Here is a 72089-nt window from a genome sequence, read left to right on the forward strand (position 1 = left end):
GACGGGGTATTTATAAAAGAATGATACCTTAGGGTAATTCAGTCTTATTCCCGAGCATTGGGGGTTATTTCGTATTTTGATTCGGGACACCTTTTATCTGATATTGTAGCGAAAATTGTTCTTTCTATTGAAAGCAAACGAGGACAATCATGTATATCTATTTAAAAAAGAATGCGTGGAGTGGTCCCAAAATTCTGCTATAGAATATTTATAAAATATTTCAGATGAATTATGTAGTACTAAGCAGGGGCGGAGCCAGACTTTGGAATTAGGGGGGGTCAAATTTTCTTTAATAAAATTAATAATTAAATAAATAATAATCATCAATATAATTATAATGTCATTTAAATTACATAACAAGTAAAAAAACAATTTATTTCTCAACTAACAACATTTCTCTCATATTTTTTATTGTCTGAAACCTTTGCATAATAGCTTCATTAGTAACATCTACAAACTTATCCTTTTCAATATACGGTACTCCCTCTGTCCCGGTCCAATAGTCTCATTTTATTTGGGCACGGAGATTAAGAAACTTATTTTTTTAGTGTAAAAGTGAGTAAAGGTGTGTGAGATCACATTGTTTGTAGTGTAAAATCATTACCAAAAATAGAAATGAGACTATTGGAGTGGGACGTCCTGAAAAGAAAAATGGGACTATTGGAGTGGGACGGAGGGAGTACTAAGCAATCGTTCAAAAGATTGTCTCTCATACGATTGCGAAGAACACTATTGATCATCTTCATTACTGAAAAGGCTCTTTCCACAGACGCAGTGGCAACTGGTAAAGTCAATGATAACTTAACTAACAAATACACCAATGAAAAAATATCATGATTCCTTGTAGAAACCATCTTCTCAGCTAGCTCTCCAATCCCTGATAATCCTAAGAACTTTTCATCCATGCGCACATCAACAATAAAGTTCTCAAGCTGACTTTCAAGTTCATACAAAGCAACTTCAAAAAATTTCGATGGATAAAACTTTGCAAGACGAAGTAGCTTTTCAATATCAAATCCAGAAAATGATTCTCTAGGATCCAAGCATGACATGCATAAAATCAATTTTGTGTTGACTTCATCAAAACCTTGATTAAACTCTAAAGCTTGCATACCAATCACAGTGTAAAATAGCTCAACTCGATAATGGTGGAGATTTGTCATTTCCTCAACTCTACGCCTTCTTCTTCCTCGAGGTGCATATTCATCTTCCATATCTAGCATTTCTATCTCATTTTTACTACAAAACTTAGAAATGTCAGTTAACATCATCTCCCATTCTTTATCTCTCATTGCTTGCAAGCGAGTTTTTGCAACATTAACAAGTTTCATTGCATTCACAACATCTTGTTCTTTCTTTTGTAGCACTTGAGAGAGATCATGTGTAATTCCCAAAATTTTCTTCATCAGATATAACACAAAGACAAACTCAAATCGACTAATAACATCTAACAAATCCATAGCTTCAGATTTTTGTGAATCATCGCTACCATTTGCCCCAACATACTCAAGAACATCAACGACAAAAGTAAATAAGTGAATCAAGTTGATGAGAGTACCGTAATGAGAACTCCAACGAGTATCCCCAGGTCGTTTCATCCCCATTTCTTGATTCAACCCCCTTCCTGTCTTAATTTTATCACTTGTAATGCCTTCACTAATCTTCTCTATTTGGCTTTCTCTAAGCATATCACTGCGCTTACATGAACCTCCAACCACATTGCATAAACGCGAGATAGTATTAAACAAAGACCCAACAATGATATGATTTTTTGCAACAGCAACAATTGTTAGTTGAAGCTGATGAACAAAACAATGAACATAATAAGCATTAGGATTCCTCTTAAGTATCAAAGTTTTCAATCCACTGAATTCACCTCTCATGTTGCTTGCACCATCATATCATTGACCTCTCAAACTAGAAATGCTTAACACATAATTAGAAAACAATGAATCAATTCCCTTCTCAAGTGAAGTAGCGAATAGCAATTATGTCACTAACTCAATCAATATCCAATTTAATTTATTTAAATGCAAACTTTACTTTACCTTGCAGTGCTGTAGACAGTTGCGGCTTGCAGGAGACCAACCAGTGGCGCACTGGAGGCAGATAGTCGGCGACGGCGTCGACAAAGATAGTTGGTAGAGAAGTTGGAAAGCGGCGCGACACAACTTGAGATTTGAGAATGGCGATTCAGAGAGGAAAGAGCAGCGACGCAATTGGAATGGAGAAAATTTATAGGATTAGGTTGAGAGAGATGAAACTGAGCACTAAAATAATTTTTTATTTTTTATTAATATATATGAAATTACTAAAATACCCCTGCAAAAATTACCAAATTCCAGGGAAGTCCAGTGACCCCACTGCCCCCCCTTGGCTCCGCCCCTGGTACTAAGCCAGATCCTTTATTCATGCTTGGGAAAATGTCTCTTTATTTCCAAACAAACTCCTGAGCACAACTTCTAGCTCATGGGAGGATGTGAGGGTATCATATTTCCTTTATGCATGTCTTTCGGGAGGTCCCTGAGGGAATTCAGAAGAGGTCGCTTCTAATATTTTTCCATATCTTTTCTGGGATTGTCTCTACTTAGTCAATTTTATACTCCCTTCGTCCACGATATCGTTTTCACTTTTGTCATTTTGGTCTGTTTACGGTATCGTTTTCACTTTCATTTATAGCAGTAGGGTCCACAAACTCTACTCACAATTATAGTGAGATCCAAACTCCACTCACAACAATACCCACTATTATCCACCACTTTCTTAAAACTCGTGTCGTCCACAAAGTGAAAACGATATCGTGGATGGATGGAGTACTAATTTTGCTTGTATTGGAATAGTGGATCTGGTCCATAGTTTGGGAGTTGATATTATTATGCATCAACTATTGTTGGGAAAATTTTAACATTTTGATGTTATACCAAAACCCTTTGTGCTGATGATGTTTCTGCTGATGTAAACCTTTAGATTGAAACTCACTTGTTAGGGAGTGTGCATCTTTTCTTTACAGGATATCAGCATAAAGAACTATCAAGAAAGAAGCGATAGTAGTGCATAAGACTGAATCCAAATTGCTGAAGATATGCCTTGTTAATATGATTTGTTGAGCTGAAAGATTGAACGTGTTGAAGCTGATTCAAGTTTACCATGTTGATGTTGAGAAAGAGACTCAATCAGAAGTAAAGCCATGTCAGCCCTAGTCAACATCAACTAAAGGCGAAGTCAACCTGCAGAGACTACACTTACCCTGCTGCATTCATTGTGGATCCTATAGTATCTAGAATTCACGTCAGAGCAAGTACGAGAAAAATCAGAATATCAGTATCTACCTTGTCCTATAAACTGACAACTGAAATCAACATCCCATGGAGCATAACAAGAAGAATTTCAAAGTCAACAACTACCATAGATTCAAGATGTTCTCTCAAATGAGATTATTTTATCCAAGGAGTATACATATCCTGCAACCTCTACTAAAGGACTTACCAGAAATGCTGCACAATCAAACTCATAAACATTTAAGCTCTCAATCTCTCTATGCTAAAGAGCTCAACATATTTATGAATCAGGGAATTCAAACTTATTTATAAGTTATCTTCCATAATTTCTATGCAAGATCTTCCAAAGTTAGCATACAAATATTCCCTTATTTAATAGGTGTTTCTCATTGTAATCCTAAGTCTAGAAATCAAACGCATTAATATTTATTAATTGTTCTTCATTGTAACAGTATGTTCATTAGTTGGAAGTCAAATCCTTCGAACACCCACCCGTAGACGAGCCTATTTTTCGTGATCTTTTTGTACATCGTTTAAATTAAGATCGAGTCTTTTTTTGTGTCTTTTATTTCTGGGAGGACACATTTTGGGCAATAGGAGAGGTGGACAGGATCTTGGACAAAACATCTTGCATTCCGCAAAAGAGGCAAGGACTTGAAGTCATTCATGGGCACAATACTCGTACACATTTTGCCCAGTCCAAGTACTATGGAGAATCCAGTTTTGTTCAATGAAAAAATGGCAAGCCAAACTTTGAGCGAAATCTGAGCATAAATATCAGGAAAACTTTGAGCAAAAAACTAGTGTCCAAGGGCAAAACGGCGAGACAGAAACAAAAACTGACGTTCAAGGACAAAAAGGCGCACCCATCAACATAAGGAAAGAAGAAAGCGGATATCCACCTACCTTTTATAGGGAGATCCGACGTTATTTACTTGCCAAAGTATGAGATGCATATCTAATTGGGCTAAGCATATAAGGAAACAAATTTCAAGAATTTTGGCTACGCCCTAGCCCTCGTGCCCAGAAACCCTAGCTGTTGCGCCCAGACTGTATGGATGTGGCCCAAGGCCCATTGTGATCTCTATATAAGGATGCATAGATGCTGTGGATAGAGGCCAAGATTTTCAGCATTCCACAGCCATTCCTCACACTTTTACCATTTAGCTTTATATTTATATTTTTAATGAGAACATAGTGAAGGAGGAAACAAGCCCTTTGGGCACCCTTTTACTTTTCTGTTATGTTTTTATTTGCTCTGCCCAAAGTTGGTCTTAGGAGAGGTTGCTTTACGTTTAGACCTTGAACGTTTAATTCAAGTATGTTAATTTTTTGTCTTTCTTTTTACTTTTGTTTATTTATTTATGTTTAGCTAAGTTTTTGTTCCTAGTTTGGGCTATATTGAGTTAAGTATGAGCATGTAAAATCGTGAGGTCTAATATGGGAAAAGTAGTTGTGTGCGTGTGTTCCCGAAACACTAGGTCTAAATCCAATATAACTTGATCGAACTTAGAACATTAATCGGTTGGTAATGTTCTGGGCAAGGTCCAGTTACAAATAATAGGCAAGCAAAAGTTTGGAGAAATTCTACTCCGTAAAGTGTGACTAGTGTGGGCAGTTATAGTATGCCTCTAACATGCTTATGACCATTTGGGTCTGTTAATCGGCAATGCGTTATGGGCAATACCCGCACAACTCAAGTTTTGCTACGGGAAATCACCAGGGCAGAGGGATAAAAGTAGACCACTTCGACCCAATACGAAGAGCGAGGATGAGGGTAGGGTGAACTTGTGTTCGTGACACCATGACATATAGGGGCACATCTCACTGATTAAATGGCCTACAACCAATGACACAAAAGGCACAACGAATATTTTTGAACGATGACTTTGCCCATACTTAATGAGGTTATGCCAAAACCAGGTTGCTTTTGTTTTTGATTTTTTCTTTTGTTTGTTTCAGTTCTTTGTTCCCAGTGCTCTGACCAACGCGTGCTCATCGCTATAACCAAACCGCAACTAAAGTGTTTGATAGTGTCATCGCGACTGATCACTATTTTTATAGCAACAATAACTGCAACTAAACAGTGTAATTGTAGTACGAAAACAGCAAGCAGAGTATCGTATCCACAGAGACTGTAAAACGAAATTACTCTATCTACTTCCTAAACAGACTCTCACAGTATGCAGGTAAAACGAATTTGAAGGTGAATTACGAACTAAGATTAACTAAATAAAAACTAAAGAGCATGAAGTCAACTCACCGAAATCTTTCCCACCGAAAGCTCGTTACTTTCGGTCTGCTTTCCAACCTTCTCCGACGAAGGTCGGCGTGCCGTTTCCGTTCACATCTGCTCTAGATCGGCAACAAGCACGACTCGGCCGCTGAATGATCTGCCAGCTCTGGTCTCGCACCAGCTCCTGCAAATTCCCGTCGATCACTCCCTCTCTCGTAACCGTCTTCTCCGGCTAGCTCAGCTCCAGTCCGGACGGCAGACTGTCTTCATCAGCCGGTGCCCCCCGGTGTGCATGATCGTCTCCTTCCAGGTGTCTATCCGGCGGCGTTGCAAAAGAGCGCATCTCCATCGCCGCCGCTCTCCGCCTCCTCCGGAAGCACGCTGCTAGCCTTCATCAGTTCGGCTATCCGGCATTTAAGGTCCGCCCAGCCCGCAACAGCAGGCAGCAGGTTTGAAGACAGATCTGTGAAAATTGGAAACACTGTAGATGGTTGACTTGTATCGGCCATTGTCCAGAATCCGTTCCGGTCTTCCAGCCGGCGCCGCATCTCTACGATCCGTCAACCGCCTGTAGCCAGCGCCTCTCTCATTCCGATCATGTCCTCCGGTGATTTTTCCTCGATCGACAGGGGTGGTCTTAATCTGCCCCAAGTGTCGAACAACTTCACCAAAGCCTCTACTGACGTTGCTGGCCCAGCTTTACTAACCTCCAAGGATAACACTTGTTTGCCGAGTGTTTCAGCGCAGAAGAATCAGCAGCCGCTGCTTGGTTCTTCCTCTTCTACCGCGAAAGCTGTTGGAATGGTGTCCTCTTATGCTCATGTCACGGCCCCCCAAAGGGTCAGGAAGCCGGACTTACCGGCACATAAATTCCACGCGCTTCAACCCTTTGCTCAAGGAGGACATGGCGTGCTCAAAGTTCCTCGAGAAATCCAGAATTTTCAAGCGTCAAAATTCCAACACGCGCTTATTGGTCGTTTCATGATGAATAAGGGTGAAAAACCTAAGACCACTAGAGAACTCAAGGCGGAATTACAATCGTTGTGGGCGATTAAATCTCCTTGGTTTCTCATGCCGATGGGAAGAGGATTCTATACTTTAAAGTTCCTAGACAAGGAAGATAAGGCTACCGCTAAACGACATGTGATCTGGGATCTTCATGCAGGTTCGATACGTCTTCGTGATTGGGCTCGCTGTTTTAACCCCTATAAAGAATCGTCCTCCTTGGCTCAAGTTTGGGTGAGAGTCTATTACCTGCCGGTGGAGTTCTGGCATCCGGAGGTTCTTTCGGGCATTGGTCGATGGTTGGGACAACCGTTGAAGATTGATGGTACGTCTATTGATGATGAAGTAGCTCACTTTGCTCGTATTTTAGTGGAAATTGATCTCTCTCAACCTCTCCCGGAATTCATGACTATCGATGGAGGCGAGTATTTTTTTAACATTGAATTCAGTTATGAATATATTCCTTTATATTGCACTAAATGTAAGATAACTGGACACTCGCCGGACAAGTGTCGGCGAGGAAAAGCAGGGAAAAATGTTGAACCTGAGGCGAAGATCATTAGAGGCCCGGAATGGCAGGCTGTTGTGAAGGCCAAGAGTAAGCAGCCTCTCGATGGAGAGGTAGCATCTGACTCGGAGTCGGAAGATGGAGCTAAGGAAGCGAGTGTTACTTCGCCCAAGGAGTTTACAGGGCCGGATATTTTGGAAAATTTGTGTAACAGGAGTTCGGAGTCTAAGCACAATCAACTGGGGTCCCAGGATGGTAACAGATTCGTAATCCTCGAAAATTCCTCGATTCAAGAGGATTTGGTGACTAACAAGCAGGATACCATTCTTAAGAACACAGAGGAGGACATCGACTTGAACACTGCTTCGGATGAAAATAATTTTAATCAAGGAATGGGATCTCAACAACAAGAGAAGGGTTGGGAATTTGCTGCCACTAAACATATTTCTCTGGAGCATAGCATAGAACAGATGGGACATGCTACTGATAAGAGGGAATCTCAGCAGCCTCTTTCGGTGGAACTTTTCACCAAACAGCTAGGGGGCGTCAATTTAATGACGGCAGAAGGATCTATTTTGCAGGTTGATGGGGAACAACGGATAGAACAGTTGGGGGATGTCTCGAAAAAGGTGTCAGTAGTCTCGCACCAAGCTTCTCTTCAGGTGGAGCAAATGAACGAACCATGGGGGGACGTTACGGAGAATGTGGCAGCAGGCTTGATTCAGGTTTCTCTTCAAGAGGAGAGACATGGGAGGGATCGCGAAACCATTACTCAGCAGACTGCGCAGAGCACTCTTGCTCATTTTTCGGCTGACCAAACAAGCAAGGAAAAGAAAATTCTTGCTATAGAAAATGATATTAAAGTGGAGAGGTTAAAGAATGAGGTCTCAGGATCAAGCTTATCTAAACGTGGCAGAGGGCGTCCTCCCAAGATTGATCAGAATGCGCGCAATCATAATAAGGTTCTTCTTCTTCAGCAAGAAAGTATCAAAAATCGTCTCCGGAAGGCAGCTGATGCTGGGCATCAACCACTTGATTATATTGTTGATTATCAAGAGTCGGAGAGTTTGCAGGCTATGGACAACGTAGCAAACAAACGGTGGGATAAGGAAGCGGAGCTGGGGTCTTCTCAGCCCAGAATCAATCAATAATTCTTATGAATTTTTTGGTTTGGAATGTCCGAGGCTTTTCGGACGATTCTAAATCTCTTCTTAAGGAGCATTGTCGTTCCTTTTTGCCTTTACTTGTAGGCATTATTGAGCCTAAGAAAAGTCTTCAGAAAGTTCGCCAGAGCTATTGGAGATCGATTAATTTGGTCCCTCGACATCAAAATTTTCGACAGCCTCGGAGACCGAACATCTGGTTGCTCACTAGTCCGGATGTCCAGACCACGATTCTGCTCTCCTCGGATCAAGTCATTATTGTTGATTGTGTTTGGCAAACATACTCTTTTAGAGTTGCTGTTGTGCATGGTGCGAATTACCACGTTACTAGACGTGCATTGTGGACTGACCTTCTTTCTTTTGTTGATGGGAACACGGTGTTTATTGGGGACTTCAACGCCGTTAAGGGAGCGCATGAGCGACGTAGTTTGGCGGCGCCTTTGAGAAGTTCTTGCAGCGAGTTTTGCGACTTCATCGAGGCTTCAGATATGATTGAATCTCCTTCTTCTGGCATTCGCTTTACATGGTCTGGTCGGATTTTACTTCCTCGGCATGTGGAATCTAGATTGGACAGGGCGTTTTTCTCTCCTGGTTTTGCGAATTTGTGGGCTTCGATTAACACCCATGCGCTCCCAAGACTTACCTCTGATCACTCTCCCTTGATTTTCCAATGCAGCGATGAGATGGGTAAGGGGAGACGATTCAAATTCTTGAATATGTGGACTTCACACCCTAACTTTCTTGAGCGAGTAGCGTCTTCTTGGGATGCTGCGACTGACATTCGCTGTCCTATTTTTAAAATCATGTTCAAGCTCCGTCGTCTCAGAAATGACCTCAGGGCGTGGAATAAAGATGTGTTTGGGCAGGTCGATATGCAGATTAATTCTGAGCAAGTCTCGTTGCTCGACGTGCAGAACACGATTTCTGACCATGGTTACACAGACATTCTTTTTGAGGAGGAGGTCAGTCATCAAGCTCGGTTGTATTCTTTCCTGGCCAGGAAGAACAGTCTTTTACAACAAAAAAATCGCGCGCACTGGCTTTCTGACGGAGACCGTAATACTTCTTTTTTCCATCGTGCTATTCGCTTTCGAAAGCAAAGTCACAGGATTGAGCACTTGAAGATTGCCGATGTTGTCTCGTATGATAGGGGGAATATTCAACAGCATATTATTGATTTCTTTTCCTCTCTTTTTAAAGATGAAAGCCCCAGTAATGTGAACTGGGATATGCTGGAAGGTATTATTGATCAATTTGTGTCTGAGGATCAGAATGGGAAGCTCACGCATATACCTGATGATGAGGAGATTATGGCTGCGGTTTTTAGCTTGGATGCGAATAGCTCGCCGGGTCCGGATGGGTATTCTGGGAAGTTTTTTCAGAGCTGTTGGAGCATTATACGACTGGATATTCTTTCTGCGGTGCGTGCTTTCTTCCTTAATTCTTATCTGCCTGCAGGCTGTAATGCTAGCATCTTAATTTTGATCCCAAAAAAGGATGTGGTGGAGACGGTGGCTGATTTGAGACCTATCATTCTGTCAAATTTCTTCTTTAAAATTATTTCCAAAATCCTCGCTTCCAGATTGGGGGAAGTGGCGGCTGTTGGGGTGTCGCCAAACCAATTTGGGTTTATTGGAGGTCGTTCGATTCATGACTGTATCATGCTTGGCTCTGAAGGTTTTAGCTGCATGAATCGCACAGGCAAACGATCGAATATGGCGTGCAAAGTGGATATTCGCAAAGCCTTTGATACTATGCGCTGGGACTTTATTCTGAACGTGCTCAGGGTTAACGGTTTCCATGGAAAGTTCATTGAATGGATTTCCATTATTTTCAGCTCCGCCCAGATTTCCATTCTTTACAACGGGCAGCTGAGTGGCTACTTCGCTTGTTCTAGGGGAGTTAGGCAGGGTGATCCACTCTCTCCTATTCTTTTTGGAATTGCTGAGGATGTTTTGAGTCACTTATTTCTCAGTTGTGTGACTTCTCGTCACATTACTTCCATGGATTTCAGCAGAAAGGCCTCTTTTCCAACTCATTTGTTTTATGCTGATGACATCTTGATTTTCTGTAAGGCGTCGATGAAAAACGCTCGCAAAATCAAAAAAATCTTGGATTTCTATGGTGATATTTCGGGACAAATTTGTAACCCTACTAAGTCTCACGTTTTCTTCGGGAGGGGCGTTTCTTCCATTATGAAGAATCGTGTGATTAGTGAGCTTGGCTTTGCAATGGGATCTTTGCCGGTTACTTACTTGGGAGTCCCGATTTTCGCTGGGCGCATGCGTGCTTCTTACTTGATTGGTATTTATGATAAGATTGTCAATAAGTTTTCAAGTTGGAAGGGGCTACACTTATCTATGGCTGGCAGAATTTGCTTGGTTCGTTCTGTGATACAAAGTTCGGTTACGCACTCTATGATGATATATAGATGGCCTAAATCCCTCATCTATAAACTGGATAGAAAGTGCCGCAACTTTATTTGGTCGGGACATGTAAACAAAAAGCCTTCGTGCCCGGTGAGCTGGTCTAGGGTGTGCGCTTCTCGCTCGGAGGGTGGCCTCGGGGTTAGGTCTTTCTCGGCCATGAATAGAAGTTTCTTGATGAAGATGGCCTGGAAGCTTGTGCAAGGCCGAGAATTCGCCCCTGCGATCATGGCGACTCGCTACTTGTCGAATTTTGGGTATGCTAAGATGTTCTTGGCTTCTTCGCCATTCTGGACTGGCGTGAGGGAGCATGTGAACTCCTTGGTGATGGATTCTTATTCCTATATTGGCACTGGAGAACACATTTATTTCTGGCATGACGATTGGCTGGGTTACAAGTTGGCGGACAAGCTTCATATTCCGCCTTTTATGAGAGACTTCCTGCAGCAAGCTGTGAGTGATTACTTCTATGATGGTGTTTGGCATTTCACTCCGGATTTTATTATTCAGTTTCCTGATCTTGTGGTGGATATTTTGTTGCTTCCAATTGGGGAGGAGAGTGACACTCGCTTCTGGAAACCTTCTGTTAGTGGGGAGGTTTCGGCCTCTCTTGCCTATGTTTCGCAGTCTCCGCATTTTCCCAAAGTTCTTTGGGGCACTTGGATTTGGGAGCGTTTTATTCCTGATAGAAGATCTCTTATCACATGGCGGATTCTGCATTTGAAGATGCCGACTCTGGATGGTCTAATCAAAAGGGGCATGCACGGCCCCAACAGATGTGTGATGTGTGGGTTGGCTGAGGAGTCTATTGACCACTTGTTCTGGAATTGCAGTGTTATTCGGCAGACTTGGGTGGTTTTCTTTGATTGGTTTGCCAAGTCGCAAATGCTGGACTGCTTGGATATTCATACCATGTTGGCTGCTGCATGGAACACGGATTTCAGTCCGTTGGTTCGGTCCTACTGGAAAGCTGGAGTGATTAATTTTATTTGGAAAATTTGGGACTGCCGCAATCAAGTGACTTTTAATGAGGCCAGTTTCCATCCAAAATTGATTCTTGGGTTCCTGAAAGTTGTGTTTAAGGAGATGGATTCCAATTTCCCTAAGCTTGGGCGTTCTCATAACTCTTGGCAGGATTATTTGGTGCTTAGGCGAATTGGGGTTGCTATGCGCGCTTTTGCGCCCCCTTTGATGATTGAGGTTCACTGGTGGCCACCGGCGGGGCAGTGGATTAAAGTCAATACTGACGGTTCGGCGCTTGGGAAACCTGGAAGCATTGCCGCGGGCGGTGTATTCCGCGATAACTGGGGTGCGGTTCGCGGTTGTTATCACTATAAAGGGGGTTCGGGGTTCGCTTTTGAAGCGGAGCTTTTCGCGATCATGCATGCCGTTCGAATTGCGAATTTTCGTGGTTGGCACTGGCTTTGGATTGAAGCAGACTCGTCTTATGTTGTCCAGCTTCTGCATTCTCGCTCTTTGAATGTTCCTTGGCGATTTCTCCCGCTATGGAAACAGACTTTAAATTGGCTTTCAAATTTTCGACTTCAGATCTCGCATATTTTTAGAGAAGGAAATAGTGTGGCGGATATTATGGCTAATCATGCCCGGATCGAAGGGTGGTGGCCCTTTGCTATTGAGGATATAAAGATTGCGGTGTCTTTAGATATGGCGACTCATAGTCGCGTTCGTTTGAAGAATTGATTACATGGGGCTGTTTTGGATTGGTCTATTGGAGTGGTTGATGATCGGTTGGTTTACTACAGCGTCTTACCGACTGAGGTTCAACTATTTTTTCTTTTTCTTGGATGAAGGCGACGGGCTCTCACCGGCCATCATCTTTGTTGCTTTGCGTGTTCTTATTTCGGTTGTGACTTTTTGAGCCGGGATTGTTTTGGGACGATGGTTAGGCCGGAGTTTCAGAAACTTTCCTTTCCGCTCTTCTGGTCGTGGTCTTTGTCTTTTGACGAGAACTCTTTTTCCTTTTCTGGTTTTTCCCACGGGGTTTTCCATGAAAAGGTTTTAATGAGGCTCGGCCCTTAGTCTGCTTTTTTGTGATTTCAAGGGTTTCTTTGTTCTTTTTCCCCTTTTCCCATTTATAATAAAATCGCATTTTAATAATAAAAACTAAAGAGCATGTAAACTATGATAATTAACTCAAATATAAGGAAAGCTCTGACCCTAGGGATGTACTTTCACTAATCAACTACATGCATTTAACCTATTGATTCAATTACCAATTTTAATCCAACCCTGATGGAAGATCACTATATTATTCACAAGTGTCTCTAACGACCACCTATGAACGTAGATTAATTAATCCCTTTTCGCATTCAAGACTCCAAGGAATAAATTAACTCCAAATAGCACATAAAGAATAGCTTCCTATAGCTTCACCTATCGCATTCAAGACTCAAGGCTAACACTATATCATGCATTCCTGAATCGGCTGAACAATTATCGCATTCAAGACTCAAACTGAACAGCTAAACATGTAAATCATTGATCAGATAATTCACAAGAAATTAAGCACCAGAAATCATGAATCACAAGTTGGAAGGCAAATTGATATCAATAAATCATACACACATAATTAATCAGCTATGTACAAACCCTAGGTTCAGATTAAAGAACTAGCCAGACATACTAAAATAAAACAAAAGCATAATAAAGAAGAAAACAATAATAAAAACTGAATTAAATAAAACCCGGAATGAATGTTGAATGACAGCTGAAATCTTGCAGGAAAAATAAAGCTAATGTATGGAAGCAATAAAATTCTAAAACTAGAAAACTGAAATATAAAAAAGTTGGGAACTGAAAGAGAGCCCAAAATAGGTCAAAAGAAGACCTATTTATAGTGTCAGGGTAAAATACAGTGTTTGAAACCCAGAAGAACTCTAAAAATCGGAAAATCTCGCAAAACCGCCCATATCGGCGACCAAACTCGGCGATCGCCGAATTGGTCGCCGTTTTTGGTCTGAAAATCGGCCAAATTCGGCGCCCGCCGAATTTAACGCTTGTAGTGCAAATTTGAAACAGGAATTTCGGCGACCAACTCGGCGGTCGCCGTTTAGGTCGCCGAATTTTGACTGCTGCGTGCGACGTTTTTGTTTCGGCCATAACTTTCTCGTCCGAACTCCGATTTATGATCCGTTTGCGCTCACGAACTCGTATCGAGACGATCTACAACTTCTATTTCAGAACATTGTTCCAAATTCGAACTCAATAAATCTGCAAATTCCTTCAAAGTTCGAGTAAGAATCATGTTTCACAAGATAAAGCAAATTAAGCACAAAACAATCATCCAACACTCAATTTCCTATAAAATTAACATCATATGAACATTAAAAACCATGGAAATATGAGTGTTATCAGCGACAAGAGAAGATAATATACCAACTCCTTGTGGGATCGACATTGTATTTATCCTTAGTGAAACCTAGCTGTGGGCATAGGAAACAATACATTTATTTGCGCAAAATCTACAACGACGGGCTTCTGCCACCTATGGATCAATATTATGACTTTGACTGGTCAACTGACTTGCAACTTTAAAATAAGGAATTCTAAGTTAGTGGATTCTACTGTAAACATGGACCTTGGACATATGAGGGTTTCTCCGAACCAAGTAAAACTTGCTGAGTATTTTTTACTTTCTTCATTTGATTTATAGCATTGAAATGCATATTAATCATTGGCGCGGTACACTCAACATCACCTCAAGATACATTTTCTAGCATACATACTTACTCAGTAGACTCAAGCTACTGACTCTACTGAAAATAGACTAAGCAGTAAGTTAAACAAGCCTATTTTGGATTGCTTATCAGCTTAATAAAATGATAACACATATATTCTGCCGTAATATTCATAACTAAAATTCGCATGGTGGCATACCAAGGGCTTTAATGTTCTGAACCCATTAAACGGGCCCCTGATAAATGTGGTTGCAACATTTACTCTAACATGTAAACGCATTGTGGCATACCAAGAACTATGGCGTCTTGGACCCATTGAGTGGACCCCTAACGATATAATTCATAACGCATATGGTACATATATAAAATTAAAATGGACAACAATTAACCACATGATGTATTTAAATGAATCCCACATTTGAAACTTGAACTTGAAAATTAACTTTATAATTTCAAGTGCATGTCATAGTAGCGTCGTACCTAGCCAGATAAATTCAAATGATAATATATAAGGACCTAAGCAAACTTAAAATAGTTTATTTAAACGGACGTATTTCTCATAAAAATTTAAAATCATAGATTTATTTCAATAAATAAACAATTTAAAAATATTATCATATAGGAATTCAGCTCAACATTAGAGCCCAATATCTATTTATTAGCTAATTATATAAACCTAAGTGGATGAATTTAAAACTTGAGCCCATAACTAAATAAATTAAGCCCATAATTTACTTATTTAAAGTCCAATTTAATAAGCCCAAGACTTTGAGCCCACTCTGCTGCGCCTCCTTGTTCCTCTTTCCCAATCTCTCCTCTCGCCCCTCACTCTGCCACCTCTCTCCGACGACCTCACCACCGTGTCTACGCCTCCCGACCCCGTTTCGACAGCAGCGCCGCACAGCCACCACCTCTCTCAATCCCCATCGACAGTGCACAGTAGCGGCACCGCCACCCCTGCTAACGTCATTCTGGGTTGCTAATTTCCTTTTATTGGTTTCAGTTTAGGTAAATTATTCAGGAATGGATTTGATTTTTTGGTCAAAGTGTTTTAACATAAATTGATGGGTATTTGGATTTTTCTTTTGGTGGGGTAATCTTTTTAAGAGTCTTGTTGGTTGTGTTTCTGTTGTCTTAAAAGGAAAATGCATAGATTTAGGATATATTTGCTTTAACGTATAAGAGCATCCGCAGTGGGGACCTGATAGGGGGGACTCGAGTCACCCCCGAGATCAGGTCGCCCACTGCAGGCGACGATGGCTCGAGGCTGCCCCGTTCCATCGGGTGTGCCACAATCGTGAAAAAGGCGGGCGCGTGCTGTGCACGCGCCGAATTTAAAAAAAGAAAAAAAAATCAAATTTTGTAGAATTTAGCCGTTAATCTCTCTCACTCTCTTCCCAACGGCTCTTTTAGCTGTTTTTGATTTTTTTTTCTCTTCTATAAATACTCATCTTCATTTCACCTTCATTCACACACTAAAAATTCTCTCTTCCACTCTTCATCTATTTATTCTTCATTCCCACACTAAAAAATGGAGCAATTCGATAATACTTCGTCATCTTCGTCCGACGGGATCATGGAAAAGATCATCGATGAGCTCCAGGAGCAGCAAGAGTTGCTTGCTACGATGTACTCCCAACCGGTGTCGGAACGTGTTATTTAACACTATCAATACGTCCACCGTGATCGTGATGGTGCATATTTACGTCATATGCAAGACTACTTCAACGACAATCCGACGTACGGGCCTACATTTTTTTGACGTCATTTTTGAATGCAGAAGGAGCTGTTCTTGCACATCGTCGAGGCTGTTCAAGGTGAAGATACTTACTTCCAGATGAGTCATGATGCACGAGGTCGGGACTCTCTCAAACCTTTGCAGAAATGCACGGCGGCTATCAGCCAATTAACCACTAGCATCAGTGCGGATACTTTCGACGAGTATCTCAAGGTCGACGAGACGACGGGGTGTCTATGCCTGAAGAGGTTCTGCAAGGCTGTCATCCGGGCATTCGGAGCCCATTATCTTCGCCGTTCAACGTCGGCGGACATCCAACGTCTTAGTTAGATGCACGAGGCGCAACACGGATTTCCCGGGATGCTCGGGAGTCTTGATTGTATGCATTGGGCGTGGAAGAATTGCCCAAAGGCGTGGCACGGCGCATATACACGCGGTGATCAAGGGGAGCCCACTTTGATTTTGGAGGCCATTGCATCCCACGATCTGTGGATTTGGCATGCCTTCTTTGGCGTCGCTGGTTCGAACAACGACATCAACGTTCTGAACCAGTCGACTCTCTTTTCCCGACGTGTTGGATGGAACGGTGCTGCCGGTGATCTTTCAGGTCAACCAGCGCTACTACCAGATGGGCTACTACTTGTGCGACGGCATATATCCGAAGTGGCGTTGTTTCGTCAAGAGTCCACCGATGGCGACTGATTTATGCCTAATTGTTCTAATTTTAGGGGCTTTCATGAGCTTTATTTTAAGATAATCTTCTGGAAATTGGTGCGTTTTATGGTGTATTTTATGCTTTGCAGGAAATTTAGGATTTCGAGATAAAGAGTGCAAATGTTGGAGAAGTTTGGGCTAAGAATTACGTTTTTGTGCATACTCTGGCGCGTTAGAGAAGCGAAGCCCCGCGCTGCAGAGAAATCCAATCGCCAGAGAAATGCAATAGTCAGAGAAATCACTCGCCAGAGGAATCACTTCGCTGCTGAAATCACCAGAGAAATCTAATCGCCAGAGAAATGCAATAGCTAGAGAAATCACTCGCCAGAGGAATCACTTCGCTGCTGAAATCACTCGCCAGAGGAATCGAAAACGCCAGAGGAATCGAAAGTGCCAGAGGAATCATAAGCGCCAGCGGAATAACCAGTCAGAGAAACCGAAAGCCAGAGCGGAAGCCGTTCCGCTGGCGAAGAGCCGTGATTTCCGCCAGGGTGGAGATTATTTCCAGAGCGCGTGTCACAGCTGGAGAGTTGTCTTATCTTGCACGATTCTATTGCCTTTAGAATTCAACTTTGCATGGCAACTTCCATGGTGATCTAGAGGGATTTGAAGTCTATAAATAGGGCAATACTTTTCATTGTAAATCATCACACTTTGCCCTAATTTTTGGACGCCTTTGAGATCTTCCCTTGGCAGCCGAAAACTTAGGATTTTACTTGCTTTCTTAGTGCTTTCATAGTTTCGAATTTTATTGTTTTTTTTAGTTAGTTTCAATTTAGTTTTGTTTAGCTTTTATTCTTGGATTGTGATTGAGTGACACAATTACACGTTCAAGGATTTTACGGTATTTCATATTTCAATTCAATTTATTTTGTTTAATCATGTTTATGTTTTTCGTTCATGTTTATGCTTTCTTTTTAATTCTGCAATTTAAATTATGCACTTTAGTTTCACGCCTAGATTAGTTGGTTTTTAATTTACAAGTATTTAATTTCTTAAGACAGGTTTAATTTGAGTTGTTTAAATTCTTGCCTAGGTTAAGTTTAAATTCAGTTCAAGTTTAAATTCAGTTCAAGTTTACTTTGCACGTTTAAGTTTAAGTTACGTTTTTAATAATCCAACTCTTTACTGCTTTCTTTTATTATTTTTTCCTACGATACTACTAAAAGCCCTTAAAGACTTTCCTTGAGAGATGACACTGGGTCAACTTACCATCACTAGGATGTCCTTGTTCTATTGCAAGTCAACTTAGAGGTGTTTCTAGTTGAGTCAGCGATCAATCCGAAGGAGGCGAGGTTTAAGAAGATGCAAGAATCGGCACGGAAGGATGTCGAACGTGCCTTTGGAGTGCTTCAAGCTTGATGGGGAATCATTCGAAGTCCGGCGCGAGGTTGGTACGTCAAAAATATCAAGGACATAATGATGTGTTGCATCATTCTCCACAACATGATTGTGGAGAACGAAGGTGATAGAGCTTCCCATTGGAGAAATGACGACGCAGGACACAGGGCGTCTAGTAGTGACTCGACGGAGAGTGCTCGAGCAACCCCGATTTGCTTCGAAGAATATGTGCACAGAGATGCAATTCTCCAAGATAGGCCTGCTGTGCTCAAACATGATTTGATGAAGCACGTTTGGGCACGTTTCGGACCTATAGAGCCGAAATAGTTATTTTAGGATATGTCTTAAAATTTTTTAAGATTTATGTAATTTTTAGGATTCTAAAATTAATGCAATTTAAATTTGAAGTAAATTGTTTTATTTAAATTTGTGCAATTAAAATTAAATGAAAAAAAAATACAAAAATCAAAACTAAAAAGATCAAGTCAGCTATCATGTCATCCCACTGCAGCCTCCTTGACCCAATGTGGTCCCCCCTCTATCAGGTCACCTATCAGGTCATCCTCACTGCTGATGCTCTAAGGGGGGATAAGTTACATTTACCACCTTATAATTCGTTTGCTTTAATGTATAAACAAATTCGGGCAGATTGAATAATTTTTGGGACAGCCTCTTATCCTTTGGAAAATGGATAATTTTATAGTTAAAAAAGGGTGTTATATACCACCTTACAAAGAGTGGATAAATATATTATCCTTTAAATTAAATAAAATATAACAAATATAATCCACACTTTAAGGGCACGTTTGATGGCATGTATTATGGGATATAAATTATATTTCTCGCCCAAAATGCATGTTTGATGGGCTTCATGAATAATAGTCAAGGCCAGCCTCAAATGAGTAAGCCCGCTTCAATTTCACTGTTCCTCAAGCATAATTCATCAGCCGCATACCCCAAAATTAGTTATACCTTGTGGAACAGTGATTTAGACTAATTCTTTTGTTCACGAATTTACCCCTAGATCCACTTCAAAAAATTGATAATTTCGTGAATTGCCGCCTTAACTACGCCATTTCTTCAACTCAGCGGGCCTCAGTTCTTGAAGGGCTCGAAAGTAGAGCAGGTGTCGAGTTCTTGAAGGGCTCGTCGGAAAACAAGTGTGGAGTTCGTCGCAGGTGATATTTTTGAATTTGATTCTAATCTGTAATTTCTGGCCGGTATAATAAATTTGGGTGTGTATGCAAATTTTGATATATTTTGTTTCATGAGTATCGGAATCAGATTTGATATGGGCTACAAATTGAACTGCTCTGACTATTTCTAATTCATGGTTTTTTGACACCTTCAAAATTTGTTGTGTCGGGCAGATCTGGAGTCAAGGTGCCCCTTGTGCATTTTGTTTTCGTTGAGCTAGGGTTTCAGTTCTCCCAAAACAGCATCAAGGTATTTCCACTTGTCTCATACCCAGCCTTATGGATTGGATGCTTGTGTATTGTTTGGCTGCGAGATGTTTGTTTATGAATGTGGTATTCAATTGTGATTTGGAGGATATTGATAATAATGAATTGTTGTTATTTCTATTCGTGTTTTGTCTATTAACAAAGACAGTTTCAGTTTTTTGTGATTGATAAACTATGCATGATTTGGATATGATTTGTAAGCTCTTTCGGTTGGCCATTTCGAAAAGTGCCCAATTATGAGTAATTTGATGGTTGTTTGCTGACTTTTGGTACTAGAGACATGATGAAAATATGAAATTTGCTAATTATGAGTAATTTCATGGTTGTTTGCTGAAAATGTCAAATTTCTCCTTCGTTTTCTAATACACGTTATTCGTCAGCTATTCATATTGCTTTGGGGTAATATTCTTTATTTATTTGCAGACTCTTGTTTTATGTTTGTTTCTTGTGAATCATAATGCCGACAGACGACGTTAATGCATTGTGTATATACTTGTTATTGGAAGAACAACTTTTCCATCAACAGTTGGTTTTGTTATTGGAAATTCGACTAACACACTCGCTGTCTGTGATCGCAATGGGAAATTCGTCTATGTGTTGCCTGGCTGGGAGGGTTCGGCCGCGGATTCAAGAATATTGCGTGATTCCCTCGTACGGGTTAACGGGCTGAGAGTGCCTAAAGGTATATCTCCTTGTTAGTAAACGAAGTCTTTGTACTTATAAAATTAATTTCATTTGCTGACAGACTGAAGTTTTCAATGAAACAGGCAAGTACTATCTATGTGATAACAGGTATGCCAACAGCGAGGGGTTTCTTACTCCGTACAAGGGCATACGATACCATTTGAAGGAATGGGGGCCAAACACAGCCCGCCCGCAAAACGCAATGGAGTTGTTCAACCTACGCCATTCCAAGGCACGAAACATTATTGAACGTGCTTTTGGAATAATGAAAATGCGTTGGGGGATATTGAGAAGCACAACATTTTATCCCCCCAAGACCCAGACCCGGCTTATCATGGCGTGTTTCATTCTAAAAAAAAGTGAAACCTGAATTTTACAAAAGCTAATACAAAAGCATATATTAACCATTTACTTCACCTTACTATCTACATGTCCCATCATCATCATCTTATAATGTAGATAGAGCAATTACCATACTTCAAAAGATCACACCAAAATAGCATTAATATTCACCCTAACCTAGAGCTTTTTGTTCATGAGTATACGTACTACATACTGCAGCTTTGCGTCAGGAAGAAGTGCCATAAACAATTCAAGGGCTTGCTTGTCACCTGTCAAGATTTCGTATGCATCAAATTTGTCATCCATGGTCAAAGTAGGCATGTTGCTCAATTGATTGAAGACTTCTTTCCTAGCCTGCCCCAAGTCCTGCTTATACCCAATGCGCGATGATATCATGTCCATTCTCTCATTGGCACCCTTGCTGAGGTCGCTTATCACTTGGCAGAGACAATCGAACGCTTGTTCAGAGCTACGTTTCTTACTCGAGGCTCTTGCAGCACCTCCCATCTTGGCAGGCTGACTCACACTAGCATCAGCTGCTTCGCTATGGACATCTGTATCAAAATGGGGATAGTAATCGCCTTTTGTTCCATCATTATCATCTTCATCTTCATCCCCGTTTTGCATTTTATTAACTGCGTCCACGGCATCTTCCGCCCCCAATCCAGTAGCCCGGTCCTTTCCGAATATCTCCTTCCATGCCTCTAAATAGGGCCAACTCTTAGTACGCATCGAGCGTGCGTTGGGGTCACTCTACACACATGGAGACAGTAAGTGAATCAACATAATCAACAATACAAAGTACAATGTGAAACGAATTCCCCAAAAATCTGCTCAAATTTCAACTACCTTCATAATCTCATCCCATTCCTCAATATCAATGTCGATCATGTGCTTACCATCGACGTTAAAACCAGCCCCAGTCTTCCCTAAAATAAGCTGCAGAGAATTGTAGTTCCTTTTCCACGTTGAAATTCTCGAATGGATATGTGGTATACCTTTCAGATCCGTCCCTGGAAACACTTTCTTTATCGACTCTTCTAGCTTTCCGAGATACCCAGCCCTGAATCCGTTATCCGACTTCCAACCTTGCACCACAAGTTCTTTCATTGCTGCAAGTAGCACCTCCTCTTCTCTCGTTGACCAACTACGTCGTGTTTTATCGAATTTGTTGGACTTGCCATGCGCCATTTCATTGCTAGCAGAGTCTGGTTGTATATACATAAACCACAGATTAATCAGCTAACTATGGATTTGAAATCAATCATAAAACAAATAAAAGACCAACATAGCTATAAAATAAACAGAGTTCATGACTTCACATCAAACACCTGCTACCTTTATATAAATTTCATAGCTCGATAGACAGAATGAGATTTTAATTCAATAGCCCACACTTGTTATGAACATTTGATTCATAATATCCACAGCATATTACGGCCACAAATGATTCTTGAATAAAAAAATATTAAAATAAAAGAAACATAAAAACAAAGGGCATGAAATTGGAGTCAATACGCTTAAATTGCAGTAATAAGTTCGTTAAATTCCGAATCAATGTACGCACAAAGAAAACATACATGGCAAATGAAAATCAATTAAAAAAAAGAAGAAGATATTCACCTTGGTGGTTGTTGCTCATGATGTTTCAAGTTCTGCTGAGACGAAGGGTTCGATATCGCAAGTTCGTCGCCTCCTCTCAATTTCAGAGAGTTGATGAACGAAAATAAACCGAGGTAGAAGAAACACCAGCATTAATAATTTTGGAGGGCTAATTCCTTTGATAGTTTGGCGCCCTAATTTCTAAAAAAAAAATGGCGCCATTTTGGGGCTTCATTTTCCCCCAATTATGTAAGGGACTGCTCGGTCAATATTGTAAATAGTGAAGGGTAATATGGTAATTTCATGGGATAAGCCTTACATTTGTACAGATTATAAGAATTATAGCTGAATGCATCAAACACGGAAAACAAGTTATACATGTATTAATTACTTTCTATCAAATAAAAGACTAAAATAATTAATCACACCAATGATGGATTAATTGTCCCTATATAATTAATATAAAGATAATGTGACATACTATCAAACGTGCCCTAAATGATAAATTTATACATCATTATATTATCCCTTCATTTAAAAGGATAAAAAAGCAACGCACCTTGGAGAGACAATCAAAGTTAGCGGTTTGAAATTCCGTAGAATGAGTTATGTGTTGAAAGGAACAGAGCGAAAGCTGGATTCACTGAGTAAATATGGGTGTTCACAAATTCTCAAAAACTCACTGAAGAAAAATGAAATAAACATATAAACATATTAGAATGAATTACAAGGAGAATTTGAAATAGCAGGCCAGAAATGTGGCTGAGAAACATATAAAGCTCACACCCATATTTATCTAAATTGGAACGTCAGTTAATAATTATTTGTACTATATCATATATTATATGAGCTTCTATAGTAATGCAAAATTTCAGCCCATTAACAGAAATAAGGCCCAACACAAAAAAGATTATAGAACACAAAACAGCTTATGGAAATATTGTTTTTAAGGCTCAAACTTGTATTAAAAATTTTAAAAATGAAATAGTATTATATTTCTAAAGGCATAATTTCTTATTCAAATGCATACACCTACTAACTAGGGCCGCGATTAGAAAATTCGTAATTTTGACATAGAATAATTTCATAATAATTAAAAATTTAACTAATTTTAAATAAATAATTTGATTTTGGCTATCACGTGAAATCCTTGGTGTGTTTCAGTAGTTACAACTTTCTCTTCGATTTTAAAAAAGAATAACGAAATCAACACAAATATTTTCCTTTGAAAATAGGTGCAGTATTAATTTAATAAGTTGTACATGATTTTGGCCCATTAGCCATTTTTGTGGGTGAAATAGCCTTCCATTTATGTGTCATATTTGGATAAAAAAAGATTTTATAGGCTGTTCCCAAAACATGGCAGTAGTAACTGAAAGCTATGGGTTGTGCAATTAATTATCACATATGGGGCCCTGATGATCTTTGCTTCTGCTTCTGCTTCTGCTTCTGCACCATGAAATCATTAATCTAATCAACTGCTCTGGAAGCTGTTTCTCTGCAACAATCACATGCTTGCTTCATCTACGTCCATTTCTAATCAAAACTATTTTTTAGATTTTTATCCATCAAATATGGATTGATTAATACTTGTAAAATAAAATGAGTTGAAAATGAAAAATATAGAATATGGAGAAGGAAACGAAATAATCAAGGCCAGAGCTATCTTCGCAGGATAATACTGTTAGATTATATTGTGCACATGTATTTTTGTAAATTGTCATTAAGATACAACGACTAAGGAGTAAACTCGAGGAGCTGCTCGTGCGAATTACTAGATAATCGAGACTGAGTACTCCCTCCTATTCATTATTTATGTCGTTTTACACAATTCATTTCTTTGTAAATTATATGACGTTTTAGATTTCTATTCCAAAGATAACCTTATTAAATTAAGGGGTTAATAGCCGGAAAATACACCAACTATTTTCAAATTTGCACATTGCACATTACCTTCAAAAATAGCTCCATAATACATGACCTTTTGATTTAGTTGCAATTTGCACCCAGGCGAAAGTTCCGACCACTCTCATGTTTGACCGGCGATGACGTGGACATTATTTTAAACTACATGGCATTACTCGTGGCATTTATTACACAGTGGCAAGCCACGCGTTCAAAACGACATCGTTTTGATAGGGAGAAAAAATAAAAAAATAAAGAAAAATGTCTTCTTCTTCAATCTCCTGCCCGAAGCAGCCCCGCCGCTGTGACTTCCTCTCCCGACCACCAAGCATCCGAGGCCATCAAAGCAGCCCCGCCGCTGCGACTTCCTCTCCCGACCACCGAGCATCTGAGGCCACCGAAGCAGCCCCGCTCTGACGCCCCGCCACCGCGACTTCCTCTTCCCCCACGATCTGTCGCCCTCCACCAAATTTGGGGATCGGATCTAGAGTTTTGGGGAAAAAAGGGAACTAACCACCTCAGGCCACCGCCTCCGTCTCAGATCTGGATATCGACGCTGCGCCTCCTCCTTTTTTCCGGTGATAGCGTCTGGATTGGGGATCTAGGGGCAGAGACATGGCCGGTGGCAAAGGGAAGAGGGAGGTAGGAGCTAGGGCACGATAGTGGTGGCGTGAATCTACAGATCGCGATCGCCGGAATCGAAGGGGTGGCGTCTGGATTGGGGATCTAGGGGCGAAGACATGGCCGGTGGCTGTGTCGTCGCCGGATTTCAGAGGGAGGCGGTGGCCTGAGGTGGTGCATTGTGTGTGTGAGAGACGAGAGAGAGGGAAGTCGGGGGAGGTGAGGCCGGCTGGCTGCTCGCCGGAGCAGAGGAGGGAGAGGGCGCGGCGGGAGCCTTCGGCGAGTCTGGTCGAGAAAGAGAAAGAGGAGTCAGGGGGAGAAGGATGGGCCAGAGAGAGAAAGAGAAGTCAACGACGTCGTTTGCAGATTTCATGTTTTTTTTGTTTTTTTTTTTATTTTTTTATTTAAAAAAGCTTGATAAAAACGACGTCGTTTTACTTGATCGTCGGTGCGTCTACGTCTGCAAATTCCGGGAGACACGTCATCTAGAATTTAAGGGATGGTCAACGTATGTGCAAATTGCAACTAAATTAAAAGGTGATGTATTCTGTGGCTATTTTTGAAGGTCATGTGCAATATGCAAATCTGAAAATAGTTGGTGTATTTTCCGGCTATTAACCCTAAATTAAGTATATTTATTAACTTTGACAAATTTTTAGGATCCCATTTATCATTTGTGGTCATTTACTTTACAGCTTAGTTCATGACCCTTTCTTCTCGTCTGCGATCCCATTCGGATATTGAAGACGACATTCAACAATCTCCGACACTTTCTATTCATCGCGGTTGATCACTATTTTATTAGCGACAAAAACTGCAACTAAACAGTATAATTGTAGCACGAAAACAGTAAGCAGAGTATTGTATCCACAGGGACTGAAATAACGAATTACTCTAAATAATCCTAAAGAAAACTCTACCAATATTCAGGGAAAGCATATAAATGACAAGTTTAATAAACAACTAATCTTAAAACAAAGCGAATAAAATTCAAGTAAAAAATCAAATGATAAAACGACTAATCCTAGGGAAGTAAATTCATTAACTAAATTCACACAATCAATCTATTAATCCTATTTACCAGTTTAATCCAGTTATGATGAAAGATCACACATTTAATCAATTACTCTCGTCATAGCAGCAATGATAGTAGATTAGTAAATTATCTGTCTCCGTCAGGTCTCAAAACAATCTACTAACTCTCAATAGCTCCTAAGAATAGCTCCCTATGATCCACCTATCTCCGTCATGTCTCAAGGTTAAAATCATATCCTATATTCCTGAATCCGCTAAACACTTATCTCCGTCAGGTCTCAAACTGAATAGCTACACATGCAAACTATTGACCAGATAATCCACAAGAAATCAAGCACCAGGAATTATGAATCATAAACTGGAAGGCAAAAAATGTATTAACAAATTAATCACATGAATTCAATTAACTATTTACCAACCCTATAATCAGATAAAGAACTAGCTAAACATCATAAAATAAAGTAAATACATAATAAAGAAGAAATCAATAAAAACAATTAAAATTGATAAAACCTAGAAAAAAAAAATCTGAATAACAGCTTGAATGTTGAAGTCTTCAATCTTGCAGGAAAAGAAAATTAATCTATGAAAGCATTAAAATCCTAAGTCTAAAACTGAAAAATATGAAAGAGATGAAAAAGAGGTGAAAAGAGGTTAAGAGAGGTAAATAGATATATCTAATAGGTCAGAAAATGACTTATATATAGACACATGGGATAAATACAGTACAGAACTAAAAAATACTGAAAAAATTCGAAAATTCCGAAAATTCCCGAAAATTCAGAAATTTTCGTCGGATACTATTCACTGTTGCATGCGACTTCATTATTTCGGTCATATCTTTCTCGTCCGAACTCCGATTTGTGATCCGTTTGCGCCTACGAACTCGTATCGCGATAATCTACAACTTTCATTAAAACCATTCATCCAAATTCAGACTCAATATTTCTGTAAAAATCACCAAAGTACGAGCAAGTATCATATTTTACAAGATAAAACAATTTAAGCACAAAACAACTATCCAATACTCAATTTCCTAAAAAAATGACATCATATAAATATTAAAAATCATGGGAACATAAGTGTTATCAGCGGTGCAATTAACATTAAAAAGAAGCCCGTGGTGAAGAAACAAGATGATGCAACTAACATTAAAGAGAAGTTCGTGGAAGATGATGCAACTAACATTAAAGAAAAGTCCGTGGAGAAGGAACAAGATGTGCGTGGAGCAAGCATGTTTAAGATTTTGCTATCAAAATATTTTGAGATCAAGTAAATGATGAAGTTAATTAATGTTTTCTTATTTTACTTCGACATGAGCGGTCAGGATCCCCTTCATTATCGAGCAAGTAATAAGTTTGATCTTTTTTCATCAAATAAAACCATTTATCATCACTATGCACATAGTTATACATCCCCTTGAACTTAGGATCATTAAATATTGTGCTTTCGTCAAGCATCGACAAGCAAAACTCCAATCGGATTGTTTTATTTTCCTCTTTCAAATATGGTTTAATGGCACTTGAGTGACGACGCAGAACACCTTGCTTAAAAAGACGATATAACTTCAAGTAGCTAACTCTTAAAGCTTCTGATAGAGACGTTAGCGTTGTTCGTTGATGTAAATCTATTTGTTGAACCGGACTTAAATCAACCTCAATTCGTTTACGACCACAATTCCGTGCCTTCCTTGATAAAACATCCACATCTATGCCAGGTGGAGTTTTCTTATGAATCTTCCATATTCTTTGCATTGTCCGCGGATTGATATTGAACATATCTTGAACCTCTTTTGTTGTGTTCTTTTTCAATTTACCATTAACACTCTTTTCCAATAAAGCACAGTAAACTGCTCTTCGTTCATTGTTGGTTAGGACCCTTCTTTTCCTTACTTGAACGTTGGCTATTAACAACAATCACATTATAAAATAACCCATCAAATTATAATATTCACGAATTAAAACCAATCAACAATTTGCATATTACTTGTATAAAAGAAGATTTGTTAAACAAATTTACCAACAAAAATATTATTCCAATCTCATTTAATCGTCCACTCCATGTGACATTAAGTAAAAATTCACCTAATGAACACTCTATATCCTTGCACCCATATTCTAAGTAATAAAATTGAGATTACGAGATCCATATATATACGTCCCAATTTGTCTAGACCTTAGGAATTATGAAATGAGAAACATTCACCAATTTAAAAGTAAAAGAAGACTTTCACCTACTAATATTTCTAGCTAATCAAGACTATATATGCAGAAATCTTAAACACTAGCTCTATTATAAAACATCATGTTGATGAATACATTGCTATGATTTTCTGACTACAACAATCATGCTCCATCCTTCTTCAATAGTGGAAACACATTCCATAATGAATGATGCTAAGAAGTGAGTAAAGCTTAATGTGTTGAAATTCATACCTTGTAAATTTGGTTCATCTAAAGATATCCTTGTTTGTTCATTCACGATCCTCGTCGCATCGTTATCTTCGGTTTGTCGGACAGCTATCTCCTCCTCTGATGAATCTGAAGACCCTGCCCCCATCATTGTCTTCACCAAATTCTTGTAAGTCGAGTTCTAAACTGAAAGGGTACCCAATCTGATGGCTTTCTTCGTTTAGTTCGATTATGAAATTTTTAGATGAAGAATACGTCGTATAAATTGGGATTTCAGGATTTTCCCTATGTAATTCATGGTCGGCGACAGTAGGAGGTTGGTTTAAATTAATTGTGAAATTTGAATCCATGGAGATCTCAAATTTTTCCACACACAAAAAATTCAAATTTCTTTAAAATTGTCTGTCAAAATCTTGTAAAATTCCCCCCTTAATCAAATTTGCAGATGATCGATTGAGTACTCCTACAGAGAAGACGTAGAGAAGATGAAGACATTTTCCTATGGTTGAGAATAAAAAGAGGTATAGTGGACTCCTAAAAAAGAAAAAACAAAAAAGACGTATGCTGGCAGAATTGTAAATGAGATTGTGATTCCTCTTATTAATGATTTGTAATTAGCATTAATTAAGGTTAATTTTGGTAAAAAAATTATATTATTAATTTATGTGCAAAAGGTGAGGACGACATATATAATGAATAGGAGGGAGTATATATCATAGGACTCAAACTCTGTATGTATTAGATTATATGACTTGACTTCGACCGAACCAAGTGTTGAACGAATTATTTTCGTCCAAATTAAGGGGGTCATTTATAGTCCGTAGGTGGTTGCTTGTGACTGGGTGTGAATCTTATCCACCATCTCAACAAGTGGGTTTATCCGACCCAAATCGGTGTAATGCTTAGCGTCCTGATCCTCGACTCGGACCGTTGCATCGGTTTGGTGCGAAACGGATCCAACACATGCCAACTGCCACCAATGCGTTGACGTGTGAACCATGTTGAGTCACAAACCTCGCAATCCATGCTTAAGCCATCCGAACCACCGAGCCGCCTCTACAAGTCACATTGCCAAAACTAAAGGGCTCTTCAAAGCGCTTTTTACGACGTGCACGTGCTCAAAGCACCATCCGAATTATAAAAATAACTAACTAAAAAGGTCCATTAGGATGGACCATAGTTGTGCGCACTTGATTCTTCCCTTTTAATGGGAATCCCTTTATAAATAGCTTGGAACTTAATTGAATATCTAATGTGGAATAACAACACTTTTCATATTTCAAATAGCAATATTTGCTCATTAATAACTCATTCATCGAAACTTAAAAACGAACTAATTAATGCAATAAATTAATGTATTCGCGAAACACATAGATTCCATATCTACAATTTAATTTCAATAGGATTACAATATGTAATTATTGTTTTAGTGCTACTAATAACAAAACTTCCAACAATATTATATGTTTGTTCTCGCACATAGATTTTATTAGTAATGTATACCTCGGAGTTAAAGGGTTTTTTAGGACAGTAACTTAGCTTGATTTGGAAATTAGGATAATAATTTTCGGACATGTAAAAATAGAACATTAATTAATAAGCGTTGTACCCGCAGAACATTTCTTGGCCAATTATCGAATTTTTAGACTTTCCGGAGGGGTTGATTATGTGGCAAGCATGTCATTTTTATGGCTCCAGATAGGATGTCATGCGCTTAGTCCGGCAGGAAAGTCCGAAAATTTGATAATTGGCCGAGAAATGTCCTACGGGTATAAAGCTTATTAATTAGTGTCTTATTTTACAAGTCCGAAAGTTATTATTCTAATCTCCAAATCAACCTAAGTTATTGTCTTAAAAAACCCTCTAACTCGTATACCTCGTAATGTTGCCCACGAGTCGTGGTTCGCTAGTCCGGGCCTGAACCGTTGGTTCACGATTAACCTTGGAGGTGAGCATGAACCAACCCTTCAATAAGGATAAAAGATCTTGGGTTGGGCCCGAAATTGGCAATTTATGTTTAGGTTCGAACCATGGGTTTCAAGATCGAACCGACAAATTATTTGAAAAAAAACTAATATTTTTTTAAATAAAAATTGTATGTGGTTTGCAACACTTTCCATTACATTTAATTTAAGTGTCAAATATTATAGTATAAATACTATAAAATCAGTCAACCATTTAAGTGTAAACAAAATTTCTTATTTATATTAAATTATAAATAAATATTTATAAATTAAAATTTAATAAGTAAACAAAAAGTACAATGTTTCTCTACATTGATTCTACAAGTTTACTACTACTTACAAATTAGAGTTGAAATTCTAAAGAATAAAAGTTACATAGTTTTTTATAAAATAAACTAATTAAGCGAAAATGATGGAGTATTTATAGATAAAATGGAAGAAAATCTGAAATTAAAATTTGGATTTGAATTTAAGAAAAATAAAAAAAATTGTTGAAACCGCCGATTTTGAGTAGAAATCGATAATTTTCTGCATGACTGACAATTATGTAAACTTGAATCTGCCCACCGATTCCAATTCTAGTTTGGCTCGAAACCGTGATCAACAATTTCTAAATCGTGACCGTAGCCCGGCCGGGCCAGTTCAACATGGACAACACTAATAGCTAGGAATTGTAAGTTTTGATTTTTTGGTGTTAAAAGTAAATTGGGACTCAAGTTAAGTCGCGGCGCTATTGTACATTTGGTACCCTGTGTTTGACGTGTTTAAGTGTATCACCAATTTTAACTATTAGGAGCGGATCCAAATTCAATGATACTCCTAGCTGTAGAATAGGAAAAAGGAATTACTACTTTTTTTTTTTTTTTTCATAAAAAGGAATTACTACTACTCCATTTTGTATATTACTAGTACACCCATCTATACTATGCATGACAAATATCAAAATTTAATAACATATTTAAATAAATAAATACTCCCTTCGTCCCATTATTGAAGGCACACTTTCCTTATTGGGTTGTCCCAATAATATAGACACATTTCTACTTTTAGTTAAAATTAGGATATCATTAAATTTAATTAATTCTAGCCTAATTACACTATGAAAGGCGAAACCCTAAACTATTCTAACCTACCTAAACCCGCCACCCATCTCGATACCATTTCGGGAACACTCCCAAACCCGCCGCCCATCTCCTCTCTTTTCTCGGCAAAGACATCGTCGGCGAGCCATGGCCACTGCCAAACACCCCTCACCCCTCCGTCCACTCCCTCACAACAAGAACACTCCCCCACCCACTGACGAGGGTAGAGGGCTTAGCCTTAGCCCCTACCTCTTTCTCTCCGATTCTCCGGCGATTGCAGCGAGGAAGTTGCCGTCATCGCCTCTCCCTCAAACCTCTTCTCTCATTTCCTTCACAGAACTCCGGCGAACATCAACCGGACCTCCGCCACCACTCAGACCCCAATCATTTTTCCTTCTCCTGAAAACCTAGATCCTCAAGTTTCCCTTCAAGATTCTTCCATTTTCAATTTGGGTATTTTTTTCATAATCCGCTCACCAAAATTACGTGTCTTCCGCTGTCAGTTTTACCTTCCTCCTCCGCAACTGGCGTCGCCGCTGTTACAACCACCACCACCTCACTTACTTCCTCGGTCCTCATCGGCCGTCTATGGCAGAAAATCGAGAAGGGAGAGAGAAAGAGACGAAGACGCTGAGGGACAGTCCTCATGAGAGGGATAGAAGGACGTTGGAGGTGGTGGCTGACTCAACTTAGAACACCTCTAGTTTGACTTGCAATAGAACAAGGACATCCTAGTGATTGTAAGTTGACCCAGTGTCATCTCTCAAGGAAGATCTTACAGGGCTTCTAATTGTATCGCGAAAAAGCAGCAAAGGTTTTGATTTAAAAACTTAAACTTTGTAAATTAAAATCAATGTGGAAAATAAACTAAAACTTGTAAATTTATATAGGCAAGATTTAAACAACTTAAAATAAATCTAACTTAAGAATTAAAGACTTGTAATTTAAAAATCTTCTAATCTAGGTGTGAAACTAAAGTGCATAATTTAAATAGCATAATTGAAAAGAAAAGCATAAACATGATTAAACAAAATAAATTGAATTAAAATACGAAATACCGTAAATGTTTTGAAGGTGCAATCGCTGTCACTCGATTACAAAATCGAAGGAAACAAAGCTAAAGTAAAACTTGAAATCGAAATAAAACAAAGAACTTGAAAACTCTAAAAACAATGAAAGCAATAAAAGCCTAGTCTTGGTTGCAGCGCTGGAACAATGACTCTCCAAGGTAGAACGAAGATTAGGGCAAATGATGCCTTAACAGTGAATAACTAAGCCTTATTTATAGACTACAAATCACTCTTGATCACCACCAAAGTTGTCATGTAAAGTTGAACTCTAAAGGCAATAGAATCGTGTAGGCAAAGGTAACTCTAGCTGGCATCGCACTCAGCAAAACACCTCAACTCTGGCGAAAATCGCAGCTCTGGCAGCATACGCGAACTCTGAAAACTCGGCTCTGGAGAGGGAAGTGCAGAGCTGAAAGTCAGCTCTGTATTAGCGAGGTCTGAAAAAGTGCAGAGGTGAAAAGTCACCTCTGCATAAGTTGACTTTGTCGATCCTTAGCTCTGCTCTGTCAAATTTACTTTGGCGATCATGGCAGAGCTGGAAGTCAGCTCTGGCGGTCATGGCAGAGCTGGAAGTCAGCTATGGAGAATTCAGCTCTGCTCTGAAGATTTTAGCTATGCATAGGGAAGTTCAACTCTGGAAATTTCGGCTCTGACTCTGCAAGTCAGCTCAGCTCTGGCGACAGAGCTATCCTCGCAGCTCTGTTTCCTCGCAGCTCAGCTCTGGCGACAGAGCTATTCTAAAAACGCCATTCTTAACCCAAAATCTCCAAAATTGCACTCTTCCATCTATAAAACCTAAATCTCCTGCAAAGCATAAAATAAACTATAAAACGCACAAATTTCCTGAAGATTTAACTTAAAATATGCATATGCAAACCCCAAAAATTAGAACAATTAAGCATAAATCAGTGGCCGGCGGCGATTCCGCCGAGGAAGGGAGGTGACGGCGAATTAGAGGGAAGAAAATGAGAGGAAGGCATTGAGAGAGAAGCCGAGAGAGAGAAGTTGCGTAATACCCTAGTCAACAGTAGGACTTAAACATATTTAAAATCTACATTAAACTCTCTAATCTATCTCTCCTTGATTCTCGTGCCCAAAAACATTGTGTCTTTATTACTAGGACGGATGGAGTATAAATATTAAATAAAATTAAAATACAAGTAATATAAAATATGTTTTAAAAAAATAAAATAATCTTTTATTTAATAAAATTTTGAATTTAAAAACGTAAATTTTCAACACCATATAAAATGTAATGATAAGGGAGATTGTCTATTCTCGTATTCCTGTTTTGGCGTTTCATTCAACTTGTAATAGACGAGTACTTTTTTTCCTCTATCGGAGTTATTTCCATTGGATTTTCCCTGTAGAAATTTTGATGAGACTCAGCGCTTTGCTTGCGTTTCTGTGCTACCAAGAGTATTAGATGTTTTCCTCTTTTTTTTTCAATAGTAAAATTCTAATTTAATAATTTTAGCTATTAAACATTTTTAAATTATTTGATAATTAAAATTAACCTTACACATAATTAATATTATAGAGTATTACACGTCATAATAAATAAATAAATATTTTCAGACACAAACATAAATAAAAAGTTGTAAAACTTTAACGAAGAGGGAGAAAAAAAAATATTTTAAATTTTTCTTAACTTATTCTTTTTAAATTTATTTTTGATTATTTTTATACCATATTAAAGATCTTATCACGAATTTAAGATGCATATTAAAAAAAATCATAAATCAAATTTGACGATATTCAAAAAAGAATTAAATATATAAAGAATAGTGTCAATTATACACAGTGTCATTTATAATGTTATAGTGTCATTACGCAGTGTCATGTGTATAACAGAATAATGTCAATTACAGGCAGTGTCATTTGTATAATTGAAAAGTGTCATTTATACGATTTGAGTCAGAATGCGGGTTTGGATCAGGATGCAGGTTAGGATTTGGGTACGGATCAACCCGGGTGTACCCAAGACCACCTGTTAGAGCATCTGCAACGCTTACACGATAGCAGTTTACTCGTGTAAGCTTGCTATCGTGTAAGCGATGCAACAAACATTTACACGAGGGCTACACGTTCTATCGTGTAGCCCTCACAACGGTTGAATTGATGAGGCGCGTCTATAAAAAAAAATCGAATTTTGTGTAATTTTTAGGATTTGTTTTTATTTTATTAAATTTTATGTAATTTTTATGATTTCAAAATTAATGCAATTTAAATTTGAAGTAAATTGTGTAATTTAAATTTATGAAATTAAACTTAAATGAAAAATGGAAAAATCAAAACTAATGCTATCATGTAACCTCAATGCAGCATCTTTACACCATGTGGTCCCCCCTCATAAAGTAGGCTATCATGTAAGCTATCATGTAACCTCAATGCGGATGCTCTTAAGTTCATTATTTCTTTTAACTTTATTCCATTAAGTATTATTACATATTATTTTTAGAAAGTATAATTATAAATGAGACAAATAAAAAAAGATAAGTGTGCTATTATAAATCAGACGGTGAGAGTACTATATAGATGTATTTTTGCCAATTCTTTAAACTCTAATTAATCCAACCCTAATTCTGACTACATATTTGCCAAAATGGTAATTCCGGTGTATAGTCTTCTGCCAATTCACAAATTTCAATATCTTTTAAAAGATATCGTATAACACATACTACTAGTATATTATATACTCTTCTGTCAATTCACAAATTTCAATACTCCCTCCGTCCCCAAAATAAGTTCCTCTTTGGGGACGGCACGAGTTTTAAGGAAAAGTGGTAAAGTGTATTGAAAGTGGATAAAAATATGTTACTAGTATTGAGAGTGGTGAAAAGATGAAAAAGTATTATAATTAGTATTGGGAGTAGTTAAAAAGTGAAAAGTAAGAATAAATAAAGTATTATTAGTGGTGGGGTAGTTGTCCAAAAATGGAAAGAAAGAAAGAGGAACTTATTTGGGACGTCCGAAAAAGGAAAAGGAGAAACTTATTTCAGGGACGGAGGGAGTATTTTTTAAAAGATATCGTATAACACGTACCAGTATGTTATATAGCATGCCCTCACACGTTAAATGAGTAGAACCAGCGTCAGTAAGACAAAAGCTACCCAAATTTAATCTTAATTCACATCAATTAAACTGTCTCGATCAACATAATTTATTAAAATTGATGTCATTTCAAAGCTTTGCTGGAATGAAATAAAGGATAGAGAGACAGAGAATATATATATATAGGAGACAAAACACATTTAAACAAATAAATAATGGGGTAATTTGATTGAGGGGTTGGATTTGTTCGTTGATGGCGGGCCAATGCTGATCATCTCCTTCCTGGAAAATAAAGTCCGTTTCAGGTTTGCCTTTCTTTGTCTTGTCACAATCTGCTTCCTCACCCCCCCCCCCCCCACCCACCAAATGTTTTTTTTTTTTTCAAGGAGACTTCATCTAATACTTACTACCTTAATTTCTCTCTTCGTTTAATCTAATCCTTGTTATTCTTTCAATTTTACTTGGAGTATTAGATTTATTGAAGTTTTTAAGTAAATGTAAACAAGAAGTCCAGCAAAAAAGAATAAGCGCGAATCCTATTAATCACAAATAAAAATTTAAGGAGATAGACTTTATTAAAGGGCAAAACTCATGTACACTTTAGTCTCATGGTCGAGACAGATCCACTCGTGCCCTAACCTGCTTAGACTCGACTCGGATCTAAATTCAATTACCCAACGTGTATATATATGCATATAGGGGAGAGCTACAGTATAAACACTTCTTAACATATAAAATACGAATAACTTAAAATGTATGAATTCTGTGTAGTACACGTATAAATTCGTTGGGTAAATGTATAAATTTCAAAAAATAAATTTTTTGCTACCTATGAGATTCGAACTCGGGACCATGAATTCATCCAAATTCGCTCAAAACTTTGCCAATCTCAAGCGCCGCGAGCTCCTTTCTCTTGGTTGGGTTCTTCTTGAGCCACCTTTTGATTTGAGAAGTTGTCATATCTTGTGTACCATTTATCTGCTCAGCATCTTAGTGACCGGAGCTAGTTTCAGATTCTTTCTACCTAGGTGAAGATGTATCAGTATCACAGCAGACCAACTCTTATTAAAGTCTCTAAGGTAAAGTCCCGTATTAAAAATTCATATGATCTATTGGCTATTGCATGATTTACAGAAGGGATTGATTCTCTGTGCAGCTATATTTATGAAGCAATTCAATATGCTGAGAGCCATGTGGTTTGAAGCAAAACAAACTTCGCACCTTACTGTCTTGCAAATTTTCTTATTTATTATGAAAAATTAGTAATTTGAACTACTAAAATATTATATGTTGCGGTTTGAAGGAAAAAAAAATCCCCTAAAAGAAGGCCTTTTATTCAATATACCTAATTTTCGTTGGCATCAACTCGAGAAGCAATTACAGTGTTTTTTCAAAATTACAAAAGATATTTATTATATAATCAAATAAGTCATCTGTACGTATGCGAGACCTCTACACTATACAAAAGTAGAAAAATAACCGCATAAAACGGGATCACTATCCGCACAAAAATGGAAAAATTACACCACACATATGTGAAATTGAACACAAAACGACCTCACAGAAAAGAAAATCTTTAGGTACCTCAACTTCCTATTGTTTTGGAACAAATATAATACAACCATGATGTATTAAATGTGAAATATAATACTATTCTTGATCGGTTCTGTTACTCTATATACATCAATGATTAGTTAATCTAAATTATTGATCTTTATAAGATTTAATATTGTTAGAATTAAATTATATTTCTTTCCTTCTCATCTCACTTACCTAAATTTTTTCGACAGGATTATTTAGGAGAAATGTTTATTATGTATAAAATACTATGAGTTAATATATAAAAATGACCATTTTACTATAGTAAAAATAAAAATTATCCACCCACATAAAAAATTTAAAATTTGGCCAGTTTTTGGGCAAAAATACAAATTTACCCTTTTAATATGAAAAAAAAAAATCAAAAAATGGCACTCTCATCTCTCTCTCACAACATGACCTCCTTCCTCCTCCACTTTGCTCTCTCTCCACCATTTTCTTCTCTGGCGTGCCGCCTTCGTAGATCTGCTCAATTTTCTCTTATTGATAGATCTGCTCGTGAGTAGTGCCTTTTAGCACAGCCTCGCTGCACCGCCCTTCGCCGTCGTCTAGCGCTGCCTCGCGCCACTTTCACCGGCAAAATCACAACATCGATGCTCCGATCACTGCCGCTCAAATTCTCACCGGCTAGTTCAACCATTTCGTCAATGGCGTCAGCCAACACTAGCCTCGCCCTAATTGCCGGCTAATTCTTCGTTCTCATTGAAATTGACGTCCCATACCAGATCAGGGTAATGGAAAACGACGACGTTGCCATCGTCGGCTGCACACAATTTGACAGCGCAAAGGGTTTCCAGATCATGACGGGCGCACCCCAAATCGGATCCCGATACCGACGAGACCTTTGCCCTCCAATACTTCATCAAATCACCGGCTTTTTCAAATCGATTTCGATGACTTTGTACATAGTTGAAAATTTACGTTTTTTATTAAGTAATTGATGTGGATTATTTTATTTAATTTTTAAAACATATGTTACATTTATTTTTATTTTGATTTTATTTAATATTTGTACTCATTTATTTAAACATATCATTTAATTTTGATGTTCACCGTATATCGCACGGATGAGCGTACTAAGAGGGTGTTTGGTTGAGCATATAAGCTCTTTAAAATAGCTTATAAATTGTTTAAGAGCTTATAAGCTCTCCAAAAAATAAGTTCCTCTACCCCAACTTATTGTCTCATTTTGCTTATAAGCAACACTCATTTTATAAAAATAATTCAACTATGATTTTTTATTTTCATTATATATCATTGTAATTTCATCTCTTTTCATATTTCTCTTTCTAACAAAATTTTTCTCTCTCTAACTAAAAATTCTCTTTCTAGCTTATAAGCTCAACTAGTACTGCCACCCCGTGCGATGCACGAGAATAATTATAATTATATATAGGGATGAGTGAGATTGCTATTTTTCGTGAGATCATGAATACAATGAATAAGGCAGTATATAGTGTTGAATAAGTGATGTGTGCGATTTAGTTGTCTAAATTCGTGTTTATTATCGTGTATTTTATTTGATATTGGCCAAGTTCGTTGGTATTTTGCGCAGGAATTGCATGGATGGTGAATAGAAGCTGGTGGACGCCGAGAGATCGAGAAAGGCGTAGATTTGATGAAGTAATCATGGAATTATGAAGATGATCAGAGAATTAAATTAGTGTGGATTGAGTTACCTTTTACTGATTATTTTCTAGAGTTATTTTTGTTGATTTAATTATTTTCATAGTAATTATTATTCCTCTCAATTTTAAGGCATGGTGGCTACACCAATTTTAGGTCTTTAGGAATTTGAAAATTGTTACTCGTTCTCTGTGGTTTGACCATGCTTGTCATTATACTATTCTAATTCTTGGTGAAGCTTCAAGAATTATTTAGTGGTATACAACGTCCACCAAATTGGCGCCGTTGCTGGGGAACAGTGTTAATTAATTTCTTTTTCCTATTGATTTTTTAAATTTTATTTTCTATTGTTTATAAGTAGGATTTTTTTTTAAAAAAAAAGTCCAGGTTGAGAAAAGAGGCTAAGGCGAGAAAGCAGTGGAAACTGTCAGAATCGAAAATTGTCCGTCTGCCCAGACAGAACAGTTTCTCAAGGCTGAACCCAGTGCCTCAACTGCTGAAGAGGATCTGTTTGCTCAAACAGATCCTGATTCAGAGGCAGAAACAGAAATTGAAGAGGATCCTGAATCTATTTTCATGATTGTGATTGATCATTTGGTTGATATTTTTGTTAAGGATTACAGGGAAGATGAGCTCAAGCAAGTTATTTTCAGTGTGCTGAATGATGAGGATGCCAAAACACAGGAGAATGACATTATTCGAGAGATTATCATGCAGCTGTACCCCACGGACGAAATTCCAATTCGGCACTTGTCGAGCAGGATGCCCAAATCGACCAGCACATAACTGATTTTGCCATCTGTTGTGAAGCCATCGAAGCTAGACTTGAAAGAGGTAGGGTTTGGGGGTGGGTCATTTTGGAGAATTTGGGGTCAAATTGGACACTATGCTAAGTATGGTGGAGTCAATTGCCATTCTGGGATTTGATGGAGGGTTTGACCTAGTCAAAATTTCCCCCATCGTTTCCCTATCAATTCCTCCTTCTCCAAAACCCACTCCAGCCATCTCCGCTCGCATCTCTCGGCCTGAAACACCACCGTCGCCGCAACCCACTCCAGAATCGCCACCGCAGCCACACACCTCCAGCCTCCATCTCAAATCTGCATCTGTCGCTGCTCTCCAATTCCACAATCTAACACCTCCTTGTTCTGGCCATCATATCTTTTCCTCTGCATCTGGAAATCACCACCGCCAATCTCCATTACCGCCTTCCATCTCCACTTGCATATATCCGCCTGAAACACCACCGCCGCCACGACCCTCCCCAGAACAACCGCCCAACCGCCGCTTTTCTTTGTCAGTCGCCACCTTTTGGCTCCCAAAAAGAAGTCACCAGGCCTGACCCGCCCTCCGCCCTCTGCCGGTATCTCCACAAGGCAGCGAGCACAGTGATACCCTTCCCTCTTGTTCGTTTTTGTTTCTTTATTTTTTCCTTGTCTTGTTTAGTGTTTATGTTTGTTGGTTTGATTTTTTTTTTCTTGTGTGTTCTCATTTCTTATGCATTTTTCTTGTTTGCTTGAGGGCAAACAAGGTCTAAGTGTAAGGAGGGGGATGTGTCTTTGTTTTTTTTTGGGTTAAGTATCAATTTAGCCCCTAACGTAGAGGCCCTTGTAGCTAATACAACCCTATGCGCAGGGGTGTCTCAACTAAACCCCTAAGGTCCATGTTTTGCGTCAAGTAGACCCCTCCGTCTAACGGAGAGTTAACTCCGTCCGAAATTTAATTTAATTTTTTATTTTTTATTCAATTAACTCGCCAGACCCTGCGTCCCTCACCGCCACCAGCCTGACTTCGCTTCAAAATTTCCCTAATCCACCCCTTCTCCGAAACTCTGGCGTGATGGCGATGACGGTGGCGGCGACGACGGTGGCCGGCGGAGCTCTGGTTGCGAGCTCGGCAAGGCGGCGCGTTGAGGAGGCTCAGCAGCATTTGCAGAAACCCCAAACTCAAGCCCTTTCGCCATTTCAGCGAGCTCCAGCATCAAAACGTCGAGCAAGGCCGAATCCTGATCGTAACCGCCGTCGTATTCGAGCACGGCGCCGTTATCTTGTTTCAGAGCTTGACTACTCCACGATTGAAGATCGAAAACCGATGAATCGAGTAAATTATTGGGGGCTGAGGTGTGATGGATTAGAGCTAATAAATTGGGGGACGTAGGTCGTCAAATTGGGATCAATTTGGAACCCTAATTGCTCCATCTGGGAATTGGGGATTATAATTTGGTCGATTTGTGGATTATTTGGGATGATGAGATTATTGTTGATGATGAGATTAGGATGCTGGAGGTTGGAAGAAGAGATCAATGCAGAAGAAGACATGCTGTGATGGGCCATGATCTTCTTCTTGATGCTCGAGTTCCAAAAGATCTTGACCTCATTGTCTGTTCTTCCCGGAAGATGCTTGGCTATTTGAGCCCATCTATGAGAGAGAGAGAGAGAGGGACCTGCGAGTCTTGGGACAGTGCTCCAGCAGCCATGGCCGTAGGTGGAGATGTAGTTGATGAGTTTCTCATCTTCCTTGTGGTGGCGAGGAGCGATGGCGGCAGTGGAAGGTGGCGGCTGCTGCCATTGTGCAAGAGAGGGAGTAGGCCGAGAGAGAGAGTTGAGCGTGAGAGATGAGATAGACGAGAGAGAGCAGAGCGTGAGAGAGAGATTAGGTTTCCGGCGAGCTTGGTGAAGAAGATGGTGTGGGTCCTACCACCAATAAAATAAAAAAAATTAAAAAATTAAAAGAGTTAACGGTGTTAACTCTCCGTTAGACAGAGGGGTCTACTTGACGCAAAACATGGACCTTAAGGGTTTAGTTGAGACACCCCTGCGCATAGGGTTGTATTGGCTACAGGGGCCTCTACGTTAGGGGCTAAATTGATACTTAACCCTTTTTTTTTCTATGTTGAGTCGTTGTTTTCTTGCATGTTATCCAAGTGAGTGTTAGTTTGTTAATTTTGTGTATGCATGCTGCCAAGTTGCACTTTGTGATGAACATGATAACTTGATGTTTTTGGACTGAGAATTTGTGATTTTATGGATGAATCCTTATTAGATGATAATTGGGATGACGAATAAAGGCAATAGTGAGTCAAAACCACACATAAGTGAGATTTGAACTTAATAGAATAGAGCACTCTCTCCTACATTTTTTGTGTGTGTCTATGTTGAGTCGTTATTTTCTTGCATGTTAGCTAAGTTAATGTTTGTTAGTTTGTGTATGCATGCTGCCAAGTTGCACTTTGTGATGAACGTGATAACTTGATGTTTTTGGACTGAGAATTTATGATTTTATGGATGAATCTTTAATAGATGATAATTGGGATGACGAATAAAGGCAATAGTGAGTCGAAACCAAACATAAGTGAGATTTGAGCTTAATAGAGTAGAGCACTCTCTACTACATTTTTTTGTGAGTGATTTGATATTCATGAGGTCGTGATATTATATGTGTCATATGTGACAAATGATAGAAGGCACTAGGAAAGCCCATTTGGCATGTGTTTCATTGCCTACCCATACATTAACCCCTAGTGAGCCATTTTTGAAGCCTTGACCATATTTGTTCTCACTAGTCACTAAAAAATTAGCCAAGGCCTGTTTTGAACTCTCTCTTTGGCCCAGTGATGCATGTCTAATTTTGAACTTCATTCCATTAATTACTAGAGAAAGTTAAGTTGTGGTTACATGTGCCGTTTGCCCAAACTGCTGTCTTGTGCTAGATGATAAAGATCTGCGATCCATTTGGGCAAACAGTCGCAGTGAATTCTTACAGTGGACTAAAATATTAAATTGTATTTTGATTGAGTGTCCCAAAATGTAGGCACTATTGTAGTTCAAAAGATATTTTTTTTTTATTTTGGCTGTAAAATGTAGCCGTTAAAACTAGTCTTCTATAGTATTATATAAATATAGATTATCCAAACACTTTAACAACTTATAAGATTTTAAGAAATTATATCTTATAAGCTCTTTAAAATAAGTTTAGCCAAACACCCTCTAATTCTAAGTTTGTGAGGGCATGGTGGCAGCACCAGAGTGCAGCTCTAGATAATTTACACAGAGTCTGTGTGGTTTTTATTTTTAAACTAGTAAAAGAAAAAGAAAAAGAAAAAGAAAAAGAGTAGAACCAGCTTTATTTTTGCAACAAACATTCTGAGGAAACATACAAAGGAGATATGAGTTACCACAATATGAGAGCCACAAAATGTGCTGGCATTCATCCATGTAAGAATATTTGGGCAATCTTTTATTTTATTTTTATTTCTGATATACGATTATTTGGACTGAAAAGTGGGTTAATTGGTCGCAGCATCATTGCACAGTTGAGGAATCTGGTGGAGTGTGGTAGTGACCTTTTTTGTCTACTCATATATGTCTCTAAGCTGCTGCTCCTACTGCAACATCTTATACTGTTCTTTGTATACGTATATATACTTTAATTTCTTTACTTTAGTAACCCAAATGTTTGAGAATTGAGATTTGGCTCACTGAATATGATGGCTTTGTTCTTATAATTTAGCATCTTAATAACCATTTTTTTGTCAATTTTGTGTTAGGCACAAAGTTTGAAGAGATCACCCTTGATAATACTTCTTTCATTCATAAAAATATGATACAATTTTTTTTTTTTGATTCGTTCATGAAAAATTTGTCACTTTTATTTATAACAATCCACATACTCATGTTTAAAGTGAGATCCTTACTTCATTCATATTTTATTAAAATTGGAGTCATTCAATGTGATAATTTTCTTTTTTGGATTGAGAGAATATAGATATTTTGTGTTTTCTCATGTATATATAAGATTTTTATAATAAAATATGATTTTTATTCTTCTTCGAATTCAATATATAGGACTTTTAAAACCTTTCAATATTACCGCAATACTTTTTTGTGACAATTCCAATATCCCTATTTTTAAAACCTTTCAATATTTGTGACAATTCTAACATCCCTATCTTTTTTTTCTTTCAATCGCAATTGCTAATCAGCGTCATTTCAACATTAATGAATTTCGATGAAAATTTAAATTGAAATGTTGAAAGAGTTACATATCAAAGTATGGTAATATTATTAGTTGGAAGACATGTTGAATTCGTAAAATAGTGCAAAAATACCTTAATAATGGTCCGTTTGGAAGTGGTTAATTTAGTGGCGAGTTGGTGAATTTAATGCAAAAAATTATATGTATATTAATTAAGCCCATTAAAATCTTCTAAATCGAACCTGTAATCATACTAACAAAAATAAAAAATTTATCGAACATTGTGTGTGACTTAGCAGTAGGTGATTAATGCCTAAAACCTGAGATTCTGGATTTGAGTCCATTATGATACGATTTTTAAATTTCTTTATTTACTTGTGTAATTTATTAAAAAAAAATTTATCAAACACACTTTTGAGGGAGGACCATATAAAGTTTCTCCCAACCCTAATGAAAAAGAAAAAAAAAACACCTAAACTATGATTATATAGGTTATTCTCATAATATTTTCTAATTACATATCATATTTCAATACATGTCTAATATAATATTTCATGTTTCAAATTGGTCCTGATAATATTTCGTTAGAACACAGTAAGTGAATGGTATAGTTACAATTAATGGCCAATGTCGTATGTATAATTGTATTTCTTAAGGATTGATGAAATTAACTTATAAGAATCATTAATTACTTAGTTACTCTATCTATTTAGACTATGAAATTTGAATGTAGTTTGATTGTATATATTAATTTAAAGCAAATAAAATCTAATTTGATTAATAACTAAATTAAAAGCACTAAAAGGCTGGAAAAATTAAGAGAGAAAACTATCTTAGATATTAGAAGTTGGTGACAATGTATTGAATTTCACTTCACTTAACCACAAATTACATATAAAGATTTAAATTATCTAGGACATCACTAATTTAGTTAAAGACCCCTCTAGGGTATATACTTAAATCGTGGATTTTTCTCCAATTAACTTCTAACCTAATAACCCAGTAAAACACCTAGGATTAGTGTTCCCGCACAAATCTTAAGTCTTCAACCTTGTTGAAATTATGTGCTTAATGCTCTCTATATAGCAGGTGTTAATCATTCTTCTCTCGGTTCAAAATTAACACATTAAACATGTTTAAAAGATAGTCACTTAGTCAAACACACAAACATAGCAAGAGCACAAGAGATAAAAGAAACCTCAATAAACAAATTATTAAAAGCAAGATTCATCCAATATATATCTACCTAAGATAATGGAGTTTAGATTCAAGCTCACCAAACAACCAAAATCAAAGATAAACATGATAACAAAAGTAAACTAAAGATAGATCCTTGGTCTTGATCTCCTTCTTGAGTTCTTGATTTTCTTCTCCAAAGCTCTAAAGATAAATCCTTGTATTCACTTTTTACAATAATTGTATCCAGTTTCTCTTAAATTTCACTAAAATTATCAATAAGTGCAATTTCATGAAAACGTAACGATATTAAGGCACAAACTTACTTTTCATATGGAATAAACGAGAAAATGACACCAATTCATACAAATAAAGGCACAAATTAAAATCTATGTTTGTCACAAGTCTACTATACAATTCATACTTTGAATATCCAAATCCATTAATTGGCCCATACCCGTTCCATATGAACTGGATTAGGTGAGAGAGAGAGAAAAGAGTGGTTCCCTTTGGGCTGACAGTAGTGTGTGTAGTGTGTGTGAGCACGTCAACTCATACGTCTCTCCATCCTCTTAAGAGATCACATGAATCCCCTCAGTTACGGCCCCCACCATTTTATTCATCTTTTCTATTTTTAGAACTTCTTTTGTCCAATACAATTACCTATTTTCACTAGGAGTATATTTTATATACCTATTATTTTTCCAGTTTATGTATATATATACTTATTATTTTATGATATCGTCCAATATTTTAATAATATTCGAAACATTTAACGTGCTGATTGATATAGTATGAGTCTCATATCCTAATATGAAAGTCGCACTCACGGGAAATAACCGATTTAAGATTAAAAATACTTGACTCAACTATCTTCCTGGCTAAACTCATGTTTTATATATATATATATATAGGGGAGAGTTCAATGAAGACCACTCCCCTATATAGAGAATGAAGACCAAATCTGGTTCCTTAATCTAACTTAATCTAATGGTGGTAATTTAATTGATTAATTTATTAATTTTCATTTATTTTATAATCAAAAGATTAAGCATGTCATTTTCTATTTAACCCTAATCTCACTCTCACTCTCATTCACGCTCTCTCTCTATCTCTCTCTCTCAATCACTCTCCCCCCTCCCCCGCCGCCTCCATCTCTGCTGCTCCGCCGCCTCCCCATCTCTCCTACTGCTCCGCCGCCTCCCCATCTCTCCTGCTGCTGCTCCGCCGCCTTCCTCCCCGCCACCTTCCTAATCGCCTCCATCTCTCCTGCTGCTGCTCCGCCGCCTCCCCAATCTCCCCAAGCCGCGCCAGACCAGCAGCGCCGCTCCCCCACGTCCGTCCCTCTCTCTTCAAAATCGTCATCCCTTTCTGCCTTGGTAATGGTCGTCATCGCAGGTGGAGCCACTGCCACCGCACCCTAGATCCCTAAATCTACACCATTTTCTTTTGATCTTCGGGATCTCCGGCGACCACCGCCCTCCAGTTGTCGCCGCCTTCTCGCACCAGTTCCAGTCACCACCGTCCATGATCTGCCGCCTCCAATCCCAGATCTACCGCTTCCCCTCCATGATCTGCAGCGGCCTCCACGCCCTAATGGAGACCGATCTCCCCTACCGAGTTAAAATAGCGCCGGACAGAGAAATCACCCCCTATTTTCGATTTTGTGAGATGAATTTTACCATTTTGGTGGTTCTGTGCTACAAAATTCGTAAATTCTGTTGGTTGTAAAGTCCAGTTGGGTGTTAAAAGGTAGAACCTTTGTATAAATTCTGTTGGTTGATTTCTGCAAAAATAATGGAAAAATTTGGTTGATTAAGGAGTTTGAACCTAATGTTCGTAGAAAAGAAAATTAAAAATATTTAATGTATTAAATTTTGATATTATTATACTAAATTAATTACAAGGTCATGTTATAATTGAGAATAAATTGAAACTTGGTGTATTTTCTTGTCAGACTATAAAGTCATGTTATAATTGCGATTAAATTGAAAATTGATGTATTTTCTGGTCAAATTATAAAGTCATATTATAAACCAGAAAATTGACAAACTACATATATTTTCCGGCAATAACCCCTATATATAATCTCTTTTCTCTAGAGCATCCACAATGATTGAATAAGAGTTTACTTGATAGAAGGATGGACCACTATGAGTAAAGAGGCCACAGTGGGATAACTCATTTTCCCACTTGATCTTTTAGTTTTGATTTTTATATTTTTTATTTAAATTTAATTACAAAATTTAAATAACACAATTTACTTAAAATTTAAATTGTATTAATTTTAAAATCCTAAAAATTACATAAATCTTCAAAATTTAAAAACATATTCTAAAATAACTATTCCGGCTCTAAAACAATGAGGGGTATTTATAGAAATGAAAAAAAAAGAGAGAAAGTTGAAGAAAACGACTACAAAGCCGTTGGAAACAATTAAATAAAAATAAATTAAATAAGCTAAAAAGCCGTTGGTTCAAAATTTAATTTAAAAAAATGACGCGTGATTACACATCCACAGTGATTGAATAAGAGTTTACTTGATAGAAGGATGGACCACTATGAGTAAAGAGGCCACAGTGGGATAACTCATTCTTCCACTTGATCTTTTAGTTTTGATTTTTATATTTTTTATTTAAATTTAATTACAAAATTTAAATAACACAATTTACTTAAAATTTAAATTGTATTAATTTTAAAATCCTAAAAATTACATAAATCTTCAAAATTTAAAAACATATTCTAAAATAACTATTCCGGCTCTAAAACAATGAGGGATATTTATAGAAATGAAAAAAAAAAGAGAGAGAGAGAAAGTTGAAGAAAACGGCTACAAAGCCGTTGGAAACAATTAAATAAAAAAAAAATTAAATCAGCTAAAAACCGTTGGTTCAAAATTTAATTTTAAAAAAAATGACGCGTGATTACACATGCTTGATATAAAGTGGAACGAGCCTTACTCGAAAAATCGAGTAGGCCTCGAGTCATGGGGGGCTGCAGTGGGATACTCGATCACCAACTTACTCGAGTAAGCTGGATCGAGTATCCAACTGTGGATGCTCTTATCTTTAACGGATTTAATTATATCATAAGTAAAGACGTTGATCTTAAATATTTGTATTAGTTTCTTCAAAGGAAAATATTTAAGTAAATAGTCGAGCCAGAACCGCATCGGGGCTAAAAAATTTGGGGGTTTCAGTTAAAAAGTAAAAAAAAAAAAAGTATAATAAATTAGATTCGGCGCCTTTGACATCGTTTAGCTAAGTTTATTGAATTGTCTCCAAGGAGACACCAAGCGGTGCGACATCCTGTGTGTGAACAGTGAGGTCCCGGGTTCAAACCCCACTGTTCCCCCTCCTCAACTCCCCCAAGTAAAAAAAAGGCTATATGTGATAATTCCCACTTTATGATATATATATATATATATATATATATATATATATATATATTTAAGTTGTTTTGTTTGTTTGTTTTTTTAATTTTTACTTCCATTTATATTTTTCTAGAGTATCCAGTTTGATTCCATTTTACTAGAATATAATTTGTTAAAATATCTTTGCATAATAATTGTATAATTAACGTTTTTAAAAAATAATAGTGCAATTTAATTTAATTTTATCATATATTTGTATATTTATCCTAAAAATCATAATAAGAGTTCCATTTAATCATCAATGATGTAATTTATATTTCATTTAATTTGTTGGCACAGTTCATCTTAAGGAGATTTTCAATAACATTATTTAATAAATTTATAATATTACATGAGTTAGGTCTAATGTTAATATGTGGATATACTTTTTTTGTGATCATTAATATATTTATTTCGCGTATTAAGGCATTATTGCTAGATGAAAAAAAAAAATAGAGGATCTCTCTCTTGCACGTCTACATGGTGCGAACCATTTGCATATTCTAATAGGACGTTCGTAAGTGTCCTATTAATAAAACACTCTCACAATCGTCTTATTAGAATATGTGAGTGGTCTGCACCGTATGGACGAACGTACATAAGAATTTGTAAAAAAATTATTTATTCGTCAACTTTATTTATTTATTTTTTTTATCAGAAAAAGAGAATAAAAGTAATCACACCAAAGGTACCAGAGGTACCAAATGGCAAAACAATCGAGAACAAGCAAAGCGCCCAAACAGGGGAAGCAAAAAAGCTAACCAGAAAACCGGAAAAGAATACTAAAAAAGATGCAAAAAGAGATCCAGCAGCAAACCACGGTCACTAGGCGAGAAGGCTTGTACTCGAGAACCAAGTTCTGATGTCCATGGAGTGGGATGTCATGCCATATGCCATTTCTATCCCCAAACTCTAGACTTAATCTCCGCCATCACTTTATCTTTGTTCCACTTGCTTTGATTGAATTTGCAGTAGTTCCTTCCTTTCCACACGGTCCAAATTGTGCAGATCCAAATTCCGGTAAGCAAAGGGATATCCTTTTTATCCCCTAGACTTCTGAAAGCAAGAAAATGATCAATCGCCTTGGAGTGCAATACCGACTGTTTCCCAATCCATAGAAGAATATCATCCCAGATTTCAGTTGATTTTTTGCACTGGAAGAAGAGGTGTTCAATTGATTCTTTCTCCTCTTCACAGATCGTGCAGTCAATTGTCGAAGCCGAGAGTTGTACCTGTCTTCTGAGGAGGTTGTCACAAGTTGCTAGCCCTCCTTTCAAAAGTCTCCACACCGTAGTTTTTGCTTTGAACGGCACAGGAGCTTTCCAGATCAATGAGAACTCGAAGCATGCTTCATGCTATGGAGGTGTTCTTGCTGCCAGACTTAACGAGTTGTACGCCGATTTGACTGAGTGAGCTCCATTTCTGTCTGCTTTCCATCTCCATCCATCAAGTTTACATGCAGTGATTGCAACGTTATTGAGAAAAGACGTAAGATTATGGTTTGAGTCAACCTCTCTCCCCCTCAGCTCACGACCACAACCAAGCTTCCATTCCCAAATTCCCTCAACCCATTCTCCCATACTCTTGATAAAACCTCCTTGGTTATTACTAATACGAAAGAGTCTAGGATAAAGCTCCCTCAAACTCTTCTCCTCATTCCAACATTGATGCCAAAAGGAAAAAAGAATCACCCTCCCCAACCTGGGCTACCATGTTATCTCTCAATCACTTACCACATTCCCCCCAACTCATACTCAACACCTTCTTCCACCACCCTGATCTCGTTGCCCTCTTCCCTTCAATGGTAAAGCCTCTACCATCCCAACTAATTTCTCCTTAACATGCCCTAATAACCCGAACCCATAGAGTGTCTTTCTCCGTTAGGAATCTCCATAGCCATTTGGGCATAAGAGTTTTGTTAAACCATTCCAGATCTTTTACCCCCAGCCCCCCATATCAGAGATCCGAGCACAAGTCATCCCATTTGATCCAATAAATCTTCCTCTCCTCTAATTCCCCCCTCCCTCCACAGAAATTGACTCATAATGACTCGGATTTGGGACAGCACACTTATTGATAAATGAGAAAGACAGTTGGTATATCGGGATAGATAAGAGAACCGATCGAAGTAAAGTAACTCTCCCGGCGAAAGGTATCTTCCAATTATTCCACTTGCCAATTTTTCTCTTGATTTTTTCCACCTAATATTTCCATTCCATTGTTCGAGACAAGCTTTTCCCTACCTTGATACCGAGGTAATTGATTGGCATTTCACCTATTTGACAGTTCAAAGTCAGCGCCATTTCATCACGAATTGAGTCCGCCATACCAATTCCGACGATGTTGCTTTTTATCGAAGTTAACCTTTAAACCCGAAAGAAGTTCAAACAGCTTCAGAATTCTTTTGAAAGCCCAGGCATTCTCTTTCTTGTCAGTGGCCAGTAGCATCGTATCATCCGCATACTGTAAATGGAAAATTTTTAATGATCCTCCCCCAATTGAGACCGGTTCCAGTCGTCCCTTGAGTACTGCTCTCTCAATCAAAAGGTTCAATCCTTCCGCCACAATAAGGAACAGGAAAGGAGAGAGTGGATCACTTTTTCTTAGGCCTCTCTCAAGATAGAACTCGCTGGACGAACTTCCGTTAGCCAACACATTGGCCGAAGCCGAACCAAAACAGCCGGAGATCCTCCTTCTCCATTTTGGGCCAAAATTCATATTCAGAAGCATATTATCCAGAAAATTCCAGTCAACAGTATCAAAGGCTTTAGCAAAATCAATTTTGAACAAAGTAATACCTTTCTTCCCCCTCTTGGCTTTTTCGATGATTTCATTAAGCACAATTACTCCATCGAAGATGTACCTACCTTCAATAAAGGCACTCTGACACTCAGAGATGATGATATGCATGACTTGTTTCAACCTGGAAGTAAGGATCTTCGAGATCACTTTATACAAACAGTTAATAAGAGAAATATGCTAGAAGTCTCTTAATTCCAGTGCTTTTTTTGGGGGGGGGGGATTAAGGCAATGAATGAAATATTGCAACCTCTAGCGAGTTTTCCATGGGCATGGAACTCTTTCAATACCTCCACAAGGTATTCTTTAATAATCTCCCAGCACTTCTTCATAAAGTTGAAATTAAAACCGTTGGGGCCCAGGCTTTTGCCTCCCTCACAGTTCCACACCGCTGCTTTGATCTCGTCTTCATTAAACGGGGATTTAAGCCATTCTCTAGTGCTGTCAAGAAGTTTTTTATGAACAAAGTCAACCGGAAGGAGGGGCCGTACCCGATTTTTTCCACGAAATTGACCCTCAAAGTGAGTTCTGACCTCTTTTTTAACTGCTTCAGGTTCTTCAATCCAGCAATCATTTACCATGAGACCTGAAATTTCATTCTTTAGTCTTTTTCCATTGATCAATTTATGGAAGAAACCGTTGTTGACATCTCCGTCTTTCAGCCACTGAGATCTTGATTTTTGAGTAAGAAGATTATCTCTGTTCTTCATTTGAACGATTAAATCAGCCGCTGCCTTATTCCTCTTGATAATTTCCTCTTCCTCCAAACCCATTGTGTCGTCGATAGCATCCAATGTGTGGATCTCTTCCTTCAGGTTTTCAACGTTAGCCTCAATCGAGCCGAAGCTCGCCTTATTCCAAGCCTTGAGATCGTTCTTCAACCTCTTTAATTTTTCTTTAAACCTATAGTAGCTCCATCCTGTTATACCACTCCTCTGCCAAGAGTTTTTTTACCACATTCTCAAATTCTGGATGGCTTGTCCAGGCATTGATGAAACGAAACGGTTTCGGACCCCAGTCGACCACCTTTGTATCCATCATAATCAGACAATGATCTGAGATTGTCCTTTGGAGGCCTCTCACCTTTGATTGGGGCCAGGACTGCAACCACTTATCATTGACTAAGAATCGGTCAAGCTTTGTCTTGCAACGTCCATTCGGTTGATACCACGTGAAGCTCCTACCTTGCAGCCGAATTTCCACTAAATTGTTTTTCCTGATGAAGTTATCGAAGGGTTGAAGATCCCTTGATGGAAATTGAGATCCCCTACCCATCCTTTCAACCTCGTGCCTGATGGAGTTAAAATCCCCTACAATACACACACAACAGTCACAGTTCTAATTCACCACCAATATGAGGCTGTCCCAAAGTTCCTCTCTATCATTCAACCCTTGTGGAGCATACACGTTCACCATACACCCCATCAAAGAACCAGAATTCCGCTTTCCATTAACAATAAGTGCTCCCGGAATAGCGCACTGACTTGAACTGGAGAAGACCGATGGTTTCCAAATGGATAGGATTCCACAAGATCTTCCTTCAGCGTGGCGACAAGCATACCCAAGGCTATCTGACCCCCCTATGCTTTTGAGGGTAAACTCATTTAAACTCCCCAATTTTGTTTCTTGTATAAAATAGAAGTCAATATCTTGCTTGATAAAAAAAAAGTCAATATCCTGATTCTTCATGAGTTCTTGGATTTTTCTCTTCTTGATTTTACTCCCCAGCCTGCGAATATTGTAAGAAAGCAACTTCATTGATTAACCAAATTCAAAAATTCCTCTGTTCTTTTTTCACAACATCTCTCATCAATTGAGAAGCTATTACTGAATCATCAAGGTTACTATGAAGCCCAATTTCTTTCCCGAATTCCCAATTTTTCGTACCAGCCTCAATATTTGGGAGATTGAGAAAGGACCGCGAGCCCTCCAGGACTTGATCGGCACCTTCCAAAACCTGATTTCTGACCTCGTTTGATTCTCCATCTGGTCCCATCGGAAACTTCCCAGCTCCTACCGCACCTTTATTGGAAGGCATTCTGATGTTGACTCTTTTGCTTCTTGGTTGTAAGAAACGGTGGAGACCAATTTTGAGAACAGGCTCCGCCCCTTTTTTCTTCTTTTGGCTAGATTTACCCCCTTCCAGATTTTTTGGATATCTCTCACAAAGTCTACGGTTAGACTTTGATCCCTCATCACTCCAAAATTATTGTTAAGTTGACTAGGAAACAACCCATTATCCACTTTCCCCCCAGGCCCAGACTCAAGAGGGATATTACTAACTGGCGGATCCGCCTCAGCTACAGGTCCACTATGAAATTCTTTTTCCCAGCCCACATATTCGTCGTTGGGCCCAAGAGCTTCTTCTGGGCTGGAAAATTCATAAGCCGAGTTAGCGCTAGGGTTTGGATGAAGGATTTTTTCTTGGTAGACTTTGGGGTTGTCCCCACTTCCCGTAGGAACCAACGGTGGGACTCGCGGATTAATAGAAACAGATGGAGCCGTTTCAGGAACTTCTGTCCCCAATGATTGGGAATAACCTGCGCGTATGCAATCTTTATTGGAAGGTGAAACGCTAGCGGCGCCTCTTGCCAAAAACGAGGGGGCTTGTGGAAGCTGAACCGACTCTGAATCTGCGGCGCTGCTTTCTTTCTGGTCATCGCCGATTTGGGCGTTTACCGGAAAGATTGGGTCGGCATCCTCCTCCTCCTTCGAAGCAGTTACAACCTCTAATTCTGACATCCGAAAAAAGGGGGTCGTTCGATAGCCGGAGATCTCCCTCCTTCTCATTACGCACCTTGAAATGTGCTCCGGCGATTCTGCACTCAAGAGTCTTGTTCAACGATGCCAAACCCATTGCCATCTGTATGAGAGCAACATCAAGACGATCGCTATCCTTTGTTTTCTCATGGATCTTCAAGACCATTCCCATCCGAGCTCCCAAAGTTTCAAAAAACCTTGTATTCCACGCCTGTAGAGGGATGCCAAACCATTTGGTCCATGTCGTTCTTTACGTATTCACATCTACATACGACCACGGTCGTACCCATTCGAACCAAAATTTCGACCATTCGTCAAGCTCCTTCATGAATTCTTGAACTAGTGTTTGATTCAAACTTTGGATAAGGACAAGGTTCCCACCCATGGTAGAAACCTTGAGCAGAGAAGCACACTCACTATTTATTTCTTCTTCAAAATCTTCCCATTCAAAATCCACTTTAACAAAACCTGTATATGCATTCCGCAGCCACTCCATCTCTTCATCGACTGGTTGAAAACCAAAAACGATATCTGTTGGAGGTTCGGTTCCTTTTCTGGTCCCCCCGAGAGCCTCCGTGAATGTTTTACCGCTTTCTCTTTTACTTGCTGGGAAGTTGAAGGCACACCTTCTATTTGATTATGTCGTGGACTTCTGTAACATCCAGTTCTCAACCCCAACTTTCCTACTAGTCATGACGTCCAACTTTGGTCTCTCGAACCTGGGTAAGTATGCTCTAAGTTTGTAACTACCAATCCAAATGTTGTTTAGATCTTCCAGCATACGATCTCTTTCAGAACTCTTTTCGAACCGAACAAAACCAAATGGCTTTCCTTTGATGTCTTTCTTCTTTGGGCAGAAGATATCCACGACATTTCCAATCTAATTGAATCTATTCTTTAAAGTTTCAATCCAGGTTCCTTCCGGGAAATTGTTGAAGAAGAAGGTCACTTCATTTTCGATGGTTCGATTATCATACCGGTAACCAGTTGTCTTAGGCTTAGGGTGAGACCTAGGGTTTGGATTGTATATCTGCCTCGCTGGAAAACGCTCGGGACGGGTTGGACCTACCCCTCTCTTCTTGCCACTCTCCGTCTCTCTTGATTCACACCTAATTTTATAGCTTACCGCAGTTTCCGTCAACTTTATTTTTAGTACAGTTAAATGATAGGCATAAATTATAATTTACATCTTTCTTTTATATCTTCACCACAAATAGATGAACATTGATTAGGAAGTTCTTGGGACTCCTGCGTTTTTTACTCTTTACATAACAGGATTCTCTCTTCATAAATCGATTTTATCCTATTTAATGGTACTTTTTTTTACTTTTATAATCCAAAATGGCTAGAAAACATACTTTATCAATGACTATAAAAATAATTTTACTATCAATTTTGGCTAGTTTTATATCACCACTTAATATTTAATGAAAACATATTTCATCATAACAAACAATGAGGTTTCAACTAAACTTTTTGATACAATTAGGTCCCACGGGGGTACATTTTGCTGGGTATTAGAATTGCAAACAAAAACAAAAGTGTCGAAATTGGAGTACAATTTATAAATTAGAAACAGAGCTAGTTTCTATTCTTTAATGATAATTAGAAAATAAATCATGATGCACACAAAATTTAAAGTTTTCATGACACTACTTTTTGTAATATGTAGTCCAGAAATGTTCATAAAACAACCTTGTTTCTACACAAAATTTAAAGTTTTCATGACACTACTTTTTGTAATATGTAGTCCAGAAATGTTCATAAAACAACCTTGTTTCTACAAAAAAAAATCAATACTTCTATCAATTGAACAAATTTCAAGCCAAAGTTTAGCCACTACATTAAAAATAGTGGCGGCAGATTTCCACAAGATCAAAACAAAGGTCCTTTCAAAATGATGGTATTATTGAAATATTTTAAAAATTATATGGGGTCAAATTTATTTAGTTTGATGGAAAATCCAATTTAATTTTTTCAAAACAAACAACACTAACTAAAGATCGACGGTGTCAGAAACTCCATTTTCACACGTAATATTAATGACTCTACCAGCTCCCTTAAATGCCTTCTCCTTCCTTAAATTTTGTTTTTTTTCTTAATTACTCCCTCCGTTTATCAATTCAAGGCCTACTTATCTTTTTGGTCCTTTTTGATTCGTCCACAAAAACAAGGCCTACCTATTTTTGGTAAATTTTTATTCGTTATTTAATCAAAAAAGTCAAAGATTCTTTACAAAAAAGTGGAATCATTTCTCCACTCAACTAATAAAAATAAATTTTTTTTTAAAAAGTGGGACCCTTTCTCCACCCAACTAATAAAAATACATTTTTTCTTAAAATCCGTGTTTTTTCATATATGCCTTTAATTGGTGGACGGAGGGAGTAATTTCTTATACCACCAAGAAATTCAATAGTAGCCCCGCCTTGTTTTCAACGCGCCGCCACCACGCGCCTCCTGGGGATCCGCCCCATGTCAGTCGCGAGTGCTCCGCACGCGTCGTCGTGTTGTGGTTTCCCCTCTGCTGCCCGCTGCAGATGGATTTACTCTGTGGCCTATTCCATCGATAAAAATTAAAGAACCCATCCATTTTTAGAATATCAAGTATTAGATTATTATTAATTATTATTACTTGGATTGCTATGAGTCACATATATTCATTTTGGTTTTACTATACATTTTGGATATTAATTAGTGTCATAAATAATTTACAAATTGTGTGGTTATTATTAATAGTAAACGTGATAGTAACCGTGGGGCCCATCTAAAACCATTTCGTGTATATATAGTGTAGAGTTTTCATTTCGTCACGATTTTGTATATTATCATTTGTTTATATCCATATTGAGCGGTTATTAGAATATAATAATATAAAGTACCTAGAAAATAGTGAATTTGAGGACCATAAATGTGCAGGCACAGAACTCGTTTCGTCACTATGCTAAGCTATTTTTTACCTAGGGGAAAATTGGGTAAACACTTTCATTCACGCTTCACCGGCTATATCAGGTGACGAGACATATATGAATTTATTTTGGTAAAAAGAAATAGAAAAAGTAAAGAAGAGAATATAAATTCTGAAAAAGGAATTTGTAGGTTTGTGTTTGTGTGGAAAATGAACCAAAAAGAGATGGTTGGGTAACCTCTGACTTGCCACAAAGGCTGCGTAGCATACAATGATTATAACATTCGTATACATATTATTTTTTTTCTTGCTTGTATACGGGGAGCTCTCCTCCGATGAGCTGTGATTATGACCTGTATGAGAGCATAATTTCAAGCACAATCAGAGAGAGAAGAATCGGAGATCTGGTCGCGCCGCTGCCGCATCGGGAACGCCGTTGCCGCTTCGAGAAGGTCACTGACTGAGGATCGTGCGGGAGAGAACGCCGAAGGATTCGCCGCCGCGCCGCTGCTGCTGGAGAAAGATCGCGTCGATGCTGCTGGAGGAAGAACGTTGCGCTACTGCTGCACTGAAAACGTCGCTGTCGCTGAGAGAACATCGTGTGCTTCGCTGTGAGGGAACGACAATTTGAAATTGGGGAGAGAGAAACTGATGATACTATAACAGATCTGCCGCCGACCTTCGTGCGCACCGCCAGCCGCCGTTCAGACGCCGTTCAGAGCTCAGCCGCCGTCCCAGATCTGCCGCTTCTCATAACAGATCTGTGAGTGTTGTCTCCTCTCAACTCTCAAGCTTTCGTCGATCCAGACAGCCACAGCCCAGCCGTTGACCACAGACAAAGCCCAGCAGTCAACCTCCGCACGCATCGCCAGAGCTCAGCCGCCGACCTTCGTGCGCACCGCCAGCCGCCGTCCCAGATCTGCCGCTTCCCATAACAGATCTGCCGCCTCCCAATCGAGTGAGTGATCTGTTGTAAAGCATCCCATGGCTATTTGAGGTTGATGAACTGTGATTATGCTAAATATGGATGTGAACTGAATTGAGTGCTTGAGATAACAAATTACCTCGATTGTGTTCAACTGATTGGTTGTTGTTGGAGTTGAGTGAATGGTGATGACAGATTGTTGGTAAATGATAATGGCAGAATAGTTCCAATTTAAGAGATGGGAGATGAGGTATGGAGAGAGGTGAGGAGACGAGGGGTGGTGAGGACCGGACAAGATGGGATGGTGAAGAAGCAGTTAAACCAAAAGACTCAAAGGTTTTCGAAACATTGGAAAGAAAGAGACGAGAATGAAGCAAAAAGAGTTACATTCTTTTTCAACAACATTCCAGAAGAATGTAGCTTCGATTTTTTGAGGAGAAAGTTCGGTTCCGTGAGAGAACCGACAGACATCTTTTGTCCAAGAAAGAGAGACAAAAAAGGGAAACCTTTCGGTTTTGTTCGCTTCGAAGATGTGGAAGATAGGGACGGTTTGCTAGTGCAGTTGAATAAGTTGTGGATTGGGAGCTATAAAATTAGGGTGTTCAAACCGAGATTCGAGAGAGAAGTGAAGGTCCAAGGAAGTAAAGGGAAGGGAATAAAATCTGACGCAGGTAGAAAGCCGGAAAAGCATAAGCTCGTGCATGCCGCAAAAAGGATGATGGGGGTTTCTTTTAAGGAGGTACTCACTGGATCCAAAGAAGGAGAGTCAGGACTTTCAGATTTGCTTCAGTTTAAAACTTCGGATGAGGAAACACGATGGCTAGATGGAGCTTTCACGGGTTTCATCAAAAATGAGTTCTTGTGGGAAGAGATTAATGAGGAAATCAATAGTGAAAGTGCTGGCAAACTGAAAGTGACGACGATGGGAGGAAATTTGGTGTTGATTCGTAGTGTCTGCGACGCGCCAACAGAAAAAGTTTTAACGGAGATGGATGAATGGAGTGAGTTCTGGTTTCAATGGAAGAGGAAATGGAACGTTGTGGATGTGTTTCAACAACGAGTTGTGTGGACGAGGTGGGCCGGGATTCCACTACATGCATGGAATCCTCGTTTCTTTGAGTTGGCAACTGCAAAGTTCGGTCGGGTGTTGAAGATGCATGAGAAGACGAAAGAAAAAGAAAAATTGGATGTTGCTTTGATTCAAATATCCACGGGCCTTAGATCCATTGATCAAGTGACGGAGTGTTGTATTAATGGAGCAAGGTTCACGTTTCGCATTGAGGAAATTCACGAGAATCCTTTCACTTCCATGATCGGAGAGTCGGAGCTCGAGGATTCGGGGTCGGATTCGGGATGGACGAGCGGGGATGATTCCATGGATCCGGCATCTGCAACCTTCGGAGATCGGAACGAGAGCGGTGAAAGGGATGGTGATGTTTCGGTTCTCCAAGAAATCATCGTTCCGTCTCCTTTGTTCCAAACCGTTGAAGACACGTTTGTTGAGGAAACTAATTTTGAGGGGGCGGTGAAGGGAGGATCGAAAATGCTTTTAAATTTGGTTGAGGTCGAAGGTGAGACTCAGCCATTCGTTAAGGATGGGCAGATGGACTGCCACGCTTTTCAAAGTCCAAATCAGATTTTGGAGGAACAGAATTGGACCGACTTTCAGAATGTACAGGAAAAAAGTCCAACTGGTGGCTTTACTGGTGTTTCTCTTGATGGGCCACGAAGAAGCGTTTATGAGGGAGGTCCTACTTTAATGTCGACCCAAGCGCAAGGAGAGAATAGAAGCCCTATTCCGGAAAGGGAAGAAGCCGATTCAGTTGTGTACAGTGATTGTCAAGGTGCCAAAAATGTGGTGGAGGACAAGGCGTGGAATGAGGAAGGGCAAAGGATCGAAGTCAACGAGCTTCAGATATTAAGCTCTGAGGAACAAAGTCGTTCAAAGCAAAGCAAAAGGTATTCAAAGCAAAGCAAAAGGTTTGGTGAACAAAATTCAAAAGGAAAAAAAGGGAGAGAAAAGAAAAAGAATAGAGCCAGGGAGAAAGAGAAATGGGAACACTTCATTTCAGATTTAGAGCCAATTGATGGAAGGGGGGAGGAAGTGGCAGAGCAGGAAAGACAGGGGGAGAACGAAGAAGGGCATGAGACGACAGTTGGGGAGCAAATTTCAGGTCAGCAGATCTGGGATTTTGGAAAGAAGATCGGGCTTTCAAGTCAAATTCCAGACGAAGATGTTGCTCGACAGATTGAGGCGCAAGGTAATTTTCTTTCTTGCGTAAATGCTAGGAGTATTTTGAGGAATGTTTAATGAATTTGTTATCTTATAACATTCGGGGCTTGGGGAGTGTTGCGAAGCAGAGAGATGTTACTGATTTGGTGAAAGGGCAGAAGATCGATTTTTGTTGCTTGCAGGAGACAAAGATGGAGGTGTTCAGGGATTTGTTTTGTAAATCTTGGTGGGGGTCTAATTATACAGACAGAGCGATTAGGAATTCGGAGGGAAGGGCAGGAGGAATTGTATGCTTGTGGAATAGGGAGGTTTTCGAAGCTTCTAGTACGTGGGATTTACCGGGGGCGGTGGTGGTGAATGGTAGGTACAAGGAGGGTGATATTTTATGTTGCATCATCAACGTGTACGCACCAGTCGGCACAGGGGATAAGCGGATCTTGTGGGATGTCTTAAGCTCAATTGTGGAACAAAATACGGATAGGAGTGTATGTATCTTGGGCGACTTTAACTCAGTTAGGAGGAGGGATGAACGTGTGGGCAGTGGGGAGACGTTTTGCGCGGCTGATGCAAGAAGTTTTGAAGAATTTATTCAGGGGAACGATTTGGAGGAAATTAAAACTCAAGGCCGGAAGTTTACTTGGCACAAACCAAATGGAAAGTGCAAGAGTAAGATTGATCGCTTCCTCGTTAATGAGAATTGGCTGGCTGCTTGGGAACGGACGTCGGCACGAGGACTTCAACGTTCAATTTCGGATCACTGTCCGATTATTCTCACTACAAGATCGGAGGATTGGGGACCAAGACCTTTTCGGTTCCTCAATGCATGGGTGAATCATTCGGAGTTCGAGGAGATGGTCAAGCAGGTTTGGACAGGGACTAAGGTGGGGGGATGGAGATTTTTTGAGGTTAAGGAGAAACTAAAGAAACTAAAAGAGGCCTTGAAGGTGTGGAATCGGACATCTTTCGGTGAGATTGATCACAAAATTAAAGAACTTCAGAAGGAACTTCAAGAGAAAGATAAGGTGGACGAACAGAGAGGTCTTCAAGAATCAGAGGTGATTAAGAGAAATGAGATTCAAGCCCTGCTCTCCCTTCAACTGAAGAATAAACAGATGATGCTGCAACAGAAAGCCAAAATCAAATGGCTCAAAGAGGGAGACATTAATTCGGGTTTTTTCCATAGGGCAATTCGTGGGAGACGTGTTAAAAACGAGATTGGCGGAATGCTCTTTGATAACTCGTGGATATCTAAACCGGAAGAGGTTAAAGCAAGAGTGAGAAATCATTTTGAAGCTTTTTTCAAAAGGAATGAACGACTGATGCCCGATTTCCCCCTGGACTTCATGAGGAGGAAAATTTCAAATGACGAGAGGCAGTGGCTGATCAGGGATTTTGATCTGGACGAGATTAAAGAAGCAGTTTGGAGCTGTAGTGGAGACAAGAGTCCGGGACCCGATGGATTTAACTTCACATTCTGGAGAGCGGCGTGGCACGTGGTTAAAGAGGACTTACTCCAGGTTTTGAAGGAATTTCATGAAAGCGGCAAAATACCGAAAGGTGGTAACGCCTCTTTTATTGTTTTGATTCCGAAGAAAGAAGGGGCTGGGTCGCTCGATGATTTTCGCCCAATTTCTCTTATCACTAGCTTGTTCAAAATTGTGGCTAAAATCCTGGCTGAGAGATTGAAGAGGGTTATGGGGTCGATCATTTCCGATAATCAAAGTGCTTTTGTCAAGGGTAGCTTCATCCTAGATGGGGTGGTTATCCTGAATGAAGCTATTTTTGAGGCAAAAAAGAAGAGAGTGGGCCGTATTTTCTTCAAGATTGACTTCGCAAAAGCATACGACTCTGTGCAATGGGATTTCTTGGATATGCTTCTAGATCGACTTAACTTTGACGGAGTTTGGAGGAAGTGGATTAAAGGGTGTCTGGAATCTGGAATGGCAAGTGTATTGGTGAACGGGTCATCGACGGGAGAATTCAAAATGGAGAGAGGTTTGAGACAGGGTGACCCATTGTCACCTTTCCTGTTCCTTATCGTGGCGGAAGGCCTTAACGAGTTCATTGAAAGAGCAACGGAGAGGCAGTTCCTGGTCCCGGCGAAGATTGGCAAGGATAAAGTGCCCATTTCACATCTACAGTACGCGGACGATACTATCTTCTTGTTGGAGGCAGATGACAAGAATATGGAGAGCGTAAAAAAACTCCTGATTCTCTTTCAGTTCGCCTCGGGTTTAGCTGTAAATTTCGACAAAAGTTGTCTTCTGACAGTGGGAGTGGATGAGGCAGTTGAGAGGAGATGGGCATCGCTCCTCATGTGCAAGATCGGTTCCTTTCCGTGCAACTACTTGGGTACTAAAGTGGGGGGGCGCAGCAATGGTGTTGGAGATTGGAAGTTTTTGATTGAAAAAGTTTCAAACAAAGTGGCAAGCTGGAAGAAGAGACACCTTTCATTGGCAGGGCGAATTACTCTAGTCAAGTCGGTGTTGCAATCCATCCCGGTATATCAATTATCCCTCGCTTTCATACCTAAAGCGGTGATTAAGGAACTTAATTCACTGTTCACCAAATTTTTGTGGGGAGGAGGCACACAGATGGGGGGTATCACTTGGTTCAAGTGGAATGCCTTGTGCCTAAACAAGGATTCAGGAGGTCTGGGGTTTCGGAATATCGATTGGTTTAATCAGGTCCTGTTAAGTAAGTGGCTCTGGAGATTTTTAGGGGAGGGGAAAGCTCTGTGGGTAAGGGTGATCAAATCGATTTATGGGGGGCTAGTGTGGGGGGAAGGGGGTGAATGTTCGGTGGCGGGAAGAGGTGGACAGAAAGGGTGGTGGCAGAAAATTGTGGATAAGGTAGGAGGAAGGAGAGATCGGTGGTTCATCAATAATTTGAGGCGAAGAATTGGGGATGGGCTTGATACCAGCTTTTGGGAGGATGTGTGGGCGGTTGACAAACCCCTTAAGTTTGTGTTTCCGAGACTGTATAATTTGAGCCTGAACAAGAAAAGGCTGGTTGGTGAAAGTGGATTTTGGGAAGGAGGGTCGTGGGTGTGGAGGGTGGAGTGGAGGAGGGAGTTAAGGGAGAGGGAGAAAGGGTTTGCGGAGGATCTCCAGTTGGTTATAGCTGATTTTGTTCCTTGTGTAGATGTAATAGACGGATGGAACTGGAAGGCGACACCAGATGGATGCTTCACAATCAAGTCGGCATATGAAATTGTGGCAAAAACAAGAGAGGAGCAACAAGTTTTACCTTTGGAGATGGCAAAGGTTTGGAAGGCCCCAACACCAAATAAAGCCAAGGTGACGGCATGGAGATGTCTTAGAAACAGATTGGCAACATGTGATAATCTGAGTAGAAGAAATGTCCAGATCAGCGTGGAGGAGAGATGGTGCAATGCCTGTGTTTCTAGTGAGGAAACGACGGAACACCTGTTCCTCTATTGTCCTAAAGCAGCGGCGGTGTGGGACCAGATCTTTCAATGGCTTGACATCAAAACGGCAAATCCGAGAGGTATTTTTCAACACTTCATTTCTTTCATTGCGGCTGGAAAAAAGAAGAGAGAAAGAAGACTGCTTAAAGCTTTGTGGGTGGGAACAGTGTGGTTGCTCTGGGAAAGCAGGAATGATAGTCGTTTCCGGGACAAGGCTTGGGATATTGATAGACTTGTTTTACAGATTAAGGGGAGACTTTGGAGTTGGAACGAGGCCTACAAAATCGTGGAGTTAGGAATTACTTTTACTTCTTGGTGTTCCAAAGACTTCAAACTTGTTTTGTTGTTTTGATTGGCATTCCTGATGCCTTGATCCCTTTTCTTTTAATAAAATTTTTACTTTACTGATCAAAAAAAAAAAAAACATTCGTATACATACTTATAATAAGAAAAAAGAAATTGCATTTCGCTATCCCGAAAATTGAATTTTGGAAGAAAAGAAATAAATTAATAACTTCAGCCTATTTAGTGCTGGCCATATGTTTACTACGCAGTATTCTCTATTTTTGTAATATGAAATCCCCACTTTATTTACGATTTATTTTAGTGTTTAATTAGATGCATTTCTTTCATCTTCAGGTTATATAAGTGTCAATTTAATCATCATTTAACAAAATGTGATGTAAAAGTTTACTATTACATATGAATATAAAATGGAGTAACTGTAGTACAAGTCGACATTTAAAAATTAAAATTAAGCGAGAAAATATACGGGTATATTTATACCGAGGCAGAATATTTTTGTCCACTATCTTATGCATAATCTTATCCACTCCACCTCTCTAAACTCAAAATTTGTACCCCAAAAATCAAAATAAATTAAGACAAAAAGAGAACCCAATGTACAGGTAGCCGGTGGGTGAATCCTAGGGCTAAGTAATGCACGTATTCAAGGAAAAAATAATATTACTATATATAGCTGATATCATATTAATTAATCCGCTGAATTTAAGCTCGAAATTATGGAGTATGAAGATCAAGAAGAGGAGCAAGAGGGAGAGGTAGGCTACAACAATGAGCCGGGCAACAAGATCCCGAGCCCGCCGGCGCTGCGGAAGGCCCGGTACAAGGAGTGCCTCAAGAACCACGCCGTGGGCATCGGGGCCCACGCCGTGGACGGCTGCGGCGAGTTCCTCCCGGCGGGGGACGACGGCTCGCTCGAGTCCCTCAAGTGCGCCGCGTGCGGCTGCCACCGCAACTTCCACCGCCGGGAGAGCGAGGGCTACGGCAACCAGCAGCTAGTTTTGGCCCACCACCCGCACCCACTCGGCCACTTCGGGTACCGGAGCTCGGGGGGGTACCTCCAGGTGGGGCCGCCGCAGAGGGCGGCGCCAGTGGCCCTGGCTCTGCCGTCGAGCTCGGGCGGCGCGGGGGAGATGGAGGATTACTACTCGGGAGGCGGCGGGGGAAGCTCGAAGAAGCGGTTCCGCACGAAATTCACGGCGGAGCAGAAGGATAGGATGCTGAGGCTGGCGGAGCGGCTGGATTGGAAAATCCAAAAGCAGGATGAGGAATTGGTGCAGCAATTCTGCAGCGAAGCGGGCATCAAGAGGCACGTGCTCAAGGTGTGGATGCATAACAACAAGCACACTCTTGGTAAGAAAGCCTAGCTAATTAACCCAACCCAACCCAACCCGGATTCATTTCTGTCGGAATATATGAGGATCCATCTTTGCTGCCCAATTCTTAGTATTTTATGTCGGAAAATCCATGTGTTTATCGTTGCTATTTATAGTATCATTTTGTAACTTAATTTTAGGGTGCATGCACTAGTGCAAACTATTAATTAGCTCATATATCTAGGAATTTGGGATGCTGAATTCTGCTATTTCACTTCTAATCTAAGTTCAACTAGGGTTTTCTTTATTTACCAATTTCTTTCAATTTATTTATTCTACATCTTTAATTAATTAACTGATGCTGTTATATATAGTATGCTAATTAATTTTAGATACAAGAATCACACTCAATGTAGGAGAAGGATACATCATATCTAATCTGATTCGAGGGGATTTTCAGATTTCTTGAATTCTTTTTATTTTTGTTTTTGTGAAATACTATATGAGTTAGAGCCATCTTCTGTTAGTTTCCAGCATTCAATTTCCCCAAACCACCTTTTTGTTTTCATTGTGCAGAAAAACCTGAAGCCTTCTGCACAGCATTCATTGCCTGTGTTGTTGGTAGAATTTCGAATTTTGTGCTCCTCTTTTTCTCTTTTTGCATTTCATGGGAGAAATTTTTATTAACTTTTTTTTTCCTACTTTTTCATCACACACCTCTTGCCCATCTATTAAATGTGGATGGCGCAAAAATTAATTCCTTTTTTCCCCCATCTTTTCCATTTTTTTTTTCTTTCTATTTCTTTCAGATTTCACAGCCATTGCGTGCTTGCATTTCATCCTTTGTACCTCAAATGCAATAAAGTAAGTTCGAATTTACACTTTTGTATTCAAGAAGCTCTCTATCATCGGATATTGACAAGATACCGTACATGCATTTTTTAGTCGAAGCATATATATACATATATGTGTGCAAACAGTATTTGATTTGAAGCTAGCTAGATGTAGTGAATTTCAGTTAATATTCAATAGTACTAATTACAACCACAAAGTGATCTTCCTTAATCTTTATTAGCAAAATCGTCAATTTATAATTTTAGATGTGAACATCAAAAACTTATGTTTCAATGTGAACATTTTTGTCTTGTGCTACACAATGGTTATTGAAGTTACATGTGCAGCAATATTACTATTCATGTAATAACATATGACATGAAATATCAAGGTAAAGCTTATTACACTGCCCTAGATCAAGTCTAGCTATTTGTAACTAGTGAACAGAATTACAAATAGTTATATGCTATATGAGGCGATAAGTTCTATGTATTTAATTTTGCATATATACATCCAAAATTAACATTAATGATATTAGCAATTCTCAACTAAACTTACACAAGCTTTACGACTTTATTATTTTATTTCACAAGTAATAAAATATCCGTCACAGATGCTGAAAGCTGTATTTGCAGTGCTATATCAAAATATAATACTCTCTCAATCTTAATTCAATGAGTCACATTTTATTATTTAGACATCTTATTCAATATGTCACTTCCTGAAATGAAAAGTCAATACATAATAAACAGTCTCACATCACTTATTATTTACATCAAATGTTATTGTGAGCCACATATAATTAACTCTCATTTCACTTAAAAAAATAAATATCTTTCTCCTTCCTATTTTTTAGACAAATATACCCTAAATAAAATTACTTTATCTCTCATGTTTTAAAAAATCATATCTTTATTCATTTCTTAATATTTGTGCTCGGGCCCTGTGGCCTATTGAATTGGGACCGAAGAGAGTATAAAATAAATGGTGACTAGCTATTTAATTTCATTTTTTTGTTACACACACACACACAAATATATATATATATATATATATATATATATATATATATATATTATACACAAAATATATATAATTAAAGAAGTGAAATACATAACCTAAAGGGAAAATGTAGTAGCCATGAAAACTAATAAATGTATTAAATTGAGAAAGAAATAAGCTAGCTTAGGCCATCTCCATTCTCCAATGGTATTGCAAAACCCATTTTGCAGTACCAAATCAGCTCTAATGGTGCTCTAAATTCAAACCCAAAATGAGTTTAGGCCATATTTTGAACAGTGTCACATCAAATTTTGGTTTACACTATTCATCACACCAAACACCTTTTTCAGTTTTTACAAATTGCATACTCACCCTTGTTCTTCATAAATATTGAGAAGCTATATCGATTGGATCGAGAAGGAAGATAAAGGTAGAAGAAGAAGAACACACGCCTGATGAAGACGAAGAGCCGACAACTTTTTTTTTATTTTTTGAAGCTGAATAACAGACGGGGGACGACTCTTGAAGAAGAAAAAAAGAACACATTTTTATTCGTGTTGTTGCAATTTATATTGTAGATAAAAAAAATGATGAATTGGATGAAAATAGTCATTTACAGTTTTCTTTACCCAATATGCGGTTAAACACAAATTCTTGGAAAGAGAAATTGTGAAAAATTATGTTTAAATGCGCCTAAACTTTTGGAAAGAGAAACTATCAAAATATTGTGGGTGAGATAGTGGGAGTGTGCAATGAGATGTGATTTATTTGTATTATACATATTTTCAAAATTATCATTCAAATCAATTTAAAATTAAGAGTTGCTTTTTTAATATATTATAGATTTCATTTTCTTGTTTTATACTAGTACTGAATTCCTGGCATTTTATGCGCTTTTATTTACGCATCGGAAAGGGAAAACCAAAAAGGAAAAATAAAAAAAACAATAAATCTATGCAGTCACATTGTGGCCACCCACACACTAATATAATAAGGATAATCTTGATTTATTTAATTTATTTTTTAAAATAAAAATAGGATTTAGTTATTTTATTATATTCTCTACATTGTACTTATTTTTTTTAATTTTTTTTGCATTTTTTATTTTTAATTATTTTTTTAATAAAAATAAAAAAGTTACCAAAAAATTGCAAAAAAATTACTATAATATAGAGAATATGATAAAATAACTAAATCTTATTTTTATTTTAAAAAATAAGTTAAATAAATAAAATTATTTTCTATTTAAGTAAATTGTGGGTAGCCACAATGTGGCTGTTTAGCATTACTCTAAAAAAAAACACAAATGCAAACTACAATTCTTTTTATGTCGTGTGTCGATAATTAATTTTGAAAGAAGACGGTTTTCCCGTTAAGTCAAAATCTAATGAGTGATGCTAAATAGCCACATTGTGGCCACCCACAATTTAGTTTAATAGGAAAATTTTCAATTTGTTTAATTTATTTTTTAAAATAAAAATAAGATTTAGTTATTTTAATGTATTCTCTACATTATAGTTATTTTTTTATAATTTTTTTGTAACTTTTTTATTTTTATTAAAAAATAAATTAAAAATAAAAGTTGCAAATAAAATTACAAAAAAATAACTATAATGTAGAGAATAAAATAAAATAACTAAATCCTATTTTTATTTTAAAAAATAAATTAAACAAATTGAAATTTTTCCTATTAAACTAAATTGTGGGTGGCCACAATGTGGCTGCATAGATTTATTGTAATCTAATAGAATCCATATTCATTGAATTAATTGTTGGCACATCCACATTTAATTCCATTCATGAGACAATATTCTACATTGGTTTGGCTCTTTCTACTGTCTCATATTTATTACTCCCTCCGTCCCACCATTTTAGTCCCCTCCCACTTTCCACACATATTAAGAAAATGCATTTAATTTTTATATTTTTATCTTTTATACCCTTATTTATTATTTTCAAACATCCTTTTCACATTTAAGTGAAGCATTAAATAAGGTTAATTTAGTAAAAATAATATTTTTATATAGTATTAATTAGAAAAGTGGACTATCTTTTTAGGACATCTCAAAATGGAATAAAGGACTAAAATGGTGGGACGGATGGAGTAATTTTTTTTTAAATGACGTGTGCATTGCAAACAATTGCACAAATCAACGGATGAGCCCGGCTCATCCATATGAGCCGTAGCTTGAGTTGGGTGGCCTCGCATCGGTTGGCCTATCGTCAAAATCGACTCGAGTCCGGCGATGAGCCCTCGATGTCAATGCTCTAATTTCATATAAATATTTAAAAAATCATATGTAACGATTTAAATTACACCATTTTTAATTATTACTCCTTACGCCCCCCAAATAATTTAACAACTTTCTTTTTCGATCTGTCTAAAAAAACTATACTTTCATATGTCACAAAAATTACACCATATTCATACCTTACACAATGCACTAATTATTTTGAAGAACTAATTAGAATATATATTGTCACACAAACAAATACACTTTCATATTATCACAAAAATAACTATACTTTTGTATGTGAGTCATAGGGTTTTTTAGTACAGTAACTTAGGTTGATTTGGAAATTAGGACAATAACTTTCGAACTTGTAAAAATAGGACATTAATTAATAAGTGTTGCACCCGCAGGACATTGCTCGGCCAATTATCGAATTTTCGGACTTTCCCGCAAGGACCAAGTACATGACATCCTATCTAGAGCAATAAAGATAACGAGCTTGCCACATAATCTACCCCTCCGTGCGGGTTGTCATGTGCTTGGTCCGTACAAAAAAGTCCTAAAATTCAATACTTGACCCATAAATGTCCTGCAGGTGCAACGCTTATTAATTAGTGTCCTATTTTTACAAGTCCGAAAGTTATTGTCCTAATTTCCAAATCAACCTAAGTTATTGTCCTAAAAAACCCTCTGACTCCTTTTGTATGTCACAAAAATAGTTATATCTTCAAATGTCACTAAATTTAGCGATGCGTCATTATTTTTGTGACACATAATAGCTACCCTAACTCAACATGTCACAATTTTATTTAGTGGCATTTATAAGTGTCACGATTTGTCAAAATTCATGTCACTATTGGAACATTTTATATATGATTTAGTGCATTTTATATATGATTTAGTGAGATTGCAATTTTTCGTGAAATCATGAGTACAATGAATAAAACAATATATATATTGTGTTGAATAACGATATTAAAAAAAATGGTAAAATTTTTGCTCCCTCTAGGATTCGAATCCGGTTAAAAAATTTCACCCTCTAGGTAAATATCGATCATATGATACATGAAATCAACATTCACAAATCAATCTAAAACCTCACAACACATAAGGGATCTCATTGGAACGCTCTCTCACATACACACACACACACACACACACACACACATATATATATATATATGGGCGCGCTCCAGTGAGACCCCCTATTTTTCGTGAAGCACTGAGGACAATGAATAAGACATATAATACTAGTGAACAAGACGTAAATCTAACGAACAAGATGTATATACTGATGAAAAATAAAATTTTAAAAATTGGTAATGAATAAGACATATATACTGATGAACAATGCAGTATATACTGATGAATAACAAAATTTAAAATATTCTGCTCCCTCCAGGATTCGAACCATGCGAAAAAAAAATCTCCCTCCAGATACAATATCAGTCATAGGATTAATAAAATAAACGCACCAGATCGTGCCATAAATCTCACTAAAATTAGGGGGTCTCATTGGAGCGGCCCCCGATATATAATATTGCATAAGCTGCAGTATAATACTACACATATTTAATTTTACATGGGTCTGAATCTTGTAGGAAGCGAAAATTTTATTTAATTAATTGAGTTTCGTTATGCCGTCATTACAACTAACTTATGCAAGATATATATTAGTTTATACATTCATTCTCATTTTTCACCACATTTATCCATTCTCATTTGATTTTCTCTTCTCCCCCTCTCTCTCACTCTATATATATTGAAAATTAATAGGTGCTAGTAAAATGTGTTTTTATCTTTAGAGGAAAAAATGTGGCTAAGTCAATACATCCGAAGCATAGTTTTTATGTCACTGCATGCTAAACAGCCACATTGTGGTCACCCACAATTTACCTAAGTAGAAAATAATTTAATTTATTTAACTTATTTTCTAAATAAAAATAAGATTTAATTATTTTATCATATTCTCTACATTATAGTTATTTTTTTACAATTTTTTGGTAACTTTTTTATTTTTATTAAAAAATAAATTAAAAATAAAAAATGCAAAAAAAATTTAAAAAAATAAGTACAATATAGAGAATATAATAAAAAAACTAAATCCTATTTTTATTTTAGAAAATAAATTAAATAAATCAAGATTATCCTTATTATATTAGTGTGTGGGTGGCCACAATGTGGCTGCATAGATTTATTGATCTCTTTATTAGCTCTTTAACCAAACTTTTATTATTATTTTATTTTTTTCTCCTCACTATAATGTTTGTAATGTTCGAAAACAAACATGTGGGCGCTACTGCAGCATATAACGGCTTCTGATGCAACATTTGCTATCCTCCACATAAATGCATCAACATCTATACATAAATCCCACCAACATCTGCACTTTTCATTTAATTCTTCCAAGTATATTCAATCGAATTTTCACCAGAATTTTTTATTTTGTAAGTTAATGCTTCTCCATTTTTTTTTATTTTTTTATTTTGAGATGTTGCTAACTATATTACAAATATATTTTGAAATTTACAAGTTGAGTATGCATATTGCATGCATGGCTTGTGAGTTTGGAAATCATAGTCCAAAAGAAATGGAAAAAGAAGGAAAGTATAATTCATTTTCCAAAGTACCTGAGGCTCTAAAACATATAGAATTTGTGGAGCTAATTATTATTACAGGTGGTCTCTTGCGAAATCGGTTCACAATGACATTACTTTAACATACAAAAAATACTTTAAAATGATAAAATGTTATTTGTATATATGTTGAAGTGGTGTCATTGTGAAGTCGGTTTCACCATGAAACTGATTTCATAGAAGTTTTTGTGTTATTAAAATAGGACCAAAACTTTCATTGTTTTCAGAAATAGAACTATATGTTATGGAATTTGAAAATGAGGATTATATGTTACGTAATTTATAAATAAGAGTTATAGCTTCCATTTTTTATATTTACACTTCTATTTCGGGCCATGATGAAAGTTATAGTCCTCATTTTGATGTGTTAAATAGGAGTTTGAATGTAAAAATTGGAAGATATAGTCCTCATTTTCAAATTTCGTAACATATAATCCTCTTTCTGAAAACACTAAAAGTTATGATCATGTTTTCACAATTAACTCGAATTGATGGATAACAAACTGATCATATATATAGGGGAGGGTTAAAATAAAAACACTTCTTAAAATATAAACAATTTTAAGCCCTTAGATCTTCAAGATC

At 38.2% G+C, this 72089-nt stretch overlaps 5 protein-coding genes and 1 long non-coding RNA gene across 12 annotated transcripts; 3 read left to right on the forward strand and 3 right to left on the reverse strand.

Moving 5' to 3' along the window:
* Positions 1-745: 745 nt before the first annotated feature.
* LOC130998133 (uncharacterized) lies at positions 746-1883 on the reverse strand. The gene is made up of 2 exons (XM_057923567.1): positions 852-1883; positions 746-781 (listed from the first exon to the last, which is right to left on the reverse strand). The coding sequence occupies exons 1-2, from the start codon at positions 1881-1883 to the stop codon at positions 746-748; spliced, it is 1068 nt and encodes a 355-aa protein (XP_057779550.1).
* A 6300-nt stretch (positions 1884-8183) lies between these two features.
* LOC130998134 (uncharacterized) lies at positions 8184-12317 on the forward strand. The gene has a single exon (XM_057923568.1). The coding sequence runs from the start codon at positions 8184-8186 to the stop codon at positions 12315-12317; it is 4134 nt and encodes a 1377-aa protein (XP_057779551.1).
* Positions 12318-20773: 8456 nt separating this feature from the next.
* On the reverse strand, positions 20774-21787 carry LOC130998135 (uncharacterized). Its single transcript, XM_057923569.1, has 2 exons — positions 21446-21787; positions 20774-21349 (listed from the first exon to the last, which is right to left on the reverse strand). The coding sequence occupies exons 1-2, from the start codon at positions 21785-21787 to the stop codon at positions 20774-20776; spliced, it is 918 nt and encodes a 305-aa protein (XP_057779552.1).
* A 4460-nt stretch (positions 21788-26247) lies between these two features.
* Positions 26248-28745, reverse strand: LOC131001479 (uncharacterized). 4 transcript variants are annotated; one of them, XR_009093951.1, is made up of 2 exons: positions 28195-28745; positions 26248-26666 (listed from the first exon to the last, which is right to left on the reverse strand). XR_009093951.1 is itself a non-coding variant. In XM_057927868.1 (2 exons), exons 1-2 carry the CDS (start codon positions 28319-28321, stop codon positions 27049-27051), a joined length of 741 nt encoding a protein of 246 aa, XP_057783851.1. In that variant the 3' UTR covers positions 26716-27048. The 4 variants fall into 4 exon arrangements, 1 of the variants encoding a protein (XP_057783851.1); XR_009093950.1 differs by having other exon boundaries at positions 26248-26660; positions 28195-28683; XR_009093952.1 differs by having other exon boundaries at positions 26248-26707; positions 28195-28331.
* On the forward strand, positions 28203-28843 carry LOC131001480 (uncharacterized). Its single transcript, XR_009093953.1, has 2 exons — positions 28203-28339; positions 28616-28843. It is a non-coding gene; the product is annotated as an uncharacterized LOC131001480 (long non-coding RNA).
* A 35146-nt stretch (positions 28844-63989) lies between these two features.
* LOC131001481 (zinc-finger homeodomain protein 2-like) lies at positions 63990-67267 on the forward strand. Of its 4 annotated transcripts, XM_057927870.1 has the most exons (4): positions 63990-64835; positions 65375-65419; positions 65608-65662; positions 67033-67267. In XM_057927870.1, the coding sequence occupies exons 1-4, from the start codon at positions 64202-64204 to the stop codon at positions 67088-67090; spliced, it is 792 nt and encodes a 263-aa protein (XP_057783853.1). In that variant the 5' UTR covers positions 63990-64201; the 3' UTR covers positions 67091-67267. The 4 variants fall into 4 exon arrangements, with proteins under 4 accessions (XP_057783853.1, XP_057783855.1, XP_057783852.1 ...); XM_057927871.1 differs by lacking the exon at positions 65375-65419 and having other exon boundaries at positions 64069-64835; XM_057927872.1 differs by lacking the exons at positions 65375-65419; positions 65608-65662 and having other exon boundaries at positions 64042-64835.
* The last annotated feature ends 4822 nt before the right edge of the window (positions 67268-72089 follow it).

The sequence above is a fragment of the Salvia miltiorrhiza genome, chromosome 8 (genome assembly GCF_028751815.1).
Source record: "Salvia miltiorrhiza cultivar Shanhuang (shh) chromosome 8, IMPLAD_Smil_shh, whole genome shotgun sequence".
In the NCBI taxonomy this organism is placed as follows: Eukaryota; Viridiplantae; Streptophyta; class Magnoliopsida; order Lamiales; family Lamiaceae; genus Salvia; species Salvia miltiorrhiza.

Coding starts and splice junctions, on each gene's coding strand:
- LOC130998133 (XM_057923567.1), bottom strand. CDS start 1,883: ATGAGAGGTGAATTCAGTGGATTGAAAACTTTGATACTTAAGAGGAAT. Junction 782..851: donor GAGAGCTAGCTGAGAAGATG/GTTTCTACAAGG, acceptor TGACTTTACCAG/TTGCCACTGCGTCTGTGGAA.
- LOC130998134 (XM_057923568.1), top strand. CDS start 8,184: ATGAATTTTTTGGTTTGGAATGTCCGAGGCTTTTCGGACGATTCTAAA.
- LOC130998135 (XM_057923569.1), bottom strand. CDS start 21,787: ATGGCGCATGGCAAGTCCAACAAATTCGATAAAACACGACGTAGTTGG. Junction 21,350..21,445: donor AATGGGATGAGATTATGAAG/GTAGTTGAAATT, acceptor CCATGTGTGTAG/AGTGACCCCAACGCACGCTC.
- LOC131001479 (XM_057927868.1), bottom strand. CDS start 28,321: ATGATGGGGGCAGGGTCTTCAGATTCATCAGAGGAGGAGATAGCTGTC. Junction 27,663..28,194: donor AGATGAACCAAATTTACAAG/GTATGAATTTCA, acceptor TGTTGTTAATAG/CCAACGTTCAAGTAAGGAAA.
- LOC131001481 (XM_057927869.1), top strand. CDS start 64,202: ATGGAGTATGAAGATCAAGAAGAGGAGCAAGAGGGAGAGGTAGGCTAC. Junction 64,836..65,374: donor TAACAACAAGCACACTCTTG/GTAAGAAAGCCT, acceptor TTCATTGTGCAG/AAAAACCTGAAGCCTTCTGC.